The following is a 72,089-nucleotide window of genomic DNA, read 5'->3' as shown; positions in this document are numbered from 1 at the left end:
GCAAAATAAAGTTTAAACTTAATGAGTGGAATGCACACATCATCAAGTAGATTCACATATAGCTTCTTTCTAGTTTTCATTTCGGGATATTCAGTTTTTCGTTGTAGGACTCAGAGGGCTCATAAAAGTCTCTTCAAAGATTCCACAAAAAGAGTGTTTCCAACCTTCTGAATCAAAAGAAATGTTTAGCTCTGTGAGATGAATCCACACATAACCAGGAAGTTTCACAGATAGCGTCTTTCTAGTATTTACATGGGGATATTCAGTTTCTTCCCATTAGCCTCAAAGGGCTCCCAAATGTCCCTACACAGATTCTAAAAAAAGGTTTTTCAAACCTGCTGAGTCAAAAGAAAGGTTAACTCTGCAGGATACATCCACATATCACCAAGCAGTTTCACAGATAGCTTCTTTCTAGTTTTTTTCTGGGGATATTTGCTTTTTACCCAAAGGCCCCAATGGGGTCCCAAATGTCCTTTCACAGGTTCTACACAAAGAGTGTTTCTGTCCTCCTGAACTGAAAGAAAGCTTTATCTCAGTGAGATGAATCTACACATCACCAAGCAGTTTCAGAGATAGCTTATTTCTAGTTTTTATCTGGTTATATACTGTTCTACCCCATAGGCCTCAAAGGGCTCCAAATATCCCTTCACAGATTCTACAAAAAGAGTGTTTCCAACCTGGTGAATCAAAAGAAAGGTTTATCTCTGTGAGATGAATCCACACATCACCAAATATTTTCGTCTATTGGTTCTTTCTAGGTTTTTATCTGAGGATATTGGATTTCTTCCCATAGTGCTCAAAGGACTCTGAAGTGCTCCTTCACAGATTCTACAGTGTTTTCAACCTGCTGTATAAAACAAAAGTTTCATCCCTGTGAGATGAATCCACACATCAAAAAGCAGTTTCACAGACAGCGTACTCCTATTTTTTATATGGTGATATTGTGTTTTTCCCCATATGCCTCAGTGCGATCCCAAATGTTTCTTTGCAAATGCTATAAAAAGAGTGTTTACATCCTGTTGAATCAGAAGGAAGAATTAACAGTGTCACATGAATCCACACATAACCAAAGAGTTTTACAGATAGCTTCTTTCTAGTTTTTATCTAGGTATATTCACTTTTTCCCATAGGCCTCAAAGGCTCTCAAATATCCCTTTGCAAATTCTACAAAAAGAGTGTTTTCAATCTGATGAATCAAAAGAAAATTTAACACAGTGAGATGAATCCACACATCACCACACATTTTTTCAGAAAGCTTCTTTCTAGTTTTTATCTGATTTTTTTTCACCATAGGCCTCAATGTGATCTTAAATATGCCTTCTCAGACACTACAATAACTGTGTTCTCAAACTGCTGAATGAAAAGAAAGTTTTATTTCTCTGAGATGAATGCATACATCACAAAGCAGTTTCTCAGGTAGCTTCCTTCTAGATTTATCCCGGGATATTTGATTTTTCACCGTTGACCTCAATGAGCTCCCAAATGTCCTTTTGCAGAATGGACAAAAACATTGTTTCCAAACTGCTGAATCAAAAGAAAGGTTTTCCTCTGTGAGAAGAATGCACACATCACAAAGCGTGTTCTCAGAATGTTTCTTTCTACTTTTAATCTGAAGATATTTTCTTTTTCACCATAGGCCTAAATGCGCTCTCAAATATCTCTTTGCAGATTCTACAAAAACACTGTTTCGAAACTGCTGAATGAAAAGAAAAATTTACCTCTATGAGATGAATGCACACATCACAAAGCAATTTCTCAGATAGCTTCCTTCTAGTTTTTATACTGGTGTATTCTCTTTATGGCCATTTGCCTCAACGAGCTCCCAAATGTCCATTCACAGAATGGACAAATCATTGCTTCCAAACTACTAAATCAAAAGAAAAGTTTATCTCTGTGAGATGAATGCACATATCACAAAGCAGTTTCTCAAAAAGCTACTTTGAAGTTTTTATCTGAAGTTAGTTTGTTTTTCACATTAGGTCTCTATGCACTCCCAAATATCCTTCCACGGTTTCCACAAAGGCAGTGTTTTCAAAATGCTGAAAGAAAAGAAAAGTTTCACTCTGCGAGATGAATTTACACATCACAAAGTGTTTACTCAGATAGCTTCCTTCAACTTTTTATCCTGGGATATTCTATTTTTCATCCTTGGCATCAATGAGGTCCCAAATGTCCATTTGTAGAATAGACAAAAACAGCGTTTCCAAACTGCTGAATCAAAAGAAAGGTTTACCTCTGGGCATTGAATGCACACATCACAAAGTGGCTTCTCAGATAGCATACTTGCAGTTTCTAACCTGGGATGTTCGCTCTTTCACCATTGGCTTCAATGAGCTCCAAAAGTCTATTCCCAGAATGGACAAAAAGAGTGTTTCCAAATCGCTGAAGCAAAAGAAAGATATAACTCTGTGAGATAAATGCACACATCACAAAGCAGTTTCTCAGACAGCTTCTTTCCACTTTGAATCTGAAGATATTTTCTTTTTCACCATAGGCCTCAATGAGCTCCAAATTTCCCTTTGCAGATTCTAAATATACACTGTTACCAAAGAGCTGAATACAAAGAAAGGTTTACCCCTGCGAGATGAATGCACACATCACAAAGCAGTTTCTCAGACAGCTTCCTTCTAGTTTTTATTATTAGATATTCACTTTTTCACCATTTGCCTCAATGAGATCTCTAATACTCATGTGCAGAATGGACAAAACGTGCTTCCAACGTGCTGAATCAAAAGAAAGGTTGAACTCTGTGAGATGAATGCCCACATTCCAAAAGAGTTACTCCGAAGGCTTCTTTCTAGCTTTTATCATTGACAAAGCATAAAGTAGTTTCACAGGGAGCTTCTTTCTAGTTTTCATTGGTGGATATTTGGCTTTTCCCCCATAGACCTCAACTGGTTCTCAAATGTCCCATCACAGATTCTGGAAAAAAAACTTTTTTTCAACATGCTCAACAAAAAGACAGGTTTTCTTGGTGAGACGAATCTACACATCACAAAGCCATTTCACAGATAGTTTCTTTCTAGCTTTTCTTCAGGGATATGTTTTTCCCCATAGGTCTCAATGGGCTCCTAAATGTCTCTACACAGATTCTAGAAAAAGAGTGTTTCCAACCTTCTGCATCCAAAGAAAAGGTTTAACTCTGTGAGATGAATCCATACATCACAAAGCAGTTTCTCAGATAGCTTCTTTCTAGTTTTTATCTAGTGATACTTGGTTTTACCAATAGGCCTCAAAGGGCTTTCAAATGTCCTTTCAGAGATTCTACAAAAAGAGTTTTTCCAACCTGATGAATCAGAAGAAAGTTTTAAGTCTGTGAAAGGAATCCACTCATCATAAATCAGTTTTACAGATAACCTCTTTCTCGTTTTTACCTGGGAATAGTCGATTTTTCCCCATAGGCCACAATGGATTCAAAAATGTCACTTCGTAGATTCCAGAAAAAGAGTGTTTCCAACCTGTTGAATCAAAAGAATTGATTTATTTTGTAAGATGCATCCACACATCACAAAGCAGTTTAACAGATAGCCTCTTTAGAGTTTTTACCTGGAGATATTCCCTTTTCCCCATTGGCCTCAATTGTCTCCCAAATGTCCCCCTGCAGATTCTACAAAAGAGTGTTTCCAACGTGCAGAATCAAAAGAAAGATTTAACTCTGTGAGATGAATCCACATATCGCAAAGCAGTTTCACAGGCAGCATCTTTCTAGTTTTTATCTGAAGATTATTTTTCACAATAGGCCTTGATGCACTCCCAAATATCCCTTTGCATATTCTACAAAATCAGTGTTTCCAAAGTGATGAATGAAAAGAAAAGTTTAACGAGATGAATGCACACATCACAAAGTGGCTCCTCAGATAGCTTCCTTCTAGTTTTTATCATGGAATATTCACTTTTTCACCACTGGCCTCAATGAGCTCCCAAATGTCCATTTTACGAATGGACAAATAGTGTTTCCAAACTGCGGAATCAAAACTAAGGTTTAAATCAGTGAGATGAATGCGCACATCACAAAGCATTTTCTCAGAAAGCTTCTTTCTAGTTTTTATCTGAAGATACTTTCTTTTTCACCATAGGCCTCAATGTGGTCCCAAATATCCCTTTGCAGATTTTACAAAAAGAGTGCTTCCAAATTGCTGAATGACAAGAAAATTTTAACTCAGAGAGATCAGTGCACACATCACAAAGTGGTTCCTCAGACACCTTCCTTCTAGTTTTTATCCTGGGATGTTCAATTTGTCTCCATTGGCCTAATGAACTCCCAAATGTCCATTCACAGAATGGACAAAAACAGTGTTTCCAAACAGCTGAATCAAAAGAAAGGTTTAACTTTGTGAGATGAATGCAAACATTGCAAAGCAGTTTCTCAGAATGCTTCTTTTTAGTTTTTATCTGAATATATTTTCTTTTTCACCTGGGCCTCAGGGCACTCCCAAGTATCCCTTCGCAGGTTCTACAAAAACAGCATTTTCGAACTGTGGAATGAAAAGAAAGGTTTAACTTTTTAAGATGAAAACATACATCACTAAGCGGTTTCTCAGATAGCTTCCTTCTATTTTTCACTCGGATTGTCACTTTTTCACCATCGTCCCCCATTAGCTCCCAAATGTCCATTCACAGAAGGAGAAAAACTGTGTTTCCAAACTGCTGAATCAAAAAAAAAGGTATATTTCTGTGAGATGAATGCACACATCACAATACAGTTTCTCAGAAGGCTTCTTTCTAGTTTTTACCTGAAGATATTTTATTTTTCACCATAGGCCTCAAGGGGCTCCCAAATATCCCTTCACAGATTCTACAAAAACAGTGTTTCCAAACTGCTGAATGAAAAGAAATTTTTAACTCTGCAAGATGAATGCACACATCACAAGTCGTTTCCTCAGATAGCTTCCTTCTAGTTTTTTTTCCTGGGATATTCGATACTTTGCCATTGGCCTCAATGAGCCCCCAAATGTCCATATGCAGAATGAACAAAAATGGTTTTTCCAAACTGCTGAATCAAAGAAAAAGTTTACTCTGTGAGATGAATGCGCATATCACAAGGCAGTTTCTAAGAAAGTTTTTCTACTTTTGATCTGAAGACATTTTCTTTTTCACCATAGGCCTCAATGTGCTCCCAAATATCCCTTTGCAGATTCTTAAAAAACACTGTTTCCAAACAGCTGAATGCAAAGAAAGGTTTACCTCTGCAAGATAATTGTACACATCACAAAGCGGTTTCTCAGACAGGTTCCTTCTAGTTTTTATCATGAGATATTCACTTTTTCACCTTTTGCTTCAATGAGATCTCCAATACTCATGCGTGGAATAGACATAAGCAGTGCTTCCAAATTGCTGAATCAAAAGAAAGGTTTAACTCTGTGAGATGAATGTTCACATTCCAAAGCAGTTTCTCAGAACACTTCTTTCTAGTTTTCATTGGAAGATATTTTCTTTTTCACCATAGGCTTCAATGCACTCTCAAATATCACTTCGTAGATTCTACAAGAACAGTGTTTCCAAACTGCTGAATGAAAGGAAAGGTTTAACTCTGTGAGATGAATGCATTCATCATGAAGCAGTTTCTCATGAGTTTTCTTTCTCGTTCTTATCTGAAGGTATTTTCTTTTTCATCACAGGCTTCAATGCATTCCCAAATATTAACTCGCAGATTCTACAAAACCGTTTTTTTCTGAACTTCTGAATGAAAAGAAAGGTTTAACTCTGTAAGATGAATGCACACACCACAGGGCAGTTTCTCAGATAGCTTCCTTTTACTTTTTATCCTGGGATATTCCATTTCTCACCATTGGCATCACTGAGCTCCCTTATGTCCTTTTGCAGAAAGGACAAAAACAGTGTTTCCAAACTGCCAAATCTAAAGAAAGGTTTAGCTCTGTGAGATGAATGTACGTATCACAAAGCAGTTTCTCAGAAAGCTTCTTTGTAGTTTTTTTCTGAAGCTGTATTCTTTTTCACCATAGGACTCAATGGGCTCCCAGATATGCTTTCACAGATTCTACAAAATAAGTGTTTTCAAACAGCTGAATTAAAAGAAAAGTTAAACTTTTTGAGATGAATGCAGACATCACAAAGCAGTTTCTCAGACAGCTTTCTTCTACTTTTTATGGTGGGACATTCGATTTTTTGGCCATTGGCCTCAATAAGCTATCAAATGTTGATTCACAGAATGGGCAAAAAAAAAGTGTTTTCAAACTGCTGAATCAAAAGAAAGGTTTAACTCTGTGAGATGAATGCACATATCACAAAGCAGTTTCTCAGAAAGCTTCTTTCTAGTTTTTATCTGAAGATATTTTCTTTTTGACCTTAGGCCTCAAAGTGCCAACAAATATCGCTTTACAGACTCCACAAAAACAGAGCTTCCACACTGCTGTATGAAAGGAACGTTAAGTCTGTGAGATGAATGCCCACATCACATAGGGGTTTTTCATATAGTTTCCTTCTAGTTTTTATCCTGGGATATTTGCTATTTTGCCATTGCCCTCAATGAGCTCCCAAATGTCCATTTGTAGAATCAACAAAACAGGGTTTCCAAACTGCTGAAGCAAAAGAAAGGATTTACTCTGTGGGATGAATAGTCACAAAGCATTTTCTCAAAAAGCTTCTTTCTTGTTTTTATCTGAAGATATTTTCTTTTTCACTATAGGCCTCAATGCACTCCCAAATATCTCTTTGTAGATTGTACAAGGACAGTGTTTCTAAACTGCTGAATGAAAAGAAAGGTTTAACTCTGTGAATGGAATGCACACATCACAATGAGGTTTCTCAGATTTCTTCCTTCTGGTTTTGATCGTGAGATACTAGATTTTTGGCAATTGGCCTCTTTGAGCTCCCTAATGTCCATTCACACAATGGATAAAACAGTGTTTCAAAACCACTGCATCAAAAGAAAGCTTTAACTCAGTGAGATGAATGGACAAATCACAAAGCAGTTTCTTGGAAAACTTCTTTCCAGTTTTTATCTGAAGATATTTTCTTTTTCACCACAGGCCTCAAAGTGCTCCCAAATCTCCCTTCACAGATTCTGCAAAAACGGTGTTTCCAAACTTCTGAATCAAAAGAAAAGTTTACTCTGTGAGATGAATGAAAACCTCACACAAAGACGTTTCTCAGAAAGGTTCATTCTAGCTTTTACCTGAGGATATTTTCTTTTTCATCAGAGGTCTCAATGCACTCCCCAAAATTCCTTTGCAGATTCTACAAAAACAGTGTTTCCACACTGCTGAATGAAAGTTAATGTTTAACTCTGGAGATGAATGGACACAACACAAAGTGTTTCCTCAGATAGAGCCTTCTAGTTTTTATCCTTGTATATTCGATTTTTCATAATTGCCTCAATGAGCTCCCAAATGTCCATTCCCAGAACGGACAAAAACAATGTTTCTAAATAGCTGAATAAAAATACACGTTTACATCTGTAAGATGAATGCATACATCACAAAGCAGTGTTTCAAAAAGCTTCTTTCTAGTTTTATCTAAAGACATTTTCTTTGTCACCATAGGCCTCAATGTGCTCTCAAATATCCCTTCACAGGTACTGCAAAAACATTGTTTCCAAACTGCTGAATGAATAGAAAGGTTTACCTCTGTGAGATAAATGCACACATCACAAAACATTTCCTCTGATAGCTTCCTCTGGTTTTTATCTGGGATATTCATGGTTTTGCCATTGGCCTGAATGAGCTCCCAAATATCCATTCGCAGTATGGACAAAAACAGTGTTTCCAAATTGTTGAATCAACAGAAACTTTTACGTCTGTGAGAAGAATGCACACATCACAAAGTGTTTCCTGAGAAGCTTCCCTACAGGTTTTATCTGGGAATATTTGATTTTTCAGGATTGGCCTCAATGAACTCTCAAATGTCCGTTTGAAGAATGCACAAAAACAGTGTTTTCAAACTGCTGCATCAAAACTAAAGTTTAACTCTGTGATATAAAAGGACACAACACATAGCGATATCTCAGAAAGTTTCTTTTTCATTTTTATCTGCAGATATTTCCTTTTTCACTGTAGTCCTTAATGTGCTCCTAAATATCCCTTTGCATATTCTACAGAGCAGTGTTTCCACACTATGGAATGAAAAGAAAGGCTTAACTCTGCAAGATGAATGCTCACATCACAAAGCAGTTTCCCAAATGGCTTCCTTCTAGTTTTTATCCTGGGATATTCTTTTTTTTGCCATTGTCCTCAATGATCTCCAAAATGTTCATTCTCAAAATGGAGAAAAACTGTTTCCAAACTGCTGAATCAAAAAAAAAGGTTTAAATTTGTGACATGAGTGCACTCATCACAAAGCAGTTTCTCAGAAGGCTTTCTTCTGTTTTTTGTATGAAGATATTACCTTTTTCACCATAGGCCTCAATGCACTCCCAAATATCCCTTTGCAGATTCTATAAAACCAGGATTTCCAAACTGCTGAATGAAAAGAAAGCTTTAACTCTGCGAGATGAATGCACACATCACAAAGCAGTTTCTCAGATAGCTTCCTTCTACTTTTTATTCTGGTGTATTCACTTTTTCGCCTTTGCCCTCAATGAGCTCCAAAATGTCCATTCACAGAATGGACAAAAACAGTGTCTCCAAACTGCTGGATAAAAAGCAAGGTTTAATGGGATGAATGGAAACATCACAAAGCAGTTTCTCTGAAAGTTTCTTTCCAGTTTATACCTGAAGATATTTTCTTTTTCACCATAGGCCCCCAATATACTCCCAAATATCCCTTCGCAGATTGAACAAAAACAGTGTTTCCAAAGTGCTGAATGAAAAGAAAGGTTTAATTCTATGAGATGAGTGCACACATTACAAAGCAGTTTCTCAGAATGTTTCTTTCTAGTTTTTATCTGAAGATATTTTCTTTTTCACCACAGGCCTCAATGCGCTCCCAAGTATCCCTTTGCAGATTCTACAAAAGCAGTGTTTTATAACTGCTAAATGAAAAGAAAGTTTTAAATTTTTGAGACGAAGACACACAACACAAAGCAGTTTCTCAGATAGCTTCTTTCTAGTTTTATCTACAGATATTTCCTTTTTCACCAGAGTGCTCAATGAGCTCCTAAATATCACTTTGCAGATTCTACAAAAAGAGTGTTTCCACACTGCAGAATGAAAAGAAAGATTTTTCTCTGCATGATGAATGCTCAAATCACAAAGTGATTTCCCAAATAGCTTCCTTCTAGTTTTTATGCTGGGATATTCGATTTTTTCACCATTGACCTCAATGAGCACCAAAATGTCCATTTGCAGAATGGAAAAAAAACAGTGTTTCCAAACTACTGAATCAAAAGAAGGGTTTAAATCTGTAACATGAATGCACTCATTACAAAACAGTTTCTCAGAAATCTTCTTTCTGGTTTTTATATGAAGATATTTTCTTTTTCACAATAGGCCTCAATGCATTCCCAAATATCCCTTTGCAGATTCTAAAAAACAGGGTTTCCAAACTGCTGAATGAAAAGAAAGGGTTAACTTGGTGTGGTGAATGCACACATCACAGAACAGTTTCTCAGATAGCTTCCTTCTACTTTTTATCCTGCTGTATTCACTTTTTTGCCTTTGTTGTCAATGAGCTCCGAAATGTCCATTTGCAGAATTGACAAGAACAGTGTTTTCAAACTACTGAATAACGGGATGAATGGGCAGATCACAAAGCAGTTTCTCAGAAAGTTTCTTCCTAGTTTTTACCTGGACATATTTTCTTTTCCACCATAAGCCTCATATGCTCCCAAATATCCCTTTGCAGATTGAACAAAAGCAATGTTTCCAAAGTCCTGAATGAAAAGAAAAGTTAAAATCTACGAGATGAATGCACACACCCCAAAGCTGTTTCTCAGAAAGTTTCTTTCAAGTTTTTGTCTGAAGATAATTGTCTTTTTCACCATAGGCCTCAAAGCATTGCCAAGGATCCATTTGCAGATTCTACAAAAACAGTGTTTTCAAAGTGCTGAATGAAAAAGAAACTTTAATATTTCAAAATGAATGCACACAAAGCAAAGTAGTTTCTCAGATGGCTTCCTTCTAGTTTTTATCCTGGAATATTCGATTTTTCATCATTGGCCTCAATGAGCTCCAAAATATCCCTTTGCAGATTTTCCAAGCTACTGAATGTAAAGAAAGGTTTAACTCTGCCAGGTGAATGCATACATCACAAAGTGGTTTTGAAGATAGCCTCTTTCTAGTTTTTATCATGGGATATTCGATTTTTTGCCATTGGCCTCAATTAACTCCCAAATATCCAATTGCTAAATGAACTAAAACAGTGTTTTCATAATGCTAAATCAAAAAGAGTTTGATTCTATTAGATGAATGCACATATTACAAAATATTATCTCTGAAATCTTCTTTCTAGTTTTAATCTGAAGTTATTTTCCTTTACACCGTAGGACCCAATACGCTCTCAAACATGCCTTTGCAAGTTGCACAAAAACACTGTTTCCAGACTTCTGAATGAAAAGGAAAGTTTAACTCTGTCAAGGAATACACACATCACAAAGCAGTTTCTCAAATAGATTCCTTCCCGTTTTTATCATGGGATATTCTATTTTTCAGGATTAGCCTCAATGAGCTCCCAAATGTCCATTCACAGAATGGACAAAAACAGTGTTTCCAAACTGCTGAAACAAAAGAAAGGTTTCACTCTGTAAGATGAATGCACACATCCCTAAGAAGTTTCTCAGAAAATTTCTTTCTAGTTTTTATCTGACGATATTTTCTTTTTCATGAAAAGCCACAATGCACTCTCAAAACTCCCTTCACAGCTTCTACAAAAACAGTGTTTCCAAACTGCTGAATGAAAGGAAAGGTTTAACACTGTGATATGAATGCATGTGTCACAGATCAGTTTCACAGATAGCTTCCTTACAGTTTTTATCGGGAGATATTTGATTTTTCACCATTGGCCTCAAAGAACTCCCAGACATCTCTTCGCAGAATGGAGAAAAAGAGTTTTTCCAAACTGATGAATCAAAAGCAAGCTTTAACTCTGTGAGATAAATGCACTCATCACAAATCAGTTTCTCAGAAAGTTTCTTTCTAGTTTTCACCTGATGATAATTTATTTTTCACCATAGGCCTCAGTGCACTCCCAAATATTCCTTTGCAGAATCTAAAAAGCTACTGTTTTCATGCTGCTGAATGAGAAGGAAGGTTTAAGCTTTTGACTTGAATGCACACATCACAAAGCAGTTTCTCAGATAGCTTCCTTCTAGTTTTTATCCTGGGATATTCTACTTTTGCCATAGGCCAAATAGGCTTCCAAATGTCCATTTGCAGAATGAAAAAAGCCGTGTTTCCAAACTGCTGAATCAAAAGAAATCTGCAACTCTGTGAGATCAATGCACATGTCACAAAGCAGTTTCTCAGAAACATTCTCTAATTTTTATCTAAAGATATTTTCTTTTTCCTCAATACACTCCCAACCTGTGAAGTGTTACTTCACAGATTCTACAAAAAGTGTTTCCAAACTGCTGAATGTAAAGAACGTTTGAGTTCTGTGAGATTAATGCACACTACACAAAGCAGTTCCTAAGATTGCTTCCTGCTAGTTTTTATCCTGGTATAATAGTTTTTTCACCATTGGCCCCAATGAGCTCCCAAATGTAAATTGGAAGAATGTACATAAATGGTGTTTCCAAATTGCTGAATCAAAAGAAAGGTTTAACACTGTGAGATGAATGCTCACATCACACAGCAGATTCTCAGAAAGCTTCTCTTTCTAATTTTTATCTGGACATATTTTCTTTTTCACCATAGCCCTAATGCGCTCCCAAATATTCCTTCACAGATTCCGCCAAAACAGTGTTTCCAAACGGCTGAAAGAAAAGAAAGGTATAACTCTGAGAAATGAATGCACTCATCACAAAGAGATTTCTCAGATAGCTTCCACCAAGTTTTTTTGTTTGTTGGTTGGTTTGTTTTTATTATACTTTAAGTTCTAGGGTAGATATGCATAATGTGCAGGTTTGTTACATATGTATACTTGTGCCATGTTGGTGTGCTGGACCCATCAACTTGTCAGCACCCATCAATTCATCATTCATATCATGTATAACTCCCAATGCAATCCCTCCCTCCTCCCCCCTCCCCATGAGAGGCCCCAGTGTGTGATGTTCCCCTTTCCGAGTCCAAGTGATCTCATTGTTCAGTTCCCACCTATGAGTGAGAACATGCGGTGTTTGGTTTTCTGTTCTTGTGATAGTTTGCTAAGAATGATGGTTTCCAGCTGCATCCATGGCCCTACAAAGGACGCAAACTCATCCTTTTTTATGGCTGCATAGTATTCCATGGTGTATATGTGCCACATTTTCTTAATCCAGTCTGTCACAGATGGACATTTGGGTTGATTCCAAGTCTTTCCTATTGTGAATAGTGCCGCAATAAACATACGTGTGCATGTGTCTTTGTAGTAGAATAATTTATAATCCTTTGGGTATATACCCAGTAATGGGATGGCTGGGTCATATGGTATACCTAGTTGTAGATCCTTGAGGAATTGCCATACTGTTTTCCATAATGGTTGAACTAGTTTACAATCCCACCAACAGTGTAAAAGTGTTCTTATTTCTCCACATCCTCTCCAACACCTGTTGTTTCCTGACTTTTTAATGATTTATGTTCTAACTGGTGTGAGATGGTATCTCATTGTGGTTTTGATTTGCATTTCTCTGATGGCGAGTGATGATGAGCAGTTTTTCATGTGTCTGTTGGCTGTATGAATGTCTTCTTTTGAGAAATGTCTGTTCATATCCTTTGCCCACTTTTTGATGGAGTTGTTTGTTTTTTTCTTGTATATTTGTTTGAGTTCTTTGTAGATTCTGGATATTAGCCCTTTGTCAGATGAGTAGATTGCAAAAATTTTCTCCCATTCTGTAGGTTGCCTGTTCACGCTGATGGTAGTTTCTTTTGCTGTGCAGAAGCCCTTTAGTTTAATTAGATCCCATTTGTCAATTTTGGCTTTTGCTGCCATTGCTTTTGGTGTTTTAGACATGAAGTCCTTGCCCATGCCTATGTCCTGAATGGTACTCCCTAGATTTTCTTCTAGGGTTTTTATGGTATTAGGTCGAACATTTAAGTCTCTAATCCATCTTGAATTAATCTTCGTATAAGGGGTAAGGAAAGGATCCAGTTTCAGCTTTCTGCTTATGGCTAGCCAGTTTTCCCATCACAATTTATTAAATAGGGAATCCTTTCCCCATTTCTTGTTTTTGTCAGGTTTGTGAAAGATCAGATGGCTGTAGATATGTGGTATTATTTCTGAGGACTCTGTTCTGTTCCTTTGGTCTATATCTCTGTTTTGGTACCAGTACCATGCTGTTTTGGTTACTGTAGCCTTGTAGTATAGTTTGAAGTCAGGTAGCGTGATGCCTCCAGCTTTGTCCTTTTGACTTAGGATTGTCTTGGCAATGCAGGCTCTTTTTGGTTCCATATGGACTTTAAAGCAGTTTTTTCCAATTCTGTGAAGAAAGTCATTGGTAGCTTGATGGGGATGGCATTGAATCTATAAATAACCTTGGGCAGTATGGCCATTTTCACAATATTGATTCTTCCTATCCATGAGCATGATATGTTCTTCCATTTGTTTGTGTCCTCTTTGATTTCACTGAGCAGTGGTTTGTAGTTCTCCTTGAAGAGGTCCTTTACATCCCTTGTAAGTTGGATTCCTAGGTATTGTATTCTCTTTGAAGCAATTGTGAATGGAAGTTCATTCCTAATTTGGCTCTCTGCTAGTCTGTTACTGGTGTATAAGAATGCTTGTGATTTTTGCACATTAATTTTGTATCCTGAGACTTTGCTGAAGTTGCTTATCAGCTTAAGGAGATTTTGGGCTGAGACGATGGGGTTTTCTAAATATACAATCATGTCATCTGCAAACAGGGACAATTTGACTTCTTCTTTTCCTTACTGGATACCCTTGATTTCTTTCTCTTGCCTGATTGCCCTAGCCAGAACTTCCAACACTATGTTGACTAGGAGTGGTGAGAGAGGGCATCCCTGTCTTGTGCCAGTTTTCAAAGGGAATTTTTCCAGTTTTTGCCCATTCAGTATGATATTAGCTGTGGGTTTGTCATAAATAGCTCTTATTATTTTGAGGTACGTTCCATCAATACCGAATTTCTTGAGCGTTTTTAGCATGAAGGGCTGTTGAATTTTGTCAAAAGCCTTTTCTGCATCTATTGAGATAATTATGTGGTTCTTGTCTTTGGTTCTGTTTATATGCTGGATTATGTTTATTGATTTGCGAATGTTGAACCAGCCTTGCATCCCAGGGATGAAGCCCACTTGATCATGGTGGATAAGCTTTTTGATGTGCTGCTGAATCCGGTTTGCCAGTATTTTATTGAGAAGTTTTGCATCGATGTTCATCAGGGAGATTGGTCTAAAATTCTCTGTTTTTGTTGTATCTCTGCTAGGCTTTCATATCAGGATGATGTTGGCCTCATAAAATGAGTTAGGGAGGATTCCCTCTTTTTCTATTGATTGGAATAGTTTCAGAAGGAATGGTACCAGCTCCTCCTTGTACCTCTGGTAGAATTCAGCTGTGAATCCATCTGGTCCTGGACTTTTTTTAGTGGTAGGCTATTAATTGTTGCCTCAATTTCAGAGCCTGCTATTGGTCTATTCAGGGATTCAACTTCTTCCTGGTTTAGTCTTGGAGGGTGTAAGTGTCCAGGAAATTATCCATTTCTTATAGATTTTCTAGTTGATTTGCGTAGAGGCGTTTATAGTATTCTCTGATGGTAGTTTGCATTTCTGTGGGGTCGGTGGTGATATCCCCTTTATCATTTTTTATTGCGTCTATTTGATTCCTCTCTCTTTTCTTCTTTATCAGTCTTGCTAGCAGTCTGTCAATTTTGTTGATCTTTTCAAAAAACCAACTCCTGGATTCACTGATTTTTTGGAGGGTTTTCTGTGTCTCTATCTCCTTCAGTTCTGCTCTGATCTTAGTTATTTCTTGCCTTCTTCTAGCTTTTGAATGTGTTTGCTCTTGTCTCTCTAGTTCTTTTAATTGTGATGTTAGAGTGTCAATTTTAGATCTTTCCTGCTTTCTCTTGTGGACATTTAGTGCTATAAATTTCCCTCTACACACTGCTTTCAATGTGTCCCCGAGATTCTGGTATGTTGTATCTTTGTTCTCATTGGTTTCAAAGAACATCTTTATTTCTGCTTTCATTTAGTTATGTACCCAGTAGTCATTCAGGAGCAGGCTGTTCAGTTTCCATGTAGTTGAGCGATTTTGATTGAGTTTCTTAGTCCTGAGTTCTAGTTTGATTGCATTGTGGTCTGAGAGAAAGTTTGTTGTAATTTCTGTTCTTTTACATTTGCAGAGGAGTGCTTTACTTCCAATTATGTGGTCAATTTTGGAATAAGAGTGATGTGGTGCTGAGAAGAATGCATATTCTGTTGATTTGGGGTGGAGAGTTCTGTATATGTCTATTAGGTCCGCTTGGTGCAGAGATGAGTTCAATTCCTGGATATCCTTGTTAACTTTCTGTCTCGTTGATCTGTCTAATGTTGACAGTGGAGTGTTGAAGTCTCCCATTATTATTGTATGGGAGTCTAAGTCTCTTTGTAAGTCTCTAAGGACTTGCTTTATGAATCTGGGTGCTCCTGTATTGGGTGCATTTATATTTAGTATAGTTAGCTCTTCCTGTTGAATTGATCCCTTTAGCATTATGTAATGGCCTTCTTTGTCTCTTTCGATCTTTGATGGTTTAAAGTCTGTTTTATCAGAGACTAGGATTGTAACCCCTGCTTTTTTATGTTCTCCATTTGCTTGGTAGATCTTCCTCCATCCCTTTATTTTGAGGCTGTGTATGTCTCTGCATGTGAGATGGGTCTCCTGAATACAGCAGACTGATGGGTCTTGACTCTTGATCCAGTTTGCCAGTCTGTGTCTTTTAATTGGAGCATTTAGTCCATTTACATTTAAGGTTAATATTGTTATGTGTGAACTTGATCCTGCCATTATGATATTAACTGGTTATTTTGCTCGTTAGTTGATGCAGTTTCTTCCTAGCCTCGATGGTCTTTACATTTTGGCATGTTTTTGCAATGGTTGGTACCGGTTGTTCCTTTCCATGTTTAGGGCTTCCTTCAGGGTCTCTTGTAAGGCAGGCCTGGTGGTGACAAAATCTCTAAGCATTTGCTTATCTGTAAAGGATTTTATTTCTCCTCACTTATGAAACTTACTTTGGCTGGATATGAAATTCCGGGTTGGAAATTCTTTTCTTTAAGAACATTGAATATTGGCCCCCACTCTCTTCTGGCTTGTAGAGTTTCTGCCGAGAGATCTGCTGTTAGTCTGATGGGCTTCCCTTTGTGGGTAACCCGACCTTTCTCTCTGGCTGCCCTTAAGATTTTTTCCTTCATTTCAACTTTGGTGAATCTGGCAATTATGTGTCTTGGAGTTGCTCTTCTGGAGGAGTATGTTTGTGGCATTCTCTGTGTTTCCTGAATTTGAATATTGGCCTGCCCTACTAGGTTGGGGAAGTTCTCCTGGATGATATCCTGAAGAGTGTTTTCCAACTTGGTTCCATCTTCCCCCTCACTTTCAGGCACCCCAATCAGACGTAGATTTGGTCTTTTTACATAATCCCATACTTCTTGCAGGCTTTGTTCATTTCTTTTTCTTCTTTTTTCTTTTGGTTTCTCTTCTCGCTTCATTTCATTCATCTGATCCTCAATCACTGATACTCTTTCTTCCAGTTGATCAAGTTGGTTACTGAAGCTTGTGTATTTGTCACGTAGTTCTCATGTCATGGTTTTCATCTCTGTCATTTCGTTTATGACCTTCTCTGCATTAATTAGTCTAGCTGTCAATTCTTCCACTCTTTTTTCAAGATTTTTAATTTCTTTGCGCTGGGTACGTAATTCCTCCTTTAGCTCTGAGAAGTTTGATGGACTGAAGTCTTCTTGTCTCATCTCATCTAAGTCATTCTCTGAGCAGCTTCGATCCATTTCTGGCGATGGGCTGCGCTCCTTTGCAGGGGGAGATGCGCTCTTATTTTTTGAATTTCCAGCTTTTCTGCCCTGCTTCTTCCCCATCTTTGTGGTTTTATCTATCTCTGGTCTTTGATGATGGTGACGTACTGATGGGGTTTTGGTATAGGTGTTCTTCTTGTTTGATAGTTTTCCTTCTGACAGTCAGGACCCTCAGCTATAGGTCTGTTGGAGATTGCTTGAGATCCCCTCCAGACCCTGTTTGCCTGGGTATCAGCAGCAGAGGTTTCCGAAGATAGAATATTGCTGAACAGCGAGTGTACCTGTCTGATTCTTCCTTTGGAAGCTTCCTCTCAGGGGTGTACTCCACCCTGTGAGGTGTGGGGTGTCAGACTGCCCCTAGTTGGGGATGTCTCCCAGCTAGGCTACTCAGGGGTTAGGGACCCACCTGAGCAGGCAGTCTGTCCATTCTCAGATCTCAGCCTCCACGTTGGGAGATCCACGGCTCCCCCCTAAGCTGTCAGACAGAGTCGTTCATGTCTGCACCGGCCCCGCTGCTTCCCCAGTTGGACTTCAGCTGTGCGCTGTCCTCAGAGGTGTAGTCTACAGAGACAGGCAGGATTCCTTGAGCTGCTGTGAGCTCCACCCAGTTCGAGCTTCCCAGCAGCTTTGTGTACCTACTTAAGCCTCAGCAATGGTGGGCGCCCCTCCCCCAGCCTCGCTGCTGCCTTGCGGATAGATCACCACAGACTGCTGTGTTAGCAGTGAGGGAGGCTCCGTGGGTGTGGGCCCCTCCCGGTCAGGTGTGGTATATATTCTCCTGGTGTGCCTGATTGCTGAAAGTGCAGTATTGGGGTGGAAGTTACCCGATTTTCCAGGTGTTGTGTGTCTCAGTTCCCCTGGCTAGGAAAACGGATTTCCTTCCCCCTTGGGCTTCCAGGTGAGGTGATGCCTTGCCCTGCTTCAGCTGTCACTGGTCAGGCTGCAGCAGCTGACCAGCACCGATTGTCCAGCACTCCCTAGTGAGATGACCCCAGTACCTCAGTTGAAAATGCAGAAATCACTGGTCTTCTGTCACTCGTGCCGGGAGTTGGAGACTGGAGCTGTTTCTATTCAGCCATCTGAGATATTCATTTTTTCAACCTAGGCCTCAATGAAATCCCAAATATCCCTTCGCAGATTCTATAAAAAAAGTTTTTCCAGTTTGCTAAAACCACAGAAAGGTTTAACACATTGAGATGAATCCACACATTTCAGAGATGTTTCACAGATAGCTTCTTTCTAGTTTCTATCTGAGCATATTCTGTTTCTCACCATAGACCTCAATTGGCTCTCAAATGTCAGTTCACACATTCTAAAAAACGATTGGTTCCAACATACTGATTCAAAAGGAAGGTTTCACTCTGTGTGATGAATCCATACATCAGAAAGCAGTTTCAAAGGTAGCTTCTTTCTAGTTTTCATCTGGGGATATTCTGTTTTTCACCATAGGCCCCAATGGACTCCTAAATGTCCGTTTGCAGATTCTAGAAGAGTGTTTCCAACCTGTTGAAAGAAAAGAAAGGTTTAACACATAGAGTTGAATCCACACACCACAAAGAAGTTTTAAAGATAGCTTCTTTTGAGTTTTTATCAGGGGTCATTCAGTTTTTCATGGTAGGCCTATATGGGCTCCCAATTGTCTCTTCGTAGAGTCTACAAGCAGAGTGTTTACAACCCACTGAATGAAAAGAAAGGTTTAAGACATTTAGATGAATCCACGCAACACAAAGCATTTTCACAGTTAGCTTCTTTCTGTTTTTATCTGGGGATATTCTGTTTTTCACCATAGGCCACAATGGGTTCCCAAATGTCCCTTTGTAGATCTACACAAAGAGTTTTTCCAACCTGATGAATCAAGAGAAAGTTTTAACTCTGTGAGATGAATCCATACATCACAAAGCTGTTTCACAGAAACCTTCTTAGTTTTTATCTGTGGGTATTCTGTTTCTTACACAGGAGGCCTCAGTGGGCTTCAAAATGTCCCTTCAAAGATTCTGTAAGAAACGTGTTTCCAACCTGTTGAATCAAAAGAAAGCTTTAAATCTGTGATATGAATTCACACATCACAGCTTCACAGTAGTTTCTCTCTACTTTTTATCTGGGCATATTCCATTTTTCACCTTAGACCTCAATGGTCAATGAAATTTCCCTTCAAAGTTTCTACAAGAGTTGTGTTTTTAACCTGATGAAATAAAAGAAAGGTTTAACACTGTGAGATGAATGCACACATCACAAAGCAGTTTCACAGATAGCTTCTTATTCGTTTTTATCTGAGGTTATTCAGTTTATCACCATAGCCCTCAATAGGCTCCTAAATGTACATTCATAGATATTACACAAAAGGTGCTTCCAACCTGCTGGATCAAAAGAATGGCTTAACTCTGTAAGATAAATACAAACACGAAAAAGCAGTTTCACAGATAGCTTCTTTTTAGTTTTTATCTGGAGATACTCGGTTTTTCATTACAGGCCTCAATGGGCTCCCAAATGTCCCTTTGCAGATTCCACAAGAAGAGTGTTTCCAACCTACTGAAAGAAAAAAAAAAATGTTTTACATATTGAGATGAATCCAAATGTCACAAAGCAGTTTCACAGACAGCTTCTTTCTAGTTTTTATCTGAGCCTATTCTGATTTTCACCATAAGCCTCAATGGGCTGTTAAATGTCCCTTCGCACATTCTACAAAATGAGCTTTTCCAACTTGCTGAATCAAAAGAAAGGTTTATCTCTGTGAGATGAATCTACACATCACAAAGAAGTTTCACAGATTGCTTCTTTCTAGTTTTTATCTGGGGATATTATGTTTTTCACCATAGGCATCAATGGGCTCACAAATGACTCTCAGCAGATTCTACAAGAAGAGTATTTCGGCCGGGCGCGGTGGCTCAAGCCTGTAATCCCAGCACGGATCACGACGTCAGGAGATCGAGACCATCCTGGCTAACACGGTGAAACCCCGTCTCTACTAAAAAATACAAAAAACTAGCCGGGCGAGGTGGCAGGCGCCTGTAGTCCCAGCTACTTGGGAGGCTGAGGCAGAGAATGGCGTAAGCCCGGAGGCGGAGCTTGCAGTGAGCTGAGATCCGGCCACTGTACTCCAGCCTGGGCGACAGAGCGAGACTCCGTCTCAAAAAAAAAAAAAAAAAAAAAAAAAAAAAAAAAAAAAGAAGAGTATTTCCAGCCTGCAGAATCAACGGAAGATTTAGTTGTATGAAATGAATCCACAGATCACAAAGTAGTTTCACAGATAGCCTCTTTCTAGTTTTTAACTGAGGATATTCTGTTTTTCACCATAGGCCTCAATGGGCTCCCAAATGTCCCTTTGCAGATTCTACAAGAAGAGTGTTCCAACTTGTTGAAACCAAACAAAGGTTTAACACATTGAAATGAATCTACATATCACAAAGCAGTTTCACATATAGCTTCTTTTTAGTTTTTATAAGGGTTATTTTGTTTTTCATAGTAGGCCTCTACGGGCTCCCAATTGTCCCTTCCCAGATTCCACGAGAAGAGTGTTTCCAACCTGCTGAATCAAAAGAAAGGTATAACTCTGTGAGATGAATCCACACATTACAAAGAAATTTCACAGATGGTTTCTTTCTAGCTTTTGTCTGAGAATATTTTGTTTTTCACTATAGGCCTCAATGAGCTCCCAAATGTCCCTTCACAGATTCTAAAAGAAGAATCTTTTCAACCTGCTGAATCAAAAGAAAGGTTTAACACATTCAGATGAATCCACACCCCACAAAGCAGTTTCAAAACAGTTAATTTCTTTCTAGTTTTTATCTGGGGATATTCTGTTTTTCACCATAGGTCACAAAGGGCTCCCAAATAACCCTTTGCAGATTCTACAAAAAAAGTTTTTCCAAGCTGCCGAATCAAGAAAAAGATTTAACTCTGTGAGATGAACACACACATCACAAAACAGCTTCAAGGACAGCTTCCTCTTAGTTTTCATCTGGGGATATTTGTTTTATTATAATAGGCCTCAATGGGCTTCAAAAATGTCCCTTTGCAGATTCTAAAAGAAAGGTGTTTCCAACCTGCTAAATCTAAAGTAAGGTTTAAGTCCATGATATGAATGCACACCTCATAAAGCAGTTTCACAGAGAACTTCTTTCTAGTTTTTATATGGGGATATTCAGTTTTTCACCATAGGCCTCAATAGGCTCCTAAATGCCCATTCACATATGCTACACAAAAAGTGTTTCCAACCTGCTGGATCCAAAGAATGGCTTAACTCTATGACTTGAATCCAATCATCACAAAGCAGTTTTACATGTAGCATCTTTCTAGTTTTTACCTGGGGATATTCGGTTTTTCACCATAGGCCTCAATGGGCTGCCAAATGTCCCTTCACGGATTCTAAAAGAAGAGTTTTTCCAACCTGATGAAACTAAAGAAAGGTTTAAAATATTGAGATGAATCCACACATCACAAAGTGGTTTCACAGATAGCTTCTTTCTAGCTTTTATCTGAGCATATTTATTTTTTCCCCATAGGCCTCAATGGGCTCCCAAATGACTTTTTGCACATTCTACAGAGTGTTTGCAACCTGATGAATCAAAAAAAAAGTTTAACTCTTTGAAACTAATGTACACATCACAAAGCACTTTTATAGATAACTTCCATCTAGTTTTTTTTTTCAGGGGATACACTGTTTTTCACCATAGGGCTCAATGGCCTCCCAGATGTCCCTTTGAAGATTCTACAAGAAGAGTGTTAACAACTTGATGAATCAAAGAGAGGATCGGCCGGGCACGGTGGCTCAAGCCTGTAATCCCAGCACTTTGGGAGGCCGAGAAGGGCGGATCACAAGGTCAGGAGATCGAGACCATCCTGGCTAATACGGTGAAACCCCGTCTCTACTAAAAAATACAAAAAAAAAAACTAGCCGGGCGTCGTGGCGGGTGCCTGTAGTCCCAGCTACTCAGGAGGCTGAGGCAGGAGAATGGCGTAAACCCGGGAGGCGGAGCTTGCAGTGATCTGAGATCCGGCCACTGCACTCCAGCCTGGGTGACAGCGAGACTCTGTCGCAAAAAAAAAAAAGAGAGGATCAACAATGTAAGATGAATCCCCATATCACAAAGCAGTTTAACGATAGATTCTTTCTTGTTTTTGTCTGTCAATTCTCCTTTGTTCATAGCAGTCCTCAATAGGCTCTTAAATATCCCTTCGCAGATTCTACAAGAAGAGTGTTTCCAACCTGCTGAATCAAAAGAAAGGTTTAACTCTGTGAGATGAATCCACACATCAAAAAGTAGATTCACAGACAGATTTTTTCTAGTTTTCATTTGGGGACATTCAGTTTTTCACCGTAGGCCTCAATGGGCTCCCAAATGTCCCTTTGCAGATTCTACAAGAAGAGTGTTTCCAAACTTCTAAATCAAAAGAAAAGTTTAATACATTGAGAAGAATGCACACACCACAAGGCAGTTTCACAGATACCGTCTTTCTAGTTTTTATCTGAGGATATTCAATTTTTCACCATAGGCCTCAATAGCCTCCCAAATGTCCATTCACAGATACTACTAGAAGAAAGTTTTCAACCCGCTGAATCAAAAGAAAGGTTTATCTCTGTGAGATGAATCCACATACCAGAAAGCAGTTTCACAGATATCTTCTTTCTAGTTTTTATCTGTGGATATTTGGTTTTCCACCATAGGCTTCAAAGGACTCTCAAATGTCCTTTCTCAGATTCTACAAGAAGAGTGTTTTCAATCTGCTGAATCAAAAGAAAGGTTTAACTCTGTGAGATGAATACACATATCACAAAGCAATTTGACGGATAGCTTCTTTCTAGTTTTATCCAGGAATATTCAGTTTTTCAAAATAGGTCTCAATGGACTCATAAATGTTTCTTCACAGGTACTACAAGAAGAGTGTTTCCAACTTGCTGACATGAAAGAAAAATTTAACATATTGAGATGAATCCACACATCACAAAACAGTTTCACAAATACCTTCTTTGTAGTTTTTTTCTGAGGATATTCGAATTTTCACCATAGGCCTCAATAGGCTCCCAAATGTCCATTTGCAGATACTAGAAGAAGAGTGTTTCCAACCTGCTGAATCAAAAGAAAGGTGTAATTCTGTGACATGAATCCACATATCAGAAAGCATGTTCAGATAGCTTCTTTCTAGTTTTTAATTGGGGATATTCAGCTTTTCAACATAGGCATCAATGGTCTCCAAAATGTCCCTCTGCAGATTCCACAAGAAGAGGTTTCCAAATCTGCTGAATCAAAGAAAAGTTTAACTCTGAGAAATGAATACATACATCAGAAAGCAATTTCACAGATAGCTTCTTTCTAGTTTTTATCTGGGGATATTTGGTTTTTTACCATAGGCCCCAAAAGGCTCCTAAATATCCCATCGCAGATTCTACAGGAAGGGTGATTCAAACCTTCTGAATCAAAAGAAAGATTTATCTCTGTGAGATGAATCCACACATCAGAAAACAGTTTCACAGATATCTTCTTTCTAGTTTGTATCTGGGGATATTCAGTTTTTCACCATAGACCTCAATGGGTTCTCAAATGTTTCTTTGCAGCTTCTACAAGAAGAGTGCTTCCAACCTGTTGAATCAAAAGAAAGGTTTAAATTTGTGAGATGAATCCACATATCACACAGCGGTTTCACAGATTGCTTCTTCCTAATTTTTTATCTGGGGATGTTTGGTTATTCACCAAAGGCCTCAGTGGACTCCCAAATTTCCCTTCACAGATTTTACAAAAAGATTGTTTCCAACCTGCTGAATTAAAAGAATGTTTTAACTTTGGGAGATGAATCTATACATTGCAAAGCAGTTTCACAGATAGGTTTTTCTAATTTTTTATCTGGGGATAATTAGTTTTTCCACCATAGGCCTCAATGGTCTGCCAAATGTTTCTTTACAGATTCTACAAGAAGAATGTTTCCAACCTGCTGTAACAAAAGAAAGGTTTAAATCTGTGATATTAATACACACATCAGAAAGCAATTTCACAGAAAGATTCTTTCTAGTTTTCATCTGGGGATAGTTGGTTTTTCCCAGAGTGCTCAATGGGCTCCCAAATGTTTCTTCACAGATTCTGCAAGAAGAGTGTTTACAACCTGCTGGATCTAAGGAACGGTTTAACTCTCTGACTGGATGCAAACATCACAAAGCAGTTTCACAGATAGCTTCTTTCTAGTTTTTTATCTGTTTTTCACCATAGCCCTAATGGGCTATGAATTTTCCCTTCAGAGTTTCTACAAAAAGAGTGTTTCCAACCTACAAAATCAAAAGAAATGTTTGACTCTTAGAGGTTAATCCACAAATCCGAAAGCAGTTTCACAGATTGCTTCTTTCTAGGTTTTATCTGAATATTCAGTTATTCACAGTAGGCCTCAATTGGCTCCTGAATGTCTCTTTGCAGATTCTACACAAAGAGTGTTTTAAGTCTGCTTATAAAAAGAAGGTTTTATTTATGTGAGATTAATCCACACACCACAACACTTTCACAGATAGCTTTTTTCTTGTGTTTATCTTGGGATATTCTGTTTTTCACCACAGTCCTCAATGGGCTCTCAAATGTCCATTTGTAGATTGTGCCAGAAGAGTGTTTCCAACTGCTGAATCAAAAGAACAGTGTAACTCAGTGAGATGAATTCACACATCACAAAGCAGTTTCACAAAGAGCTTATTTCTAGTTTCTAGAAGTTTAGAAACACTGTTTTTGCAGAACCCTGGGACACTTGGGAGTGCATTGAGGCCTATAGTGCAACACTTGCAGACACTTGGGAGCACATTGAGGCCTATAGTGAATAAGCAAGTATTGTCAGATAAAACTTGAAAGAAGCCATCTGAGAAACTGCTTTGTGATGTGTTCTTTCATCTCACAGAGTTAAAACTTTCTTTTGATGCAGCAGTGTGGAAACGCTGTTTTTGTCTATTCTGTGAATGGATATTTGAGAGCTCAGTGAGGTCAATATTGAAAATTCGAATATCCCATGATAAAAATGAGATGGAAGCTACCTGAGGAAATGCTTTGCGGTGTGTGCATTCATCTCACAGAATTAAAGCATTCCTTTCATTCAGCAATTTGGAAATGCTGTTTATGTAGAATCTGGGAAGGGATATTTTGGAGTGCATTGGGGAAGATGGTGTAAATGACAACATTTTATATAAAAATTAAAAAGTAGCTTTCTGAGAAATTGCTTTGTGATGTGGGCATTCATCTTGAAAAGTTAAAGCTTTCTTTTCATTGAGCAGGCTTAAAACACAGTTTTTGTAGAATCTGCGAAGAGAGCGCAATGAAGCATACGATGACAAAGAAAATATCATCAGATGAAAACTAGAAAGATCCATTCTGAGAAACTGCGTCGTGATGTGTGTGTTCATCTCACAGAGTTAAAACTTTCTTTTAATTCAGCAGAATGGAAACCTTTTTGTGTCCATTCTGCAAAAAGACATTTGGGAGCTCAGAGAGGCCAAAGGCAAAAAAGTGAAAAAAATCAGTAAAAAAATTGGTGGAGAGGTCCTTTACATCCCTTGTGAGTTGGATTCCTAGGTATTTTATTCTCTTTGAAGCAATTGTGAATGGAAGTTCATTCATGATTTGGTTCTCTGTTTGACTGTTACTGGTGTATAAGAATACTTGTGATTTTTGCACATTAATTTTGTATCCTGAGACTTTGCTGAAGTTGCTTATCAGATTAAGGAGATTTGGGGCTGAGATAATAGGGTTTTCTAAATATACAATCATGTCATCTGCAAACAGGGACAATTTGACTTCTTTTCCTAACTGGACACCCTTTATTTCTTTCTCTTGCCTGATTGCCAGAGCCAGAACTTCCAACACCATGTTGACTAGGATTGGTGAGAGAGGGCATCCCTGTCTTGTGCCAGTTTTCAAAGGGAATTTTTCCAGTTTTTGCCCATTCAGTATGATATTAGCTGTGGGTTTGTCATAAATAGCTCTTATTATTTTGAGGTACATTCCATGAATACCGAATTTATTGAGCGTTTTTAGCATGAAGGGCTGTTGAATTTTGTCAAAAGCCTTTTCTGCATCTATTGAGATAATCATGTGGTTCTTGTCTTTGGTTCTGTTTATATGCTGGATTACATTTATTGATTTGTAAATGCTGAACGAGCCTTGCATCCCAGGGATGAAGCCCACTTGATCATGGTGGATAAGCTTTTTGATGTGCTGCTGAATCCGGTTTGCCAGTATTTTATTGAGGATTTTTGCATCGATGTTCATCAGGGATATTGGTCTAAAATTCTCTTCTTTTGTTGTGTCTCTGCCAGGCTTTGGTATCAGGATGATGTTGGCCTCATAAAATGAGTTAGGGGGATTCCCTCTTTTTCTATTGATTGGAATAGTTTCAGAAGGAATGGTACAAGCTCCTCCTTGTACCTCTGGTAGAATTCAGCTGTGAATCCATCTGGTCCTGGACTTTTTTTGGTAGGTATGCTATAAATTGTTGCCTCAATTTCAGAGCCTGCTATTGGTCTATTCAGGGATTCAACTTCTTCCTAGTTTAGTCTTGGAAGAATGTAAGTGTCCAGGAAATTATCCATTTCTTCTAGCCTTTCTAGTTGATTTCTGTAGAGGTGTTTATAAGCCAAATCATGGATGAACTTCCATTCACAATTGCTTCAAAGAGAATACAATACCTAGGAATCCAACTTACAAGGGAATCAAAGGACCTCTTCAAGGAGAACTACAAACCACTGCTCAGTGAAATCAAAGAGGACACAAACAAATGGAAGAACATACCATGCTCATGGATAGGAAGAATCAATATCGTGAAAATGGCCATACTGCCCAAGGTTATTTATAGATTCAATGCCATCCCCATCAAGCTATCAATGACTTTCTTCACAGAATTGGAAAAAACTGCTTTAAAGTTCATATGGAACCAAAAAAGAGCCCGCATTGCCAAGACAATCCTAAGTCAAAAGGACAAAGCTGGAGGCGTCACGCTACCTGACTTCAAACTATACTACAAGGCTACAGTAACCAAAACAACATGGTACTGGTACCAAAACAGAGATATAGACCAATGGAACAGAACAGAGTCCTGAGAAAGAATACCACACATCTACAGCCATCTGATCTTTGACAAACCTGAGAGAAACAAGAAACGGGGAAAGGATTCCCTATTTCTTAAATGGTGCTGGGAAAATTGGCTAGCCATAAGTACAAAGCTGAAACTGGATCCTTTCCTTACCCCTTATACGAGGATTAATTCAAGATGGATTAGAGACTTAAATGTTAGACCTAAAACCATAAAAACCCTAGAAGGAAATCTAGGAGTACCATTCAGGACATAGGCATGGGCAAGGAATTCATGTCTAAAACACCAAAAGCAACGGCAGCAAAAGCCAAACTTGACAAATGGGATCTCATTAAACTAAAGAGTTTCTGCACAGCAAAAGAAACTACCATCAGAGTGAACAGGCAACCTACAGAATGGGAGAAAGTTTTTGCAACCTACTCATCTGACAAAGGGCTAATATCCAGAATCTACAAAGAACTCAAACAAATATACAAGAAAAAAACAAACAACCCCATCAAAAAGTGGGCAAAGGATATGAACAGACATTTCTCAAAAGAAGACATTCATACAGCCAACAGACACATGAAAAAATGCTCATCATCACTCGCCATCAGAGAAATGCAAATCAAAACCACAATGAGATACCATCTCACACCAGTTAGAATGGCAATCATTAAGAAGTCAGGAAACAACAGATGTTGGAGAGGATGTGGAGAAATAGGAACACTTTTACACTGTTGGTGGGATTGTAAACTAGTTCAACCATTATGGAAAACAGTATGGCAATTCCTCAAGGATCTAGAACTAGATGTACCATATGACCCAGCCATCCCACTACTGGGTATATACCCAAAGGATTATAAATTATTCTACTACAAAGACACATGCACACGTATGTTTATTGCGGCACTATTCACAATAGCAAAGACTTGGAATCAACCCAAATGTCCATCTGTGACAGACTGGATTAAGAAAATGTGGCACATATACACCATGGAATACTATGCAGCCATCAAAAAGGATGAGTTTGCATCCTTTGTAGGGACATGGATGCAGCTGGAAATCATCATTCTTAGCAAACTATCACAAGAAGAGAAAACCAAACACCGCATGTTCTCACTCATAGGTGGGAACTGAACAATGAGATCACTTGGACTCGGGAAGGGGAACATCACACACTGGGGCCTATCATGGGGAGGGGGGAGGAGGGAGGGATTGAATTGGGGAGTTATACATGATATAATGATGAATTGATGGGTGCTGACAAGTTGATGGGTGCAGCACACCAACATGGCATAAGTATACATATGTAACAAACCTGCACGTTATGCACATGTACTCTAGAACTTAAAGTATAATAATAATAAAAAAATTATCATTAAAAAAGAAGAAACAAATAATGTTGGTGTTTATCACTACAGGTCATATAAAAATGAAACACATTATCAGGATTTATTATGAATAACTTTAGGCCCACAAATTAGACCATGTAGATGAAATGGGCAATTCCTTAAAATGTAAACTTACCAGAGCTGGAATAATAAAATATAGAAAATGTGAAAAAAAAAAAGAAAAAATGAATATCTCCACATAAAAACTTGAAAGAAGCTATCTGTGAGATTGCTGTGTTATGTGTGGATTCATCTCACAGATTTAAACCATTCTTTTGATTCGGCAGTATGCAAGCACGCTTTATGTACTATCTGCAAAGTGACATTTGGCAGCCCATTGAGGCCTACTGTGAAAAACTGAATATCCCCAGATAAAACTAAGAAGATACTATCTGTGCAACTGCTTTTGAAGTGTGAATTCATCAAACAGAGTTAAATATTTTTTATGATTCAGCAGGTTGGAAACACTCTTCTTGTAGTATCTGTGAAGGGACATTTGGGAGCCCATTGAAGCCTACTATGAAAAACAGATTATCCCCAGGTAAACACCAGAAAGAAATTATCTGTGAAATTGCTTTGTGATATGTGGATTTATTACACAGTTGAAACTTAATTTTGATTCAGCATGTTGGAAACACTCTTGTAGTAACTGCAATTGAACATTTGGGATCTTATGGTGGTCTATGATGAAAAACTGAATATCCTCAGATAAAAACTAGAAAGAAGCTATCTGTGAAACAGCTTTGTGATGTGTGGATTCATATCACAGTGTTAAACCTTTGATTTTTTTCAGCTGGTTGGAAACACACTTTTTGTAGAATCTTTGAAGGTGTATTAGGGAGCCCATTGAGGTCTATGGTGAAAAACATTATCCCCAGATAAAAAATACAAATTATCTGTAAATCTGTTTTCTGATGTTTGGATTCATCTCAAAGAGTTAAACCTTTCTTTTGATTCCACAGGTTGGAAACATTCTTCTTATAGTATCTGCAAATAGACATTTGGGAGCCCATTGAGGCCTATGATGAAAACCAAATATCCTCAGATAGAAAATAGAAAGAAGCTATCTATGAAACTGTTTTGTGATATGTGGATTAATCTCAATGTATTAAACATTTCTTTTGTTTCATTAGGTTGGAAACACACTTCTTGTAGTATCTGCAAAAAGACATTTAGGAGCCCATTGAGGTCAGTGGTGAAAAACCATATATTCCCAGTTAAAAATAAAGAAGATGCTGTCTGTGAAACAGCTTTTGAATTGTGGATTCATCTCACAGAGTCAAGCCTTTTTTTTTTTTAATGATTCAGCAGGATGGAAACACTCTTTTTGTAGAATCTATAAAGAATATTTGGGGACCCATTGAGGCCTATGATGAAAATCTGAATATCCCCAGATAAAGACAAGAAAGAAACTCTCTGTGAAACTGCTTTCTGATGTGTGGATTCATGTAACAGAGCTAAACCTTTCTTTTCATTCAGCAGGTTAGAAACACTCTTCTTGTAGTATGTGTGAAAGGGCATTTCGGAGCCGATTCAGGCCTATGGTGAAAAACCAATTATCTTCAGATTAAAACTAGAAAGAAGCTATTTTTGAAACTGCTTTGCGATATGTGGATTCATCTCAATGTGTTAAACTTTTCTTTTGTTTCTGGAAGTTGGATACACTCTTCTTGTAGAATATGTGAAGGGACATTTGGAAGCCCTAATGCAATCATAACAGCATCTTCTTATTTTTTATCTGGAAATATACGGGTTTTCACCATAGCCCGCAATGGGCTCCCAAATGTCCTTCCACAGATACTACAAGAAGTGTGTTTCCAACCTACTGAAACAAAAGAAAGGTTTAATACATTGAGATGAATCCACACATCACAAAACCCTAAACCTTTCATTTCATTCAGCAGGTTAGAAACACTCTTCTTGTAGTATCTGCAAAAGGATATTTGGGAGCCTATTCAGGCCTGTGGTGAAAAACCAAATATCTTCAGATAAAAACTAGAAAGAAGCTATTTGTGAAACTGCTTTGTAATGTGTGGGTTCAACACAATGTGCTAAACCTTTCTTTGGATTCAGCAAATTGGAAAAACTTTTCTTACAGAATCTGCGAAGGGATATTTGGTATCCCACTGAGGCCTAGGCTGAAAAAATGAATATTCCTCACATAAAAACTAAAAAGAAGCTATCTGTGAGACTGCTGTGTTATGTGTGGATTCATCTCACATAATTAAACCATTCTTTTGATTCAGTAGGTTGGAAACACTCTTTTTGTAGAATCTGCAAAGGGACAGTTGGGAGCCCATTGAGGCCTAATGTGAAAAAAAGAATATCCCCAGATAAAAACCAAAAAGATGCTGTGAAACTGCTTTTGAAGTGTGGATTCATCACACAGAATAAACCTTTTTTATGAATCAGCAGATTGGAAACACTCTTTTTGTAGAAACTGCAAAAGGACATTTGGGAACTCATTGAAGCCTACTATGAAAACCAGAATATCCCCAGATAAATATAAGAAAGAAGCTATCTGTGAAACTGATTTGTGATATGTGAATTCAACTCACATAGTAGAAACTTTCTTTTTATTCAGCAGGTTGGAAACGCTCTTCTTGTAGTAATTGCAATTGGACATTTGGGAGCCTATTGTTGCATATGGTGAAAAATCGAATATCCTCAGATACAAACTAGAAAGAAACTATCTGCGAAACTGCTTCGTGATGTGTGGATTCACCTCACAGGGTTAAACCTTTGATTTTTTTTTTCAGCTATTTGGAAACACACTTCTTACAGAATCTGTGAAGGGATATTTGGGAGCCCATTGAGGCCTATAGTGAAAAATTGAATATCCCCAGACAAAAACTAGAAAGAATCTATCTGTGAAACTTCTTTCAGATGTGTGGATTCATCTCATAGAGTTAAACCTTTCTTTTGATTCAGCAGGTTGGAAACATTCTTCTTATAGTATCTGCAAATAGACATTTTAGAGCCTATTGAGGCCTATGGGGTAAAACTGAATATCCTCAGATACAAACTAAAAAGAAGCTATCTATGAAACTGCTTTGTGATGTGTGGATTCATCTCACCAAGTTAAATCTTTCTTTTGATTCAGCAGGTTGGAAACACTCGTCTTGAAGTATCTGCAAATGAATATTAGGGAGCCAATTGAACCCTACATTGAAAATGCAAATATCTTCAGCTAAAAACTAGACGGAAGCTATCTATGAAACTGCTTTGTGATATGTGGATTCATATCAATGTGTTAAACCTATCTTTTGTTTCAGTAGGTTGGAAACACTCTTCTTGTAGAATCAGTGAGGAACATTTGGGAGCCCACTGGGGTCTAAGGTGAAAAACCAAATATCCCCAAATAATAAAATAGAAAGAAACTATCTGTGAGACTACTTTGTGATGGGTGGATTCATCTAACCCAGTTAAATCTTTCTTTTGATTCAGTAAATTGGAAAAACTTCCTGTAGAATCTGTGTAGGATATTTGAAAGCCCTTAAGGCCTATGGTGAAAAACCAAAGATTCCCAGATAAAAACTAGAAAGAAGCTATCTGTGAAAAGGATTTTTGATGTGTGGATTCATCTCCCAGAGTTAAATATCTGGTTTTATTCAGCAGATTGGAAACACTCTTCTTGTAGAATCTGTGAAGGGACATTTGGGAGTCCACTGAGACCTATGGTGAAAAAACGAATATCCACTAATAAATAGTAGAAGAAGGTATCTGTGAAAATGCTTTGTGATGTGTGGATTTGTTTTATAAAGCATTTTTTTATTCAGTAGGTTGAAAATACCTTTATGTAGAATCCATGAAGACACATATGGAAGCCCATTGAGGCCTATGGTGAAAAACCAATTATACCATCATAAAAAGTAGAAAGAAGCTGTCCGTGAAAATGCTTTCTGAGATGAAAAGGCTTTCATCTCACAGAGATGAACCTTTCTTTTGATTCAGCAGGTTAAAAACCCTCTTCTTGTAGAATCTGTGACAGGACGTTTGAGAGCCCATTGAAACCTATGGTGGAAAAACAAATATTCCCAAATAAAAACTAAAAAGAAGCTATCTGTGAAACTGCTTTGTAATGTGAGGATTCATCTGACCCAGTTAAATCGTTCTTTTGATTCAGTATATTGGAAACATTCTCCTTGTAGAATCTGCAAAAGGATATTTGAAAACCCATTGAGGCCTATGGTGAAAAATGGAATATCCCAAGAGAAAAACTAGAAAGAAGCTATCTGTGAATCTGCTTTCTGAGGTATGGATTCTTCTCAAAGAGTTAAAGCTTTCTTTTGATTCAGCCGGTTGGAAAGAAAGAGTGGAAACACTATTTTTGTAGAATATGCAAAGGAACATTTGGGAGCCCATTGAAGCCTATGCTGAAAAACCAAATATCCCCAGAAAAAAAAAAAAAAAAACTAGAAAGACGTTATCTGTGAAACTCATTTCTAATGTGTGGATTCATCTAACCCAGTTAAACCTTTCTTTTGATTCAGCAGGTTGGAAACACTTTTCTCACAGAATCTTTGTGAGGACATTTGGGAGCCCATTGAGGCCTACGGTGAAAAACCAAATATCCTTAGATAAAAAAATACAAACAAGCTATCTGTTAATATGTTTTCTGGTGCGTGAATTTATCTCAAAGATCAAATCTTTCTATTGATTCACCAGCTTGAAAACACTCTTCTTGTTCTATCTGCGAATGGACATTTGGTAGCCTATTGAGGCCTATGGTGAAAAATGGAATATCTTCAGATAAAAAGCTATCTGTGAAACTGCTTTGTGACATGTGGATTCATCTCAGAGTGTTAAGCTTTTCTTTTTTTTCAGCAGGTTGGAACAATTCTTCTTGTAGTATCGGTGAAGGGACATTTGGAAGCCTATTGAGGTCTAAGGTGACAATCCTAATATTCCCAGATAAAAACTAGAAAAAAGGCCATGTATGAAACATTTTTTCTGATATGTGAGTACATCTCAAAGAGCTAAACCTTTCTTTTGATTCAGGAGGATGTAAACACTCCTCTTGTAGAATCTGCAAAGAAATATTTGGGAGCCCATTGAGGCCTATGTTGAAAAACATAATAATCTTAGGTAAAAACTGGAAAGAAGCTATTTACGAAACTGCATTATGATGTGTGGATTCATCTCACACGGATAAACCTTCCCGTTGATTCAGCAGATTGGAAACACTCTCCTTGTAGAATCTGCAAAGGCATATTTGGGAGCATATTGTGGTCGATGGTTAAAAACCGAATATTTCCAGATAAATATTAGACAGAAGCTGTCTGTGAAGCTGCTTTCTGATGTGTGGAATGATCTCACAGAGTAAAGCTTTTCTTTTGATTTAGCAGATTGGAAACACTTTTCTTGTAGAATCTGCAAAGCGACATTTGCGGGCCAATTGAGGCCTATGGTGAAAAAACTAGTATTTCCAGAAAAAAACTAGAAAGGTGCTATCTGTGAATCTCATTTCTGATGTGTGGATTCATCTCACAGAGTTAAACCTTTTTTTGACTCAGCAGGTTGGAAATGCTCTTCTAGTAGAATCATCAAGGAAACATTTTTAGCCCATTGAAGCCTGTGGTGAAAACCCAAATATTCTCAGATAAAAACTAGAAAGAAGGTCTCTGTGAAACTGCTTTCTCATGTGTGGAATCATCTCACAGAGTAGAACCTTCTTTTGGTTTAGCACGTTGGAAACACTTTTCTTGTAGAATCTGTGAAGGGACATTTGGGAGCCAATTGGGGCCTATGGTGAAAAATCAAATATAATATTTCTGGAAAAAAAACTACAAAGAGGCTATCTGCGAATCTCCTTTCTGCTGTGTGGATTCACCTCACAAAGTTAAACCTTCTTTTTTTTTTTACTCAGCAGGTTGGACACAATCATCTAGTAGAATCATTGAAGAAATATTTGATTGCCCATTGAGGCCTATGGTGAAAAACAGAATGTTTCCAGATAAAAACTAGAAACAAGGTATCTGTGAAAATGCTTCCTCATGTTTGGATTTGCCTAACCCAGCTAAACTTTTCTTTTGATTCAGAAAGTTAGAAAAATTTCTTGTAGAAACTGCAAGGGGACATTTGGGAACCTTTAGAGGCCTAAGGTGACAAACTGAATATTCCCAAATGAAAACTAGAAAAAAGCTATGTATGAAACGTTTTTCTGACATGTGGGCTCATCTCAAAGAGTTAAACCTTTCTTTTGATTCAGGAGGATGTAAACACTCTTCTTGTAGAATCTGTGAAGAAACATTTGGGAGCCCATTGAGGCCTATGGTGAAAAACCGAATATCCTCCAATAAAAACTAGAAAGAAGCTATCTGTGAAACTGCTTTCTGATGTTTGGATTCATCTCACAAAGTTAAACCTTTTTTTTTATTCAGCAGGTTGAAAACACTCTTCTTGTAGTATCTGTGAATACACATTTGTGAGCCTATTGATGCCTATGGTAAAAAACAAAATATCCTCATGTAAAACTAGAAAGATGGTATCTGTGAAATTGTTTTGTGATGTATGGATTCAGCTCATTGTGTTAAACCTTTCTTTTGTTTCAGGAGGTTGGAAACACTCTTTTTGTAGAATCTGAGAAGGCATATTTGGGAGCCCATTGAGGCCTATGGGGAAAACCATATGTCACCAGATAAAAACTAAGAAGAACCTGTCATGAAACTGCTTTGTGATGTGTGGATTCATGTCACAAAGTTAAACCTTTTGATTCAGCAGGTTGGAAACACTCTTTTTGCAGAATCTACAAAGGGACAATTGAAAGCCTATTTAAGCCTACTACAAAAAACTGAATATCCTCAGATAAAAACGAGAAAGAAACTATCTGTGAAACTGCTTTGTCATATATAGATTCATCACACAGAGTTGAACTTTTCTTCTGATTCAGCAGGTGGGAAACATCATTCTTGTAGAAACTGCTATGAGATATTTGAGAGCCCATTGCAGCCTATTGTGAAAAACCTAATATCCCCAGATAAAAACCAGAAAGTAACTATGTGTGAAACTTCTTTGTGATGTGTAGATTCATCTCATATATTTAAACATTTATTTTGATTCAGCAGGTTGGAAATACTCTTCTTTCAGAATCTGTGAAGGCACACTTGGAGCCCATTGATTCCTATGGTGAAAAACCAAATATTCGCATCTAAAACTTAGAAAGAAGTTATCTGTGAAACTGATTTCTGATGTGTGGATTCATCTCACAGAGTTAAACCTTTCTTTTGATTCAGCAGTTTGGTAACACTCTTCTTGTCGTATCTGTGAAAGATCATTTTGGAGTCCGTTGGGATTTATGGTGAAAAATGGAATATCCTCAAATAAACACTAGAAAGAATATACCTGTGAAACACTTTTTGATGTGTGGATTCATCTCACAGTTTTAAACCTTTCTTTTGTTTCAGCAGGTTGGAAGTATTCTTCTTGTAGGATCTACAAAAAGACTTTGAAAGACCATTGAGGCTGGTGGTGAAAAACTGAATATACCCCATAAATACTAGAAAGAGGCTGTCTGTGAAACTGCTTTGTGATGTGTGGATTCATCTCACAGAGGTGAACCATTCCTTTGATTCAGCAGGCTGGAAGCACTCCTTTTGTAGAACCTCTGAAGAGACATTTGGAAGCCCTTTGAGGCCTACTGTGAAAAACTGAATATCCCCAGGTAACAACTAAGAGGAAGTTATCTGTGAAACTGCTTTTGTAGTGTGGATTCATCTTACAGAGTTAAACTTTTCTTTTGATTCAGCAGGTTGGAAACACTCTTCTTATAGAATATGTGAGGGGACATTTGGGAGCCCACTGAGGCCTACTATGAAAATTCAAATATCTCCTCATAAAAATCTAGAAAGAATCTATCTGTGAAACTGCTTGGTGATAAGTGGATTCATCTCACAGAGTTAAACCTTTCTTTCTTTTTTTTTTTTTTTTTTGAGGCGGAGTCTTGCTCTGTCGCCTGGACTGGAGTGCAGTGGCCAGATCTCAGCTCACTGCAAGCTCCGCCTCCCGGGTTCACACCATTCTCCTGCCTCAGCCTCCCAAGTAGCTGGGACTACAGGCACCCACCACTTTGCCTGGCTAGTTTTTGTATTTTTAGTAGAGATGGGGTTTCACCATGTTAGCCAGGATGGTCTCGATCTCCTGACCTTGTGATCCGCCCGTCTCGGCCTCCCAAAGTGCTGGGATTACAGGGTTGAGCCACCGCGCCCGGCCGAGTTAAACCTTTCATTTGATTCAACAGACTGGAACCACTCTTCTTGTAGAATCTTCAAAGGGACATTTGGAAACCCACTGGGGTCTAAAGTGAAAATACAAATATCTTCAGATACAAACTAGGAAGAAGCCATCTGTGAAATGCTTGGTGAATTTTGAATTCATCTCAAAGAGTTAAACATTTCTTTTGATTCAGAAGGTTGGAAACACTCTTATTGTAGTATCTGGTCATGGATATTTTGGAGCCTATGGAAGCCTATGGTGAAAAACTGAATATCCTCAGATAAAAACTAGAATAAAACTATCTGTGAAACTGCTTTCTGACGTTTAGATTCATCTGACAGAGTTACACATTTCTTTTGATTCAGCAAGTTGGAAACACTCTTCTTGTAGAATCTGCAAAGGGGCAATTGAAAGCCCATTCAGGCCTACTATGAAAAATTGATTATTCCCAGATAAAAACGAGAAAGAAGCTATTTGTGAAAGTGCTTTGTGATATGTGGATTCACCACATCGAGTTGAACTTTTTTTTTTGATTCATCAGGTTGGAAACACTTTTCTTGTAGAATCTGCGGTGGGAGCCCATTGAGGCATATGGTGAAAAAGCAAATATCCCCAGATTAAAAACTAGAAAGAAGCTATCTGTGAAACTGCTCTCTGATGTGTGGATTCATCTCACAGAGTTAAACCTTTCTTTTGATTCAGCAGTTTGGAAATCCTCTTTTTGTAGGATCTACAAAGCGACATTTAGGAGCTGATTAAGGCCTATGGGGAAAATCTGAATATCCCCAGATAAACACTGGAAAGAAGCTACCTGTGAAACCACTTTTGATGTATGGATTCATCTAACAATTTTAAACTTTATTTTTGTTTCAGCAGGTTGGAAACACCCTTCTTGTAGGATCTCTGAAAGGACATTTCAAAGACCATCGAGGCCTATGGTGAAAAACTGAATATCCCCACATAAATACTGGAAAGAAGCTATCTGTGAAACTACTTTGTGATGTGTGGATTCATCTCCCAGAGGTAAACCATTCTTTTGATTCAGCAGGTTAGAAACACACCTTTGGTAGAATCTGAGCAGAAATATTTGGAAGTCCGTTGAGGCCTACTGTGAAAAACTGAATGTTCCCAGATAACAGCTGAGAGGAAGCTATCTGTGAAACTGCTTTTGTAGCATGGATTCATTTCATAGAGTTAAACTTTTATTTTGATTCAGCAGATTGGAAACAATCTTCTTGTAGAATCTGCCAAGGGACATTTTGTAGCCCACTGGGGCTTATTGTGAAAAACCAAATATCCTCAGATAAAAACTAGAAAGAAATTATCTGTGAAACTGTTTTGTGATATTTGGATTCATCTCACAGAGTTAAACCTTTCTTTTTATTCCGCTGGTTGGAAACACTCTTCTTGTAGAATCTGCAAAGGCACATATGGGAGCCTATTGAGGTCTACTTTTGTTGGGAACAGGCCCCCAAATCTGGCCATTAACTGACCCTAAAACTGGTCATATGCAAATTCTCTGCAGCACTGTTACATGATCATGATGACCATGATGTCCATGCTGGAATGTTGTCAGTTTACTGCAATGAGGGCAAGGAACACCTAGCCCACCCAGTGCAGAAAACTGCTTAAAGGTATTCTTGAACCATAAACAGCTTGAATGATGTGTGCATTAAGGACATTTCCCTGCTGCAAATAACTAGCCAGAGCCCATCCCTTTATTTCAGGACATCTCTATATTTCCCATAAGGAATACTTTTAGTTAATCTATAGTCTTTTAGAAACAATGCTGATCACTGGCTTGCTGTCATCTCTGAAGTCTGTGAGACCCCTGATTTCCCACTCCACATGCTATATTTGTATGTGTGTGTCTTTCATTCCTCTAGCACTGCAGGGTTAGGGTCTCCATGATTGAGCTGGTCTTGGCAAGTGGTGCCCACATGTGTGGCTCAAACCTGGGTCAAAGGGTCAACAGAGCTAGGATTGGAGAACATGGAACTAAGCTGGAGAACACCCAAGTACTCTTAAGCAATGCCCTTGGTGAGTAAGAAGGGGAGCTCAAAAACATCATGGTAACAATAAGACAAGTGTGGACTCTGGTTCATTCCACCTTGGAACCTTTTCACACTGATGAGGAGGGAGAAGGAGAGTATAACAAAGTAACAGAGCAGGTTTGTTGCCAGTTAAAGATAAAGCAGCAAAGGAGGAAGAGGCTCTTCCCCACACTTCTACACCCCCTCCTAATTTTGAAGAAAAGGAGTGGCCTGACCTTCCAGATCTTTCTTTTCCAGAGGACACTGGGTGACAAGTAGTTGTGCCAGTGACTGTTCGAGCAATGCCTTCAGTAACCATTATCCGTTCTATTCAGGCAGGAATTCAGCAAGCTAAAGGAGAGGGTGATTTAGAGGCTTGGCAGTTCCCTGTTAGAATACACCCCCCAAATCAACAGGAAAATATTATAGCTACATTTGAGTCTTTTCCTTTAAAACTGCTCAAAGAAATTTTTAAAACTATTAATCAATATAGATCAGGTTCTCCTTTTGTAATGGGACAGTTAAAGAATGTTATTTTTCCAGTTGGATGATTGCTACTGACTGGGATGGTCTTACACGAGCTTTCCTAACTCCCGCTCAGTTCTTACAATTTAAAACTGGGTTGGCAGATGAAGATACCATTCAGGCTCCTTGCAATGTACAGGCCCAACCTCAAATTAATATAACTGTAGATCAACTTTTGGGGGTTGGCAGTTGAGTTGGTTTAGATGCACAAGGGGTAATGCAGGATGATGCCATAGAGCAGCTTAGAGGAGTGTGCATTACAGCGTGGGAAAAAATAACTTCAGGAGGAGAGAAATACCCTTCCTTTCGTGCTGTAAAACAGGTACCAAAAGAACAGTATGCAGATTTTATAGCTTTATTACGGGAGCCTCTTAAAAAGGTGATTGCATATTTGGCTGCTCAGAATATAGTGTTGGGGTCATTAGCTTTTGACAATGCTAATACTGAGTGCCAGATTGCTCTGCAACCTATCAGAGGGAAAGCACATTTAGTTGATTATATCAAGTGATGGTATCAGAAGCAATCTGCATAAAACTACTTTGTTGGTGCAAGCTGTGGCAGGACTGCAAGTGAATAAAGGAAATGCTCCATTTCCTGGAGCTTGTTTTAACTGTGGAAAGCATGGTCATACTAAAAAATAACGTAGAAGAAATTAGTAAGCCAGGCTGCAAGATAGGGAAAAAAGAAAACTGCTGAGCCTCAATATGTCCAAAATGTAAAAAAGTAAAACATTGGGCTATTCAGTGTCATTCTAAGTTTGATAAAGATGGGAACTCAATTTCAGGAAAGATCATGAGGGGCCTGTCCTGGGCCCCGTTTCAAACTGGAGCATTTCTGGCTCAGGTCATTCTCTCACCCCTGTACAATGTCTGTCCCCCACCACAGGTGGTAGTGCTGCAGTAAATTTATGCTGCACAAAAGCTGTGAGACTTCTGCCTGGGGAATCCCTGCAAAAGGTCTCAACAGTAGTCTGTGGACGCTTGCCAGCAGGGATGATAGGATTACATCTAGGTAGGTCTAGTTAAATGTAAAAAGGATACAAGTACAAACAAGAGTCATTGATACAGATTACAATGGGGAAATTCAAATTGTTATATCTACTTCTGTTCCCTGGAAAGCAGAGCCAGCAGAGTGTATAGCACAGCTCCTGATTGTGCCATATGTGGGAATGGGGAAAAGTGAAATTAAATGAACAGGAGGATTTGGACATGCAAATAAACAAGGCAAAGCAGTTTGCTGTGTAAATCAAATTACTGATAAACTTCCTACCTGTGTAATAACTATTCAGGGAAAGAGATGTAAAAGTAGTTGGAGTTGGTAAAGCCCCTGAAGTGTATCAATGTAGTTATACTTTGCATTGTGAAGGGCCTGATGTACAATCTGGAAATATTCAACCAATTGTAATTGTAACTTCTGTAATTATAAATTTATGGGTAAGAGATTTATTACAACAATGGTGAGAGCAAGTTCTAATTCCAGAGCAATTATACAGTCCTCAAAGTCAACATATGATGCATGAAATGGGGTATGTCCCTGGTATGGGACTAGGAAAAAATTTGCAGGGTTTGTAGCAACCACTTCAAGTGGAAAGACAAAGTTCCCTCCAAAGTATAGGATATCATTTTTTATGGTGGCCATTGTTAACCCTCCAGAACCTATACCTTTAAAATGGTTAATAGATAAGCCAATTTGGATAGTACAATGGCCACTAAGTAAAGAGAAATGGGAGGCTTTAGAGGAATTAGTTACTGAACAATTGCAAAAAGGACACATTGCTCCAACATTTTCCCACTTGGAGTTCTCCAGTTTTTGTAATTAAGAAAAAAGCAGGTAAATGGAGAATGTTAACTGATTTAAGAGCCATTAATTCAGTTATACAACCTATGGGGACATAGCTTTCTCCTGCTATGATTCCAATAAAATGGCCTTTAACAGTCATAGATTTAAAAGACTGTTTCTTTACCAGCTCCTTAGCTGAGCAAGACTGTGAAATATTTGCATTTACAATTCCTGCAGTAAACAACCCACAGCCTGGTAAGCATTTTCATTGGAAAGTGTTGCCACAAGGCATGTTAAACAGTACAACAATTTTCCAGGCATATGTAGGGTAAGCAATTGAACCTAACAGTAAAAAAATTCAGTGTTACATTATTCATTATATGGACAACATACTTAGTGCTGACCAACTTGAGAAATTTGACTTCAATGTTATGATCACTTGCAAAATTCGATTTCTCATGCTGGTTTAATTATAGCTCCTGACAAAATTCAGACTGCTACTCCTTACTCCTACTTGAGGACCTTAGTAAATGATACTACCATTCTGCGACAGAAAGTAGTCATACACAGGAATCAATTGAAAACATTAATTGAGGGGGGCGGAGCAAGATGGCCGAATAGGAACAGCTCTAGTCTCCAACTCCCAGCGCGAGCGACACAGAAGACCGGGTGTTTCTGCATTTTCAACTGAGGTACTGGGGTCATCGCTCTAGGGAGTGCCGGACAATTGTGCTGGTCAGCAGCTGCAGCCTGACCAGCGTGAGCTGAAGCAGGGCGAGGCATCACCTCACCTGGAAGCGCAAGGGGAAGGGAATCTTTTCCTAGCCAGGGGAACTGAGACACACAACACCTGGAAAATCGGGTAACTCCCACCCCAATACTGCGCTTTAAGGAAACAGGCACACCAGGAGAATATATCCCATACCTGGCCGGGAGGGTCCCACGCCCACGGAGCCTCCCTCACTGCTAACACATCCGTCTGCGGCGATCTATACGCAAGGCAGCAGCGAGGCTGGGGGAGGGGTGCCCGCCATTGCTGAGGCTTAAGTATAGTAAACAAAGCCGCTGGGAAGCTCCAACTGGGTGGAGCTCACAGCAGCTCAAGGAAGCCTGCCTGTCTCTGTAGACTCTACCTCTGCGGACAGCGCACAGCTGCAGTCCAACAGGGGAAAGAGCGGGGCCATTGTAGACGCGAATGACTCTGTCTGACAGCTTTGGGTAGAGCCGTGGATCTCCTAACGCAGAGGTGAGATCTGAGAATGGACAGACTGCCTGCTCAGGTGGGTCCCTGACCCCTGAGTAGCCTAGCTGGGAGACATCCCCCACTAGAGGCAGTCTGACACCCCACACCTCACAGGGTGGAGTCACCCCTGAGAGGAAGCTTCCAAAGCAAGAATCAGACAGGTATACTCGCTGTTCAGCAATATTCTATCTTCGGCAACCTCTGCTGCTGACACCGAGGAAAACAGGGTCTGGAGTGACCTCAAGCAATCTCCAACAGACCAACAGACGTCCTTCTGACTGTCAGATGGAAAACTATCAAACAGGAAGGACACCTATACCAAAACCCCATCAGTACGTCACCATCATCAAAGACCAGAGACAGATAAAACCACAAAGATGGGGAAGAAGCAGGGCAGAAAAGCTGGAAATTCAAAAAATACAGCGCATCTCCCCCTGCAAAGGAGCACAGCCCATCGCCAGCAACGGATCAAAGCTGGTCAGAGAATGACTTTGACGAGATGAGGGAAGAAGTCTTCAGTCCATCAAACCTCTCAGAGCTAAAGGAGGAATTACGTACCCAGCGCAAAGAAACTAAAACCTTGAAAAAAAGTGGAAGAATTGACAGCTAGACTAATTAATGCAGAGAAGATCATAAACGAAATGACAGAGATGAAAACCATGACACGAGAAATACGTGACAAATGTACAGCTTCAGTAACCGACTCGATCACTGGAAGAAAGAGTATCAGCGATTGAGGATCAAATGAATGAAATGAAGCGAGAAGAGAAACCAAAAGAAAAAAAGAAAAAGAAATGAACAAAGCCTGGAAGAAGTATGGGATTATGTCAAAAGACCAATCTACGTCTCATTGGGGTGCCTGAAAGTGAGGGGGAAAATGGAACCAAGTTGGAAAACACTCTTCAGGATCCTCCAGGAGAACTTCCCCAACCTAGTAGGGCAGGCCAACATTCAAATTCAGGAAATACAGAGAACGCCACAAAGATACTCCTCCAGAAGAGCAACCCCAAGACACATAATTGCCAGATTCACCAAAGTTGAAATGAAGGAAAAAATCTTAAGGGCAGCCAGAGAGAAAGGTCGGGTTACCCACAAAGGGAAGCCCATCAGACTAACAGCAGACCTCTCGGCAGAAACTCTACCAGCCAGAAGACAGTGGGGGCCAATATTCAACGTTCTTAAAGAAAAGAATTTTCAACCCAGAATTTCATCCAGCCAAACTAAGCTTCATCAGTGAAGGAGAAATAAAATCCTTTACAGATAAGCAAATGCTTAGAGATTTTGTCACCACCAGGCCTGCCTTACAAGAGACCCTGAAGGAAGCCCTAACATGGAAAGGAACAACCGGTACCGGCCATTGCAAAAACATGCCAAAATGTAAAGACATCGAGGCTAGGAAGAAATTGCATCAACTAACGAGCAAAATAACCAGTTAATATCATAATGACAGGATCAAGTTCACACATAACAATATTAACCTTAAATGTAAATGGACTAAATGCTCCAATTAAAAGACACAGACTGGCAAACTGGATACAGAGTCAAGACCCATCAGTCTGCTGTATTCAGGAGACCCATCTCACATGCAGAGACATACATAGGCTCAAAATAAAGATATGGAGGAAGATCTACCAAGCACATGGAGAACAAAAAAAAGCAGGGGTTGCAATCCTAGTCTCTGATAAAACAGACTTTAAACCATCAAAGATCAAAAGAGACAAAGAAGGCCATTACATAATGGTAAAGGGATCAATTCAACAGGAAGAGCTAACTCTCCTAAATATATATGCACCCAATACAGGAGCACCAGATTCATAAAGCAAGTCCTTAGAGACCTACAAAGAGACTTAGACTCCCATACAATAATAATGGGAGACTTCAACACCCACTGTCAACATTAGACAGATCAACCAGACAGAAAGTTAACAAGGATATCCAGGAATTGAACTCATCTCTGCACCAAGCAGACCTAATAGATCTATAGAACTCTCCACCCCAAATCAACAGAATATACATTCTTCTCAGCACCACATCGCACTTATTCCAAAATTGACCACATAATTGGAAGTAAAGCACTCCTCAGCAAATGTACAAGAACTGAAATATAACAAACTGTCTCTCAGACCACAGTGCAATCAAACTAGAACTCAGGACTAAGAAACTCAATCAAAACCGCTCAACTACATGGAAACTGAACAACCTGCTCCTGAATGCTACTGGGTACATAACGAAATGAAAGCAGAAATAAAGATGTTCTTTGAAACCAATGAGAACAAAGATACAACATACCAGAATCTCTGGGACACATTTAAAGCAGTGTGTAGAGGGAAATTTATAGCACTAAATGCCCACAAGAGAAATCAGGAGAGATCTAAAATTGACACTCTAACATCACAATTAGAAGAACTAGAGAGGCAAGAGCAAACACATTCAAAAGCTAGCAGAAGGCAAAAATAACTAAGATCAGAGCAGAACTGAAGGAGATAGAGACACAAAATCCCTCCAAAAAATCAATGAATCCAGGAGTTGGTTTTTGAAAAGATCAACAAAGTTGACAGACCGCTAGCAGACTAATAAAGAAGAAAAGGAGAGGATTCAAATAGTCGCAATAAAAAATGATAAAGGTGATATCACCACCGACCCCACAGAAATACAAACAACCATCAGAGAATACTATAATGCCTCTACGCAAATCAACTAGAAAATCTAGAAGAAATGGATAATTTCCTGACACTTACACTCTCCGAAGACTAAACCAGAAGAAGTTGAATCCCTGAATAGACCATAGCAGCTCTGAAATTGAGGCAACAATTAATAGCCTACCCACCAAAAAAAGTCCAGGACCAGATGGATTCACAGCTGAATTCTACCAGAGGTACAAGGGGAGCTGGTACCATTCCTTCTGAAACTATTCCAATCAATAGAAAGAGGGAATCCTCCCTACTCATTTTATGAGGCCAACATCATCCTGATACCAAAGCCTGGCAGAGACACAACAAAAAAAGAGAATTTTAGACCAATATCCCTGATGAACATCGATGCAAAAATCCTCAATAAAATACTGGCAAACCGGATTCAGCAGCACATCAAAAAGCTTATCCACCATGATCAAGTGGGCTTCATCCCTGGGATGCAAGGCTGGTTCAACATTCGCAAATCAATAAACATAATCCAGCATATAAACAGAACAAAAGACAAGAACCACATGATTATCTCAATAGATGCAGAAAAGGCTTTGACAAAATTCAACAGCCTTTATGCTAAAAACGCTCAATAAATTCGGTATTGATGGAACGTACCTCAAAATAATAAGAGCTTATTTATGACAAACCCACAGCTAATATCATACTGAATGGGCAAAAACTGGAAAAATTCCCTTTGAAAACTGGCACAAGACAGGGATGCCCTCTCTCACCACTCCTATTCAACATCGTGTTGGAAGTTCTGGCTAGGGCAATCAGGCAAGAGAAAGAAATCAAGGGTATCCAGTTAGGAAGAAGAAGTCAAATTGTCCCTGTTTGCAGATGACATGATTGTATATTTAGAAAACCCCATCGTCTCAGCCGAAAATCTCCTGCTGATAAGCAACTTCAGCAAAGTCTCAGGATACAAAATTAATGTGCAAAAATCACAAGCATTCTTATACACCAGTAACAGACAAGCAGAGAGCCAAATCAGGAATGAACTTCCATTCACAATTGCTTCAAAGAGAATAAAATACCTAGGAATCCAGCTTACAGGGATGTAAAGGAACTCTTCAAGGAGAACTACAAACCACTGCTCAGTGAAATCAAAGAGGACACAAACAATGGAAGAACATACCATGCTCATGGATAGGAAGAATCAATATCGTGAAAATGGCAGACTGCCCAAGGTGATTTATAGATTCAATGCCATCCCCATCAAGCTACCAATGACTTTCTTCACAGAATTGGAAAAAAACGGCTTTAAAGTTCATATGGAACCAAAAAAGAGCCTGCATTGCCAAGACAATCCTAGTCAAAAGGACAAAGCTGGAGGCGTCACGCTACCTGACTTCAAACTATACTACAAGGCTACAGTAACCAAAACAGCATGGTACTGGTAGCACAACAGATATAGACCAATGGAACAGAACAGAGTCCTCAGAAATAATACCACACGTCTACAGACATCTGATCTTTGACAAACCTGAGAGAAACAAGAAATGGGGAAGGATTCCTATTTAATAAATGGTGCTGGGAAAATTGCTAGCCAGAAGTAGAAAGCTGAAACTGGATCCTTTCCTTACCCCTTATATGAAAATTAATTCAAGATGGATCAGAGACTTAAATGTTACCTAATACCATAAAAACCCTAGAAGAAAATCTAGGTAGTACCATTCAGGACATAGGCATGGGCAAGGACTTCATGTCTAAAACACCAAAAGCAACGGCAGCCAAAGCCAAAATTGACACATGGATCTAATTAAACTAAAGAGCTTTTGCACAGCAAAAGAAACTACCATCAGAGTGAACAGGCAACCTACAGAATGGGAGAAATTTTTGCAACCTACTCATCTGACAAAGGGCTAATATCCAGAATCTACAAAGAACTCAAACAAATATACAAGAAAAACAAACAACCCCATCAAAAAGTGGGGAAAGGATATGAACAGACATTTCTCAAAAGAAGACATCCATACAGCCAACAGATTATGAAAAAATGCTCATCATCACTCGCCATCAGAGAAATGCAAATCAAAACCACAATGAGATACCATCTCACACCAGTTAGAATGGCAATCATTCAAAAGTCAGGAACAACAGGTGTTGAGAGGATGTGGAGAAATAGGAACACTTTTACACTGTTGGTGGGATTGTAAACTAGTTCAACCATTATGGGAAACAGTATGGCGATTCCTCAAGGATCTAGAACTAGATGTACCATGTGACCCAGCCATCCCACTACTGGGTATATACCCAAAGGATTATAATTATTCTACTACAAAGACACATGCACACGTATGTTTATTGCGGCACTATTCACATAGCAAAGACTTGGAATCAACCCAAATGTCCATCTGTGACAGACTGGATTAAGAAAATGTGGCACATATACACCATGGAATACTATGCAGCCATCAAAAAGGATGAGTTTGCGTCCTTTGTAGGACATGGATGCAGCTGGAAACCATCATTCTTAGCAAACTATCACAAGAAGAGAAAACCAAACACCGCATTTCTCACTCATGGGTGGGAACTGAACAATGAGATCACTTGGACTCGGGAAGGGGAACATCACACACTGGGGCCTATCATGGGGAGGGGGGAGGAGGGAGGGATTGCATTGGGGAGTTATACATATATAAACGTCATGCACATGTACCCTAGAACTTAAAGTATAATAAAAAATAATAATAAATAAATAAAAAGAAAACCTCTGGACTTGAAGGGTGGACTCTACAAGTTTTACCAATCAAGGTGCAAAATTAACCAAAATTAATATTAAAAGGCTCATACCCAAAAAAAAAAAAAAGAAAAGAAAACATTAATTGATTTTCAAAATTACTAGGGTATGTTAATTGGATATGACCTGCTCTAGGCACTCTTACCTATGCCATGAGTAATCTATTTTCTATTCTTAGAAGAGATCTTAGTCTCACTAGCCCTTGGCAAGTAACAAAAGAAGCTAAAGCTATTATCCAGTGATGCCCAACTTTCCAAACGGTGCATTCCTCATCTTTACTGGAGGATTAATCCTCGAGGATTGGAACCTAATTCCCTTTGGCAAATGGATGTCACACATGTTCCTCGTTTGGGAGACTAACTTATGTACATGTACGTGTGGACACCTTTCTCACTTTGTCTGGGCTACATGCCAATCAGGAGAGTCTTCCACCTGTGCTAAATGTCACATTTTGCAGTGTTTTGCAGTGATGGGCCTTCCAGCATCTATTAAAACAGATAATGCCCCAGGCTATACTAACCAAGCTCTAGCTACATTTTTCTTTATATGGAATATTAAACTATTACTGGTGTCCCATATAATTCTCAAGGACAAGCCATAGTGGAAAGAATGAATCTCTCCCTGAAACAGCAGTTATAAAAACAAAAAAGGGGAGTAAGTGGGACTATAGGACACCCCCTATGTAATTGAATCTAGCATTATTAGCTTTGCATTTTTGAGCCTGCCTAAAGGCCAGATGCTATCAGCAGCTGAACAGCCTCTACAGAAACCTGCTGCAAGGACAGAAGCAGAACAACTGGTTTGATGGAGAGATCCGATAACAAATTTGGGAAATAGGTAAAATAATAACTTGGGGTAGAGGTTATGCTTGTGTTTCTTCAGGACCAAATCAACAACCATTTGGATACCATCAAGACACCTGAAACCTTATCATGAGCCAGATATTGAGTAAGAGATTCTGAGAGGATTGTGAGGACCCCCCAGTTACAGCCATGTCAAGACTGACACTGAGGAGGACCCCAACTATCATGAGAAACAGCCGTTGAACACAGTCACTGGCGTGGGGACAGACCAAGAAGCTATCACAGATGGCAGAATAAAACCTGAGAAAAGTGGGACAACCAGTCACAGTTAGTAATTTAATGATAGCTATGATAGTGGTGATCATCATTGCCATGCATATTTCTTCATGAAGGACTGACACAGAACAATTATACAGGATTGGACCCAGTTAGAAAATGAACATACTTGTTTGGGAAGATTGCATTGCAGAACAAGCAGAGGTGCTGTGCAATGATTCCTATGGAATCATTATTGATTGGTCCCCTAAGAGGATGTTTAGCTTGAATTGCACCTCTCATCTGTGTGCCACAGCCACACTGTGTTCAGCTGGTCGGAACAAAGCAATCAGATGGTAGAAATGGTAATAAGTATGGCAAGAGTTCTTATTATCTGGAACCATGGCAGTATAGTGGCACCTGAGCTAAACATAAGAATTTGTGGAAACTATTAATGGCTCTTAATGAGATCAAATTTAGGAAAGAATAAAAAAGCATCTGGGACACTCTACAAACTTGTTTTTGGATATTGCAAAATTAAAAGAAAAAATATAAAACGTCCCAGTCACACGTGGCCTTAATGCCAGGAACTGGAGTGCTCGAAAGAGCTGCAGACACATTAGCAGCTAGTACTGCATTAAAATGGATAAAAGCACTTGAAATCTCTGTGATTTCAATGATGATTGTGTTATTATTCTATGTTGTTGGTCTTGGTATAGTCTTCAGATGTGGATCCTGAATCCTGCGAGAAGTAGCTCACTGTGACAAAGTTGCCTATGCCTTAATCGTTTTGCAAAACAAAGAAGGAAGACATGTTGGGAAGTGGTCCCCAAATTTGGCCATAAACTGGCCACATAACTGGACATAAACAAAATCTCTACAGCTCTGTGACATGCTTGTGATGGCCATGACACCGACATTGGAAGGTTGTTGGTTCACTGGAATGAGGGGAAGTAGCCCTGGCCCACCCAGAGTGGAAAAACGCTTAAAGGCTTTCTTGAAACACAAATGATAGCATGAGCAATCTGTGCCTTAAAGACATGTTCAGGCTACAGATAACTAGCCAGAACCCATCCTTTATTTCAGTCCATCCCTTTATTTCCCATAAGAAATACTTTCAGTTAAACTATAATCTATAGAAACAATGCTTATCACTGGCTTGCTGTCAATAAATATGTGGCTAAATCTCTGTTCAAGGCTTTCATCTCTGAAGATTGTGAGAACCCTGATTTCCCACTCCACATGCTATATTTTGGTGTGTGTGTCTTTAATTCTACTAGCATCGCTGCTTTAGGGTCTCCATGAACAAGCTGGTCTTGGCATATGGTGAAAAAAGAAATATCCCCAGGTAAAAACTAGAAAGAAGTTACCTGTAAAACTGCTTTCTGATGTGTACTTTCATCCAAAAGAGTTAAACCTTTCTTTTGATTTACCAGGTTAGAACCCTGTTCTTGTAGAATCTACAAAAGGGACATTTGGGAGTCCATTGAGGCCTATCATGAAAAACCAAATAACCCCAGATAAAAACTAGAAAAAAGATATCTGTGAAACTGCTCTCTGATGTGTGGACTCATCTCTCAGAATTAAACCATCCTTTTGATTCAACCGATTGGAAACACTATTCTTGTACTATCTGCAAATGGACATTTGGGAGTCTATTGTGGCCTATGGTAAAAAACTGAATCACTTCAAATAAAAACTAGAAAAAAGTTATTTGTGAAACTGCTTTGTGATGTGTTGACTCATCTCACAGTGTTAAAACTTTGTTTCAGCAGGTTGGAAACACTCTATTGCAGAATCGGGGAAGGGACATTTGAGAACCCATTGAGACCTATGGTAAAAAATGGAATATACCCAGATAAAAACAAGAAAGAAGTGGTAGGTGAAACTGCTTTGTGATGTGTGGATTATTCTCAGAGAATTAAACCGTTCTTTTGATTCATCAGGTTGAAACACTCTTTTTATACAATCTGCAAAGGGACATTTGGGAGCCCATTGAGGCCTACTGCAAAAAAACCGAATATCCACAGATAAAAACTAAGAAACTATCTGTGAAACTCCTTTGTGAAGGGTGGATTTATCTCACAGAAGTAAACCTTTCTTTTGATTCAGCATGTTGGAAAAACTCTTCTTGTAGAAACGGTAAAGGAATATTTGGAAGCCCATTGAGGCCTATGGTGAAAACCCAAACATTCCCAGATGAAAACTAGAAAGAAACTATCTGTCAAACTACTTTCCGATGTGTGGATTCATCTAACCCAGTTAAGCCCTTCTTTTGATTCAGCAGCTTGGAAACACTTTTTTGTAGAATCTGTGAAGGGACATTTGAGAGCCCATTGAGGCCTTGAGTGAAAAGCAGAATGTTCCCAGATATAAATTAGAAAGAAGCTATCTATGAAACTGATTTCTGGTATGTGGATTCAATGCACAAAGTTAAACCTTTCTTTTATTCAGCAGGTTGAAAACATCTTTTTGTAGAATCTGTGAAGGGACAATTGGAAGCCCATTGAGGCCTATTGTGAAAATTGAATATTCCCAGGAAAAAAAAAAAAAAAAAAAACTAGAGAGAAGCTATCTATGAAACTGCTTTCTGATGTCTGGATTCATTTTACAGTGTTAAACCTCTGTTTTCTCAGCAGGTCGGAAGCACTCTTTTTGTAGAATCTGAGAAGGGATATTTGGGAACCCATTGAGGCCTACTATGAAAACCAAATATGCCCAGATAAAAACTAAGAAGAAGGTATCTGTGAAACTGTTTTGTGATTTGTGGATTCATATCACAGAGAGTTAACCTTCTTTTTATTCAGCAGGTTTTAAGCATTCTTCTTGTAGGATCTGTGAAGGACATTTGGGAGCTGTTTGAGGCGTATCGTGAAAAACTGAATATCCCCTGATAAAACTAGAAAGAAATTATCTGTAAAACTGCTTTCTGATGTGTGGTTTCATCTCAGAGTTAAACATTTCTGTTAGTTCAGTAGGTTGGAAACATTTTTCTTTTTCTTTTTATTATACTTTAGTTCTAGGTACATGTGCATAACGTTATTCATGTAACTCCCCAATGCATCCCTCTTCCATGATAGGCCCTGTGTGATGTTCCCCTTCCCGAGTCCAAGTGATCTCATTGTTCAGTTCCCACCTATGAGTGAGAACATGCGGTGTTTGGTTTTCTCTTCTTGTGATAGTTTGCTAAGAATGATGGTTTCCAGCTGCATCCATGTCCCTACAAAGGACGCAAACTCATCCTTTTTGATGGCTGCATAGTATTCCATGGTGTAATGTGCACATTTCTAATCCAGTCTGTCACAGATGGACATTTGGGTTGATCCAAGTCTTGCTATTGTGAATAGTGCCGCAATAAACATACGTGTGCATGGAAACATTTTTCTTGTAGAAACTCTGATGGAACATTTGGAGCCCATTGAGGCCTATGTGAAAAACTGAGTATCTCCAAATTAAAACTACAAAGAAGTTATCTGTGAAACTGGTTTCTGATGTGTAGATTCATCTCATAGAGTTAAACCTTCCTTTTGATTCAGGAGGTTGAAATCACTCTTCTTGTAGAATCTACAAAGAGACATTCAGGAGCTGATTGAGGCCTCTGGTGAAAACTGAATATCCTCAGATAAAAACTAGAAAAAAGCTCTCTGTGAAAGTCCTTTGTGATGTGTGGATTTATCTCACAAAATTAAACCGTTCTTTTGATTCAACAGCTTGGAAACACTTTTTTTATAGGATCTGCAAATGGACATTTGAGAGCCCATTGAGGTCTATCTGTGAAACTGTTTTTGGATTAGTGGAATCAATTCACAGTGTTTAACCTTTCCTTTATTCAGCAGCCTCTAAACACTCTTTTTGTAGAACCTGGGAATGGACATTGTGAGCCCATGGAGGCCTATAGTGAGAAACCGAGTATCCACAGATAAAAACTAGAAGAAGCTATCTGTGAGACTGATGCATTATGTGTGGATTCATCTCACAATGTTAAACCATTCCTTTTATTCAGCAAGTTGGAAACACTCCCCTTGTAGTATCGGTGAAGGGACATTTGGGACCCCATTGAAGCCTACTATGAAAAACCGAGCATCCCCAGATAAATAGTAGACAGAGGCTATCTGTGAAACTGCTTGGTGCTGTGTGGATTCATCTCAGAGAGATAAACCTTTCTTTTGATTACAGGTGGAAAACACTCTTCTTGTAGTATCTGTGAATGGACATTTGAGAGCCTATTGAGGCCTATGGTGAAAAGTGGAATACCCTCACATAAAAACTAGGAAGAAGCTATCTGTGAAACTACTTTGTGATGTCTGCACTCATCTCAATGTGTTAAACGTTTCTTTTGTTTCAGCAGGTTGGAAACACTCTTTTTGTAGAATCTGAGAAAAGATATTTGGGAGCTCTTTGAGGCCTACCGTAAAAAAACAATTATTTCCAGATGAAAATTCAGAAGAAGGTATCTGTGAAACTGCTTTCTGATGTGTGGCTTCATCTGACAGAGTTAAACCTTTCTTTTGATTCATCACGTTGGAAATACGCTTCTTGTGGAAACTGCAAAGGACACTTGGGAGCTCTTTGAGGCCTGTGGTGGAAAACCAAATATCCTCAGCTATAAAGTAGGCAGAAGCTATATGTGAAACTGCTTTCTGATGTACGGATTCATCTCACAGAGTTAAACCTTTTTTTGGATCCAGAAGGTTGGAAACACTGTTCTTATAGAATCTGTGAATGTACATTTGGGGTCTAATTCAAGCCTATGGTAAAAAGCAGAATATCCTCAGGTAAAAACCAGAAAAAATCTATCTGTGAAACTGCTTTGTGAAGTGTGGATTCATCTCACAGAGTTAAACCTTTCTCTTCATTCAGCAGATTGGAAACAATCTTCTTGTAGAATCTGCCAAGGGACATTACGGAGCACATTGAGGGCTATGGTGAAAAATCAAATATTCCCAAATAAAAACTAGAAAGAACATATCTGTGAAACTGCTTTCTGATATGTGGCTTCATCTGACAGAGTTAAATCTTTCTTTTGATTCATCACGTTGGAAATACGCTTCTTGTGGAAACTGCAAAGGACACTTGGGAGCTCTTTGAGGCCTGTGGTGGAAAACCAAATATCCTCAGCTATAAAGTAGGCAGAAGCTATATGTGAAACTGCTTTCTGATGTACGGATTCATCTCACAGAGTTAAACCTTTTTTTGGATCCAGAAGGTTGGAAACACTGTTCTTATAGAATCTGTGAATGTACATTTGGGGTCTAATTCAAGCCTATGGTAAAAAGCAGAATATCCTCAGGTAAAAACCAGAAAAAATCTATCTGTGAAACTGCTTTGTGAAGTGTGGATTCATCTCACAGAGTTAAACCTTTCTCTTCATTCAGCAGATTGGAAACAATCTTCTTGTAGAATCTGCCAAGGGACATTACGGAGCACATTGAGGGCTATGGTGAAAAATCAAATATTCCCAAATAAAACTAGAAAGAACATATCTGTGAAACTGCTTTGTGATGTGTGGATTCATCTCACAGAGTTGAATATTTCTTTTGATTCAGCAGGTTGGAAAAACTCTTCTTGTAGAAACTGCAATTTGACATTTGGGAGCCCATTGAGGTTTTATATAAGAACTAGAAAGTAGCTATCTTCTCTATCTGTGAAACTGCTTTGTTGTGTGTAGATTCATCTCACAGAATTGAAACTGTTTTTCATCAAGCAGGTTGGAAATACTCTTCTTGTAGAATCGGCTATGGGATATTTGGGAGCCCATGGAGGCTGTGAAAAACAGAATATCCCCAGATAAAAACTAAAGAGAAGCTATTTCTGAAACTGCTTTGTGAATTGTGGGTTCACCTCACAGTATTAAACCTTTCTTTTAATTCAGGAGGTTGGAAATGCTCTTTTTGTAGTATCTGCTAGTGAACATTTGGGAGTCTATTGAGGTCTGGGAAGAAAAACCGAATATCCTCAGATAAAAACTAGAAAAATCTATCTGCGAAAGTGCTTTGTGATGTGTGGATTTGGCTCACAGAGTTAAAACTTTCTTTAAGCTGGTTGGAAATTGTGTCCTTGTAGAATTTGTAAAGGGACATTTGGGACACCTTGAGTCCTATGGTGAAAAACCAATTATCCACAGATAAAAACTAAAAAGTAGCTATTTGTGAAACTGCTTTCTTATAAGAAGATTCACCTGACAGAATTAAACATTTCTTTTGATTCAGCATGTTGGAAACACTTTTCTGGTAGAATCTTTAAATGAATATTAAGGAGCTTATTGAGGCCTATGTGAAAAACTGAATACCCTTAGATAAAAAATAGAAAGAATCTATTTCTGAAACTGCTTTGGATATGTGTATTCACCTCACAGAGTTGAACATTTCTTTCATTTCAGCAGGTTGGAAACACTGTTCTTGTAGAATGTGTGATGTGACATTTTGGAGACCAATGGGGCATAGTGTGAAAAACCGAATATCCCCAGAAAAATAAACTAGAAAGAAGCTATCTGTGAATTTGCTTTCTGATGTGTGGATTCATCCAACAGAGGTAAACCTTTCTTTTGTTTTAGAAGGTTGTAAACACTCTTGTAGAATCTGCAAAGGGAAATGGAAATTTTGGAGCCCATTGAGGCCAATGGTAAAACCCAAATATCTCCAGATATCAATTAGAAATAAGCTATCTGTCAAATTTTTTCTGATGTGTGATTTCATCTCACAGAGTTAAACCTTTCTTTCCTTTCAGCAGGTTGGCAACACTCTTCTTGTAGAATCTGCAAAGGGATATTTGGGAGCCCATTGAGGCCTATGGTGAAAAACCGAATATCCTCAGATAGAAAGTAGAAAGAAGCTATCTGTGAAATGGCTTGGTGATATCTGGATTCATCTCACAAAGTTAACCATTCTTTTGATTCAGCAAGTTGGGTATGCTCTTTTTGTAGAATCTGTGAAAGGATATTTTAAGCCCATTGAGGCCTACTGTGAAAAACTGAATATCCCCAGATAAAAACTAAGAAGAAACCATTTGCAAAACTGCTTTATGAAATATGGATTCACCTCACAGAGTTATACCTTTCTTTTGATTCAGAAGATTGGAAAAACTTCTTGAAGTATCTGCTAATGGACATTTGGGAGCCTATTGAGGCCTACGGTGAAAAACCGAATGTCCTCAGATAAAACTACAATGAAGCTATCTGTAAAACTACTTTTTGATGTGAGGATTCGTCTCACAGAGTTAAACCTTTCTTTTGATTCAGGAGGTTGCAAACACTTTTCTTTTTTTTTTTTTTTTTGAAAAGAGATTTAAGAATTAATAGCTTTTACTGTTTTTTCTTATTTCAGTAACAATACAGGTTCATTGTAGATAATTTATAAATTGCAAATAATAAAAGCAAATCACAATGGTACAATTCAGACATTATATGGTTGACAGGTTAGTATGTCTTTCTACACACTTTTCACATTCATTTCCTGACATTTTAGCATTGTTAATATTTTCTTTCCTTGGTGCTGAATTTAACTCGACACTAGACCTACCAGGCATTTTGGGGACTGGTGCTTGCTGTGGAGAAAAGCTTCAGAGAATGCTGAATTGTCATCCATCAGCCACTGTGCACTGCTGCCCCTCTGGGTTTCATTACTTTGAGATCTGCTCTGATGCAAAAGATTTTGCAGAGGTTTTACATCTTCTGTCTCCTTCAGTTGCTCTGGGATTTTTTTTTTTATTATTATACTTCAAGTTCTAGGGTACATGTGCACAATGTGCAGGTTTGTTACATATGTATACTTGTGCCATGTTGGTGTGCTGCACCCATCAACCCGTCAGCACCCATCAACTCGTCATTTACATCAGGTATGATTCCCAATGCCATCCCTCCCCACCCCCCATAATAGGCCCTGGTGTGTGATGTTCCCCTTCCAGAGTCCAAGTGATCTCATTGTTCAATTCCCACCTATGAGTGAGAACATGCAGGGAAACTCTCTTCTTGTAGTATCAGCAAAGGGATATTTGGGAGCCAATAAGATCTATGGTAAAAACACAGAATATCCTCAGATAAATCTAGAAAGAAGCTATCTGTGGAACTGCTTTGTAATGTGTGAATTCATCTGACAAAGTTAAACCTTTCCTTTGATTAAGAAGGTTGGAAAAACTCTTCGTGTAGTATCTGTGAAAGGATATTTGGGAGTCCATTGAGACCTACTGTGAAAAACTGAATATGATCAGATAAAAACTAGAAATAATCCATCTGTGAAAATGATTTCTGATACGTGGATTCATCTCACAAAATCAAACCTTTCTTTTGTTTCAGCAAATTGGAAACACTCTTCTTGTAGGATCTGTGAAAGGTCATTTGGGGCCAATTAAGGCCTACAGTAAAAAATAAAATGTCCTCAGATAAAAACTACAAAGAAGCTATCTGTGAAACTGCTCTTGGTGTGTAGATTCACCTCAGAGTGTTAAATCTTTCTTTTGATTCACCATGTTGGAAACACTTTTCTTGTAGAATCTGCAAAGGGAGAATTCAAAGCCCATTTAGGTCTGCTATGAAAAACAGAATATTTCCAGATACAAACTAAAAAGAAGCTACCTGTGAAACTGCTTTGTGATGTGTAGATTCATCTCACAGAGTTAAACCTTTATTTTGATTCAGCAGGTTGTTAACACTCTTCTTTTGAAATCTGCAAAGGGACACTTAGGAGACACTTTTCTTGTAGTATCTGTGAATGGATTTTTGGGAGGCTATTGAAGCCTATGGTGAAAAACCAAATATCTTCAGATAAACAGTAAATAGAAGCTATCTGTGAAACCACTTTTTGATGTGGTTTCTTACAACTTTAAGACTTTAAGTCATCTTACAACTTTAAACCTTTCTTTTATTTCAGCAGGTTGAAAATACTCTTCCTGTAGAAGTTGCAAAAGGACATTTCAGAGACTTTTGAAGTCTATGGTGAAAATTGAATATCCCCTGACAAATACTAGAAGGAAGCTATCTGTGAAACTGCTTTGTGATGTGTGGATTCATCTCACAAAGTGAAACCATTCTTTTGATTCAGCAGATTGAAAACACTCTTTTTGTAGAGTCTGCAAAGGGACATTTGGAAGCCCATTGAGGTTTACTATGAAAACCCAAATATTCCCAGATAAAAACTAAGAAGAAGCTATCTGTGAAACTCCTTTTGTTGTGTGGATTCATCTCACAAAGGTGAACTTTTCTGTTGATTTGTAAGGTTGGTAACACTCTTCTTGTAGAATCTGCACTAAGACATTTGAGAGCCCATTAAGGACTGTGATGAAAACTGAATATCCCCAGATAAAAACTAGAAAGTAGCTATTTGTGAAACTACTCTCTTATGTTTAGATTCATCTCACAGAGATAAACCTTTCTTTTAATTCAGAAGGTGGTAAATACTCTTCTGTAGAATCTGTGAAGGGACATTTAGTAGCTTTTTGAAGCCTATGGTGAAAAACTGAATATCCCTAGATAAAATCTAAGAAGAAGCTAGCTGTGAAACTGCTCTGTGATATGTGGCTTTACATCAGAGTGATAAACCTTTCTTTTATTTCAGCAGGTTGGAAACACTCTTCTTGCAGAATCTGCAAAGGTACATTTTAAAGGCCAGTGAGATTTATGGTGAAAAGCAAAATATCCCCACATAAAAAATAGAAAGAAGTTATCTGTGAAAGTGCTTTGTGATGTGTGGGTTCATCTCACAGAGTAAAACCATTCTTTTGATTCAGAAGCTTGGAAACACTCTTTTTATAGAATCTGCACTGGGATGTTTGAGAGCCCATTGAGGCCTATAAAGAAAAATAGAATATCCTCAGATAAAAACTAGAAAGATGCTATCTGTGAAACTGCTTTGTAATATGTGGATTCATCTCAATGTGTTAAAGCTTTCTTTTGTTTCAGCAGGTTGGAAACATTCTTCCTGTAAAATCTGTGGAGGGACAGTTTTGAGTCCATTGAGGCCTACGTTGAAAAACAAAATATCCCCAGATGAAAACTAAACAGAACCTATTTGTGAAACTGCTTTCTGATGTGTGGATTCATCTCACAGAATTAAACCTTTCCTTTGATTCGGCATGTTCTACAAACTTTTCAAGTAGTATCTGTGAATGAACATTTGGGAGCCTATTGTGGCCTATGGTGAAAAACGAAATATCCTCAGATAAAATATAGAAAGAAACTATCTGTGAAACTGCTTTGTGATGTGTGGATTCATCTCACAGAGATAAAGCATTCTTTTGATTCAGCAGTTTAAAAACACTTTTTGTAGAATATGTGAAGGGACATTTGAGAGCCCATTTATTTCTACTGTGAAAAACCGAATATCCCCAGATAAAAACTATGAAGAAGCTATCCCTGAAACTGCTTTGTGCTGTGTGGATTCATCCCACAGAGTTAAAACTTCCTTTGATTCAGCAGGCAGGAAAATCTCTTCTTGTAGAATCTATGAAGGGACATTTTGAAGCCCATTGAAACCTACAGTGAAAAACCAAATATCCCCAGATAAAAACTAGACAGAAGCTATCTGTGAAACTGCTATCTGATGGGTGGATTCATCTCACAAAATTAAATTTTTCCTTTGAATCAGCAGGTTGGAAACACTTTCTTGTAGTATCTGCGAATGGACATTTGAAAGCCTATTGTGTCTTATGGAGAAAAACAAAATATCCCCAGATAAAAACTAGAAAGACGCTATCTGTGAAACTGCTTTGTGATGTGTGGCTTAATCTCACAGAGTACAACCATTCTTTAGATTCAGCAGCTTGGAAACCCTCTTTTTATAGAATCGGCAAATGGACATTGGGGAGTCCATTGAGGCCTATAAAGAAAAAATTAATATCCTGAGATAAAAACTAAAAAAAACATTAGTGAAACTGTTTTGTGATATGTGAATTCATCTCATGTGTTAAACCTTTCTTTTGTGTCAGCAGTTTGGAAGCACTCTTGTTGTAGGATCTGCAAAGGAATGTTTGGGAGCCCATTGAGGCCTACTGTGAAAACAGAATATCCCCAGATAAAAACTAAGAAGAAGCTATCTGTAAACTACTTTGTGATGTGTGGATTCATCTCACAGTGTTAAAATTTCTTTTGTTTCAGCAAATTGGAAAAGCTCTTCTTGTTGAATCTGTGAAAGGACATTTGGGGGCCGATTGAGGCCTATGGTGAAAAACGGAATATCCCCAGGTAAAAACTAGAAAGAAGGTACCTGTGAAACTGCTTTCAGATGTGTGGATTCAGCTCACAGAGTTTAACCATTCTTTTGATTTGGCAGGTTGGAAACACTCTTTGTAGAATCTGAGAAGGGACATTTGGAAGGCCATTAAGTCCTATGGTGAAAACCCGCATATCCACATAAAAACTAAGAAGCAATCTGTTAAACTACTTTGTGATGTGTGGATTCATCTCACATAAGTAAACATTTGTTTTGATTCAGCAAGTTTGAAACACTCTTCTTGTAGTATACGTGAGTGGACATTTGGGAGCCTCTTGAGGCCTATGGTGAAAAACCAAATATCCTGATATTAACTAGAAAGAAGGCATCTGGGAAACTGCATTGTGATGTGTGGATTCATCCCACAGTGTTAAACATTTCTTTTATTTTAGCAGTTTGGAAAAATCTCTTTTTGTAGAACCTGTGAAGGAAATTTTGAGAGACAATTGAGGCCTGTGGTGAAAAACAGAATATCCTTAGAAAAAAACTAGAAAGAAGCTATCTGTGAAATTGCTTTGTGATATGTGAATTCATCACATACTGTTAAAACATTCTTTTAATTCAGCAGGTTGGAAACACTCTTTTTGTAGAATCTGCGAAGGGGCAATTTGGAGCCCATTGTGGTTTAATGTGAGAAACAGAATATCTCCAGATAAATGCTAAGAGGAAACTATCTGTGAAAGTAATTTGTGATGTGTGGATTCATCTCACAGTGTTAAAAATTTCTTCTGTTTCAGCAAATTGGAAAAACTCTTCTTGTTGAATCTGTGAAAGGACATTTGGGGGTCATTGAGACCTATGGTGAAAAATGGAATATCCCCAGATAAACACCAGAAAGAAGTTGCCTGTGAAACTACTTTGTGATTTGTGGATTCATTTCACAGAAATAAACCATTCTTTTGATTCAGCAGTTTGGAAACACTCTTTGTAGAATCTGTGAGAGACCATTTTTTAACCCATTGAGGCCTACTATGAAAAACCAAATATTCCCACACAAAAACTGAGAAGCTATGTGTGAAACTGCTTTGTGATGTGTGGATTCATCCTACGGAGTTAAACCTTTCATTTGATTAAGCAGATTAGGAACACTTCTCTTGTAGAATCTATGAAGGGACATTTGGGAGCCCATTGAGACCAATGGTGAAAAATTGAATATACCCAGATAAAGACTAGACAGAAGCTTTCTGTCAAACTGCTTCCTGACATCTGGATTCATCTCAAGGATTTAAATTTTTTCCTTGATTCAGTAGGTTGGAAACACTATTCTTGAAGTATCTGCAAATGGACATTTGGGAGGCTATTGTGGCCTATGTGAAAAACCAAATATCCTCAGATAAAAACTGGAAAGAAGCTATCTATGAAACTGCTTTTTGATCTGTGGATTCATCTCACAGTGTTAAATCTTTCTTTATTTCCACAGATTGGAAACACTCTTCTTGTAGCTTCTACAAAAATACATTTGGGAGACCATAGAAGCACATGGAGAAAAATTGAATATCAACAGAGAAAAACTAAGAAGAATCTATTTGTGAAACTGCTTTCTGATGTGTGGATTCATCTCACAGAGTTATAACTGTTTTTTTGATTTAACAAGTTAGAATCATTCTTCTTGTAGAACATGTGAGGGGACTTTTGGGAGCCCATTGCGGCCTATGGTGAAAAACCGAATACCTCCACATAAAAAATAGAAAGAAATTATCTGTGAAATTGCTTTGTGGTATGTAGATTCATCTCACAGAGTTCAACCTTTCTTTTGATTCAGCAGATTGGAAACACTCTTCTTGTAGAACCTGTGAAGGGACATTTGGGGGTTCCTTGGGGCCTAATATGAAAAACTGAATATCCTCAGATAAAAACTAGAAAGAAGCTATCTCTGAAACTAATTTGTGATATGTGGATTCATCTCACAGAGTTGAACATTTCTTTTTATTCAGCAGGTTTTAAAACGCTCCCCTTGTAGAATCTGTGATGGGACATATTGGAGCCCATTGAGCACTATGGTGAAAAACTGAATATCCACAGATCAAAACTAGAAAGAAGTTATGTGTGAAACTGCTTTCCGATGTGTGGATTCATCTCACGGAATTAAACCTTTCATTTGATTCAGCATCTTGGAAAGACTGTTCATGTAGTATCCACAAATGGACATTTGGTAGCCTATTTTGACTTATGGTATGAAATACCAAATATCCTCAGATGAAAACCAGAAAAAGATACCTGTTAAACTGCTTTCTGATGTATGGATTCATCTCACAGTGTTAAAGCTTACTTTTGTTTCAGCACATTGGAAACTCTCTTCTTATAGCATCTGCAAAAAGACATTTGAAAGACCGCTGAGGCCTATGGTGAAAAACGAACATTGACAGATACAAACTAGAAAGAAGCTACCTGTGAAACTGCTTTTCAACGTGTGAATTCATCTCACAGAGTTAAACTTTTTTTTTTTTTTGATTTAGCAAATTAGAAACCTTCTTCTTGTAGAATCTGTGAAGGGACATTTTAGAATCCATTGCAGCCAATTGTGAAAAACGGAATATTCTCTGATAAAAACTGAGAAAAGCTATCTGTGAAACTGCTTTGTGAGGTGTAGAATACACTAAAAGATCTAAACCTTTCTTTTGATTCACCAAGTTAGAAACACTGTTGTAGTTGAATCTGCAAAAGGGCATTTTGGTGGCCACTGTGGTCAAAGGTGAAAAACCAAATATCCTTAGGTGAGACCCAGATAGAAGCTATCTGTGAAACTGCTTTTTGTTGTGTGGTTTCATTTCACAGTTACATTTTTCTTTTAATTGAACAGGTTGGAAACACTTTTTTTGTGAAATCTGGGAAGGGATATTGGGGAGACCATTGAGGCCTATGGTGAAAAACCACATATCCCCAGATAAAAACTAAGAAGTTATCTGTGAAACTGCTTTGTGGTGTGTGGATTCATCTCACAGAGTTAAACCATTCTTTTGATTCAGCTGGTTGGAAACACTTTTTGTAGGATCTGTGAAGGGACATTTGGAAGCCCAATGAAACCTACTGTGAAAAAATAAATATCCTTAGATTAAAAACTAAGAAGAAGCTATCTGTGAAATTACTTTATGACATGTGGATTCATCTCGCAGAGTTAAACCTTTCTTTTGATTCAGCAGGTTGGAAACACTCTTCTTGTAAAATCTGCAAAAGAACATTTGGGGGCCCATTGAGACCTAAGGTGAAAAACAGAAAATCCCCAGACAAAAACTACAAAGAAGCTACCTGTGAAACTGCCTTGTGATGTGTGGATTCATCTAACAGAGTTAAACTATTCTTCTGACTCAGCAGGTTGGAAAACCTCTTCTTGTAGAATCTGTGAAGGGATATTTGGGAGTCCATTGTGGCCTATGATGAAAAACCATATATCCCTGGATAAAAATTAGAAAGAGTCTAACTGTGAAACACATTCCTGTTGTGTGGATTGATCTCACAGAGATAAATGTTTATTTTGACTCAGCTGGTTTGAAACCCTCTTTCTGTAGTATCTGAGGATGGACATTTGGGCACCTCTTGAGGCCTATGGTGAAAAACAAAATATCCTCAGATAAAAACTAGAAAGAAGGCATCAGTGGAACAGTGTTGTGATGTGTGGATTCAGCTCACAGAAGTAAATCTTTTTTTTTTTTTTTTCTGTTTCATGGGGTTGGAAACAGTCTTGTTGTAGAATATGCAAAGGGACATTTAGAAGGCTGTTCATGCCTATGGTGAAAAACAAAATATCCCCAGAAAAAAACTAGAAAGAAGCTCTCTGTGAAACTGCTATCTGATGTGTGGATTCATCAAAAAGAGTTAAACTATTCTTTTGATTCAGCAGGTTTGAATCACACTTTTTGTAGAATCTGTGAAGGGACATTTGGAGACTAATTGAGGCCTACTGTGAATAACTGAATATTCCCATACAAAAACTAAGAAGAAGCTATCTGTGAAACTGCTTTGTGATGTGTGGATTGATCTTATAGAGTTAAATCTTTCTCTGGATTCAGCAGGCTGAAAACACTCTTCTTATAGAATATGTGAATGGACATTTGGGAGCCAATATCCTCAGTTATAAAGTAGAAAGAAGCTATCTGTAAAACTGTTTTGTGAAGTGTGGTTTCATCTCCCTTACTTAATTTTTTTTTTTTTTTCATTCAGCAGGTTGGAAAGACTCTTCTTGTAGAATCTGCGAAGGGACACTTGGGGACCCCTTGTGGCATACTATGAAGAACCAAATATCCCCAGGTAAAAACTAGAAAGAAGCTATCTCTGAAATTGTTTGGGGATATATGGATTCATCTCACAGAGTTGAACCTTTCTTTTGATTCAGCAGACTGGAAGCACTCTTCTTGTAGAATCTGCATTGGGACATTTGGGAGTCCATTGAAGTGTATGGTGAAAAACAGAATATTTCTAGATCAAAGCTAGAAAGAAGTTATCTGTGAAACTGCTTTCTGATGTGTAGATTCATCTCACAGAGTTAAACGTTACTTTTGATTCAGCAGGTTGAAAACACTCTTCTTGCAGAATCTCTGAAGGGGCATTGCAGAGATCAATGAGGCCTATGCTGAAAAACTGAGTATCCCCAGTTAAAAAGTAGAAAGAAGCTATCTGTGATACTTCTTTGTGATGTGTGGATTCATCTGAAAGAGTTAACCCATTCTTTTGATTCAGCAGGTTGAAAACACTCTTTTTGCAGAATCTGCGCAGGGACATTTTGCAGATCTTTGAGGCCTATGGTGAAAAACCGAATATCCCCAGATAAAAAGTAAGAAGTTATCTGTGAAACTGTTTGTGATGTATGAATTAATCTCACAGAGGTAAACGTTTCTTTTCATTCAGCAGGTTAGAAACACTCTTCTTGTAGTACCTGCAAATGGAAATTTGGGAGCCCATTGAGGCCTATGGTGAAAAACAATATTCTCAGAAATAAAACTAGAAAGAAGGCACCCGTGAAACTGCTTTGTGATGTGTGGATTCATCTTACAGACTTAAAACTTTCTTTTGATTTAACAGGTTGGAAGCACCCTTCTTGGGAAATCTGCAAAGGAACATTAGGGAACCCTTTGAGGCCTATGGTGAAAAAATGTATATCCCCAGATAAATACTAGATCAAAGCTATCTGTGAAACTTCTTTGTGATGTGTGGATTCATCTCACAGAGTTCAACCTTTCTTTTGATGCCACAGGGTAGAAAAACTCTTCTTGTAGAATCTGCGAAGGGACATTTGGGAGCCCACTGCAGCCTGTGGTAAAAAAACAAAAATTCCCAGATAAAAACTAGTAAGAAGCTGTCATTGAAACTGCTTTGTGATGTGTGGATACATCTCACAGAGTTAAACCTTTATTTTGGTTCACCAGGTTAGAAACAGTCTTTTTGTAGAATCTGGGAAGGAACAGTTGGGAGCCCATTAAGGCATATGGTGAAAAACTGAATATCCTTAGATAAAAACTAGAAAGAAGCTCTTTGTGAAACTACTTCGTAATGTGTGGATAAATCTAACAGAGTTAAAACTTTCTTTTGATTCAGCAGGTTGGAAACACTCTTTCTGTAGAATCTGCCAAGGGACATTTGGGTGCCCAATAAAACCCATGGTTAAACATCAACTATCTCCAGATAAAAACTAGAAAGAAGCTCTTTGTGAATCTGCTTTGTGAATTGTGGATTCATCTCCCAGAGTTAAAATTTTGTTTTGATTCAGCAAGTCAGAAACACTCTTATATAATCTGTGAAGAAACATTTGATTGTCCTTTGAGGCCTATGGAAAAAAATGAATATCCCCAGAGAAAAAGTAGAGAGCAGCAGTCTGTGAAACTACTTCATGATATGTGGATTCATCTCACAGAGTTGAACCTTTCTTTTGATTCTGAAGGTTGGAAACACTCTTTTTGTAGAATCTCCAACAAGACATTCGGGAGTCCGTTGAGGCATATGGTGAAACACCAAATATCCCTAGATAAAAACTAGAAAGAAGCCATCTGTGAGACTGCTCTGTGATGTGTTGATTTTTCATACAGCGTTGAAACTTTCTTTAGATTCAGCAGGATGAAAACACTCACTTTGTAGTATCTGCGAAGGGACATGTGGGAGCCAATTGAGATATATGTTTTTGTCTGGGGATTTTTTTATCTACAGAGCTTCTTTTTAGTTTTTATGTCCCTCTGCAGATTCTACAAAAAGAGTATTTCCAACCTGTTTAATCAAACGAAAGTTTAACTGTGTGAGATGAAAAACCAAACATCCACAGATAAAAGCAAGAAAGAAGCGATCACTGTAACTGCTTTGTGATGTGTGTTTTAAATCTCACAGATTTAAAACTTTATTTTGATTAAGCTAGTTGAAAACTCTTTTTGTAAATTCTGCAAAGGGACATTTGGGAGCCCATTGAGGCATATGGTGAAAAACTGAGTATCCACAGATAAAAACTAGAAAGAATGTATCGGTGAAACTGCTTTGTTATGACTGCATTCATCTCACAGAGTAAAACCTTCACCTTCATTCAGCAAGTTGGAAACACTTTTTTTGTAGAATCTAGGAAGAGACATTTTAGAGGCCACTGAAGTCAAATGTGAAAAGACAAATATCCCCATACAAAAATTAGAATGAAGCTATCTGTGAAACTGCTTTGTGATGTGTGGATTCATCTCACAGAGATAAATCTTCTTTCACTTCAGAAAATTGGAAGCACACTTCTTGTTGAATCTGCCAAGGGATGTTTGGGAGTCCTTTGAGGACTATGGTGAAAAACAAAATATTCCCAGATAAAAACTAGAAAGAAGGTGTTGGTGAAACTGCTTTGTGATGTGTGGATTCATCTCAACAGTTAAACTTTCATTTGATTAAACAGGTTGGAAATACTCTTTTTCTAGAATCTGCAGAGGGATATAAAAACTAAAAAGAAGCTCTGTAGATAAAAAAAAATCCCCAGATAAAAAGTAGAAACAATCTATATGTGAAACTACTTTGCAATTGGTTGATTCATCTCACAGATGTAAACCATTCTTTAGATTCAGCAGTTTGGAAACTTTTTCTTTAGAATTTGTGAAGGGGTATATGGGAGCCCATTGAGGCCTATGATGAAAAACCGAATATCCTCAGATAAAAATTAGAAAGAAGGTATCAGTGAAACTGCTTTGTGCTGTGTGGATTCACCTCACAGTGTTAAACTTTTCTCTCAGCAAGTTGGAGCAACTCTTCTTGTAGAATCTGTGAAGGAATATTTTGGTTACCCTTTTGGCATATGGTGAAAAACTGAATATCCTCAAACCGAATATCCTCAGATGAAAACTAGAAAGAAGCTACCTGGTAAACTACTTTGTGACGTCTGGATTCATCTCACAGAGATAAACCATTCTTATGATTCAGCAGATTGGAAAACATCTTCTTGTAGAGTCTGTGAAGGGGCATTTGGGAGCCAATTGAGGTCTATGTTGAAAAACCATATATCCCCGGAAAAAAAGTAGAAAGAAACTTACTGTGAACCTTCTTTCTGTTGTGTGGATTCATCTCACAGAGGTAAACGTTTCTTTTGATTCAGCTGGTTTAAATCACTCTTTTTGTGGTATCTGCAAATGGATATTTCGGTGCCTATAGAGGCCTATGGTGAAAAACCGAATATCCTCAGATAAAAGCTAGAAAGAAAGCATCTGTGAAACTATTTTTTGATGTGTGGGTTCATCTCACAGAGTTAAACCTTTTTTTTGTTTGTTTGTTTCAGGAGGTTGGAAATAGTCTTGTTGTAGCATATGTGAAGGCACATTTCATAGATGATTCATGCCTACGGTTAAAAACAAAATATCCCCAGATAAATTCTAGAAAGAAGCCATTGGTGAAACAGATTTGTGATGTGTGGATGCATCTCACAGAGTTAAGCCATTCTTTTGGTTCAGCAGTTTGGAAACACTCTTCTTGTAGAGTCTGCAAAAGGATATTTGGGAACTCATTGAGGCCTATAGTGAAAAATGGAATATCCCCAGAAAATAACTAGGAAGAAGGTATCTGTGAAATGGCTATCTGATGTGTGGATTCACTGAAAAGTTAAATCATTCTTTTGATTCAGCAGGTTTGTAACACACTTTTTGAAGAATCTGTGAATGGACATTTGGGAGCCCATTTAGGCCTACTGTGAAAAACAGAATATTCCTAGATGAAAACTAAGAGGAAGCTACCTGTGAAACTGCTTTGTGGTGTGTGGGTTCATCTCACAGAGGTAAACTTTTCTCTGGATTCAGAAGGATGGAAACACGATTTTTCTAAAATCTGTGAAGGGTCATTTGGGAGCTTATTGAGGCCAATGTTAAAAAATGGAATATCCTCAGACAAAAACTCGAAAGAAGTTATTTGTGAGACTACTTTCTGAAAGGTGGATTTATCTCACAGAATTGAACCATTCCTTTGATTCAGGAGGTTGAAAAGCCTCTTCTTGTAGAATCTACAGAAAAATATTTGTGAGTTCATTGATGCCAATGGTGAAAAACCAAATATCCCCAAATAAAACCTAGAAGGAAGCTATCTGCGAAGCTACTTTGTGATAGGATAATTCATCTCACAGAGTTGAACCATTCTTTTGATTCAGCAGATTGGAAACACTCTTTTTGTAGAGTTTGCGAAGGGACATTTGGGAGCCCATTGAGGTCTATGGTGAAAAACCAAATATCCACAGATAAAAACTAAAAAGAAGATATCTGTGAAACTGTTTTTGATATGTGGATACATCTCAGAGGTAAACGTTTCTTTTGATTCAGCAGGTTCAAAACACTCCTTTTGTAGAATCTGTGAAGGGACATTTGGGAGCCCATTGAGGCCTATGGTGAAAAACCAAATATCCTCAGATAAAAACTAGAAAGTAGCTATCTGTGAAATGGTTTTGTGATATGAGGATTCATCTCACAGAGGTGAACCTTTCTTTTGATTCAGCAGATTGGAAACACTTTCTTTTTAGAATCTGTGAAGGGACATTAGGGAGCCCATTGTGGCCAATGAGGAAAAAACAAATATCCCCAGATAAAAACTAGAAAGAAGCTATCTGTGAAACTGCTTTGTGGTGTGTGAATTCAATTCACAGAGTTAAAGCTTTCTTTTGATTCAGCAGGTTGGAAACACTCTACTTGTAGAATATGTGAAAGGACTCTGTGAGATGAATGCGCACTTTGCAAACTGGTTTTTCACATAGCTTCCTTCTAGTTTTTATCATGGAATATTAACTTTTTTGCCATTGGCCTCAGTGAGATCCAAAATGTCCATGTATAGAGTGGGAAAAACAGTGTTTCCAAACAGCTGAATGAAAAGAAAATTTAACTCTGTGAGATGAATGCACACATCACAAAGCAGTTTCTCAATGAGTTTCTTTCTAGATTTTAATTGAAGATATTTTCTTTTTCACCAGAGGCCTCAATGTGCTCCCAAATATCCCTTCGCAGATTCTACAAAAAACAGTATTTCAAAACTGCTGAATCAAGGGAAAGGTTTAACTCTCTGAGATGAATTCACACATCAAAAAGCGGTTTCTCAGATAACTTCCTTCTACTTTTTAATCCTGGGATATTCGATTTATTGCCATAGGCATCAATGACCTCCCTAATTTCCATTTTCAGAATGGAGAGCACCCACGTGTCCAAACTGCTGAATCAAAAGAAAGGTTTAATTCTGTGAGATGAATGAACACATCACAAAGCAGTTTCTCAGAAAGCCTCTTTCCGGTTTTTAACTGAAGATACTTTCTTTTCCATCTTAGACCTCAATATGCTCTCAAATATCCCTTTGCAGATTCTACAAAAACCGTGTTTCCAAACTGCTGCATCAAAAGAAAGGTATAACTCTGTGAGATTAATGCACACATCACAAAGAGGTCTCTCAGATAGCATCTTTCCAGTTTTTATCTTAGGATACTCAATTTTTCACCATTGGTCTCAATGAGATCCAAAGTGTCCATTTGCAGAATACACGAAAACAGTGCTTCCAAACTGTTGAATGAAAATAAAGGTTTGACTGTGTGAGATGAATGCACGCATCACAAAGCGGTTCCTCAGATAACTTTCTTCTAGTTTTTACGTGGGATATTCACTTTTTTGCCATTGGCCTCAATGAGCTCCCAAATGTCCATTCACAAAAAGGCCAAAAACAGAGTTTCCAAACAGCTGAATCAAAAATAAGGTTTACCTCTGTGAGATGAATGCAACATCAAAAAGCAGTTTATCAGATACCATCCTTCTTGTTTTTACCTGGATATTCACTTTCTCACCATTGGCCTCAGTGAGCTCCAAATGTTCATTCACAGAAAGGAAAAAAACAGTGTTTCCAAAATGCTAAATCAAAATAAATGTTTACCTCTGTGAGATGAATGCACACATTGGAAAGAAGTTTCTCAGAAAGCTTCTTTCTTGTTTTTATCTGAAAATATTTTATTTTCACCAGAGGCCTCAGTATGCTCCCAAATATCACTTGGCAGATTCTACAAAAAACGTGTTTCCAAACTGCTGAATGAAAAGAAAGGTTTAACTCTGTAAGCTCAATACAAACATCACAAGGCAGTTTCTCAGAGATCTTCCTTCTATTTTTATCCTGGGATATTCGATTTTTCAGCTTTGGCCTCAATGAGGTCCCAAATATCCATTCGCACAAAGGAAAAAAAACTGTGTTACAAAATTCGTGAATCAAAAGAAAGCTTTAATTCTGTGAGATGAATGCACACATCACAAAGAAGTTTCTCAGAAAGCTTCTTTCTAGTTTTTATCTGAAGATATTTTCTTTTACACCATAGGCCTCAAAGCGCTCCCAGATATCCCTTTGCAGATACTACAATAACAGTGTTTCAAAACTGCTGCATCCAAAGAAAGGCTTAATTCTATACACACATCACCAAGCAATTTCTCAGATAACTTCCTTTTAGGCTTCTTTCTCATTTTTATCTGAAAATATTTTCTTTTTTGCCATTGGCCTCAAAGCACTCCCAAATATGCCTTTCCAGGATCTACAAAAACACATGCCAGTTTTGTACATAACTTCCTTCTAGTTTTTGTCAGAGGATATTCACTTTTTCGCCATTGGCCTCAATGACCTCCCAAATGTCCATTCCTAGAATGGAAAGAACAGTGTTTCCAAACAGCTGAGTGAAAAGTAAATTTGAACTCTGTGAGAAGAATGCACACATCACAATGCAGTTTCTCAATGAACTTCTTTCTAGATTTTATGTGAAGATATTTTCTTTTTCACCATACACTTCAAAGAGCTCCCAAATATCCCTTCACAGATTCTACAAAAACAGTGTTTCCAAACTGCTGAATGGAAAGAAGTTTTAACCCTGTGACATGAATGTACGCATCACAAAGTGATTTCTCAGATGGTTTCCTTCTGGTTTTATCCTGGCATATTCCCTTTTCTGCCATTGGCCTCAAGAGATCCCAAATGACCACTCGCAGAATGGACAAAAATTGTGTTCCCAAAATGCTGACTCAAAAAAGGGTCTAACTCTGTGAGATGAATGCACACATCACAAAACAGTTTCTCAGAAAGCTTCTTTCTAGTTTTTATCTGAAGAAAGTTCCATTTTTACCTTAGACTTCAATACGCTCTGAAATATCCCTTTGTATATTTTACACAAAGAGTGTTTCCACACCACTCAATGAAAGGAAAAGTTTAACTATGTGAGAGGAATGCACACTTCAAAAAGCAGTTTCACAGAAATCTTCTCTCCAGTTTTCATCTGAAGAAAATTGTTTTTCACCATAGGCCTTAATGAATTCTCAAATATCCTTTTCCATATCCCATAAAGACAGTGTTAACAAACAACTCAATGAAAAGAAAGGTTTATCTTTGTGAGATGAAAGCACACATCTCAAACCAGTTTCTCAGAAAGCTTCTTTCAAGTTTTTATCTGAAGATACTTCCATCTTCACCTTAGGCTTCAAAACGCTCTGAAATATCCCTTGGTAGATTTTACATGAGCAGTGTTTCCACCCTGCTGAATGAAAACAAAGGTATAACTCTATGAGAGTAATGCACACCTCACAAAGCAGAGTCTTAGAAAGCTACTCTCCAGTTTTTATCTGAAGATATTCCCTATTTCACCATAATCCTGAAAGCATTCCCAAATATCCTTTTGCAGATACCACAAAAACAATGTTACCAAACTGCTCAATGAAAAGAAAGGTTTAACTCTATGAGATGAATTCACACATCACAAAGCAGTTTCTTAGAAAGTTTCTAGTT

This window comes from Trachypithecus francoisi, unplaced genomic scaffold, assembly GCF_009764315.1.
Source record: "Trachypithecus francoisi isolate TF-2019V2 unplaced genomic scaffold, Tfra_2.0 Contig00333, whole genome shotgun sequence".
NCBI classification, from domain to species: Eukaryota; Metazoa; Chordata; class Mammalia; order Primates; family Cercopithecidae; genus Trachypithecus; species Trachypithecus francoisi.
This window is presented reverse-complemented; position numbering follows the sequence as displayed.